The sequence below is a fragment of the Micromesistius poutassou genome (assembly GCF_964030765.1).
Source record: "Micromesistius poutassou genome assembly, chromosome: 7".
Lineage (NCBI taxonomy): Eukaryota > Metazoa > Chordata > Actinopteri > Gadiformes > Gadidae > Micromesistius > Micromesistius poutassou.
Genome location: NC_140277.1, coordinates 9,717,915 through 9,788,742, shown reverse-complemented (window position 1 = coordinate 9,788,742; position 70,828 = coordinate 9,717,915). Strand labels below are relative to the sequence as shown.

General features: G+C 43.6%; 1 protein-coding gene across 1 annotated transcript; it reads left to right on the top strand.

The window, feature by feature from the left end:
* Positions 1-21,197: 21,197 nt before the first annotated feature.
* sorcs3b (sortilin related VPS10 domain containing receptor 3b) lies at positions 21,198-68,510 on the top strand (the record flags this gene model as incomplete). Its single annotated transcript, XM_084470193.1, has 27 exons — positions 21,198-21,704; positions 37,909-37,976; positions 41,376-41,475; positions 41,772-41,930; positions 42,206-42,279; positions 43,478-43,542; positions 44,174-44,292; positions 46,358-46,447; positions 47,095-47,274; positions 49,509-49,655; positions 51,443-51,545; positions 51,828-51,904; positions 52,467-52,558; positions 53,467-53,574; positions 54,296-54,413; positions 54,929-55,062; positions 56,276-56,389; positions 56,956-57,127; positions 58,014-58,200; positions 59,225-59,358; positions 59,671-59,794; positions 60,231-60,343; positions 61,391-61,525; positions 61,793-61,892; positions 62,907-63,012; positions 63,543-63,703; positions 68,446-68,510. The coding sequence occupies 27 exons, from the start codon at positions 21,198-21,200 to the stop codon at positions 68,508-68,510; spliced, it is 3,552 nt and encodes a 1,183-aa protein (XP_084326319.1).
* Between the last annotated feature and the right edge of the window lie 2,318 nt (positions 68,511-70,828).

The window sequence follows — 70,828 nt, the reverse complement described above, 5'->3', positions numbered from 1 at the left end:
TTCCATCTCTCGGGGTAAAGAGGGGAGGGGAGGGGTAGGCCTATTAATTCGACCTGGATTAGTCTTGTATGATGTTTCCTGGCGCTTGATCAATAATAAATGATGTGTTGTAATAAACTAAATGTGTGTAAACCTTTTCTCCTATGTTATGCTATATTTTCTGCAATTCCCGTATGTAGGCCTATCATACATCGTCATTGTCTTAAGTAGGCCAATGTAGACTGTGTCATAACTTGTCTTTGTAATCCTATTTCGTTTAGATTCGCATGCTTCCTATGATTTAGCCCCCTCTAGTGTGTGTACTGCTTAAACATGACTTTATTATCGCATTAAAGTGGTGACACTTTCATTCCCACACACCGTCATGGTCCTTTACACAAACACTGTGGTTATGCCTTTCCCCAGTTTTAGTGCGAGTGTGTGTGAAGTTTGTGTTTTAAATGCATTTGTAACGATGTATCCACATATATAGGGCGAGAATAGGGTGAGGATTGCAGTCGCAAATAAAAAAGGACATAGGCCTATTTAAGAATTGTATTGTGTCACACAGGTAGGCTACTAACTATACTGGTAAATGGGTTTCCATCTCCGAAAACATCAGAGTAGTTTATTTAATGAATAATGAATACGAATAAAACCATAATTATGAGAAATGTGTTTTTTCTAAATCAATCATATTCATTAGGAAGAAAGCGATAACTTCCTCATGACCACTAGGAGGCAGTATAAAACAACTTGGCTATTATCCTGGGAGTCATAAAGGCGAGTGTTTTAATGCCGACTGTAGTTGTTGTGTTGTGTTTTTACCAGATGAAATTCAAAACAGTCAGGTCTGTTTTTCTCTCAAAGCCCCCCGCCCAACAACAGTCCCCCCTCTAATTCCCCTTTGTAGACACTTTTTTTTTTTTTTTTTCATTATTTCACAAACCAATGGTTTTGTTGTTTGGAATATGCTAATCTTCCATGCACCGACAAGTCCCTAGGTGCGGATCACTTATTAAAAGCATAGTTGGTAGGGTTTATGCAAATTCATGGGAAATCAAAGCATTACGTTCACTTGGTTGGAGCTCCTGCTTACACACTGCAGGAACAATGTGGGCTTTATATTTCAGTTTAAGGTCTAGTAAAGCCTCCACTAGGACAAGGCTAACGTTACCGGCCTGATCTCCTCCCAGCTCTCGGCAGGTAGGCCTACCACGTTTCATGCTGAACTCACGTTGAACGTTGTTCAACACCAGCTCCTTTCTGTCCTTGTCTTGCTCTGTTTTTTACAGTGCAGTTTTGCTTGCGAGCAGTGGGGAAAGTTTCATTTCCCGTTGTGCGGATTGACAGATTTGTTGGAAGGGAAAGATGGATAATATCCGGCTGCTGTGAGTAATCTGACACAGACACTGATTACGTCTCTTGAGATCCAAAGGGATGGCGGAGCCGGGTCTTAAAAATGGAAGCAAAAGAAAACCAAAACAACCGAACGGGGGGGACAAGGAACACAAGCGCAAATTGGATTGAATGAAATTCAAGAAGAGTCTTTTGTGGGCGAACTGCTTCATGTGGTTAATGCTGTGGTCAGATTAGAAAATAGAAAAGAAAAGTTTCTTTCTCTTTTCTCCTCTAGACGCTGTATCAACCCCCAACATAATACATCCTCTACAGAATTGGCTAGCCTACAGTGGCACTGGCAATTGCATAATGTATACAGAAATGTTGTCATGGCGGATTTTAAACCAACCTCTTGCTATGCAGTCTTTTGTTTGCAGAATTGTCATGTAAACACAGCTGACTTTTCACATGACCTCAGCCCCGTTTCACCTCTCGCTGTGCCAAACGAGAGCGCAGAGGTGGACTCTTTTTCTTCCATATTTATATTTTGACGGCAAATTAAGTTAAAAGAGCAGAGGTCACCCTCTCCTGCGCCCAGGGAAAACGTGCAGACTCCGCAGTTCTGTGGAAAGCGCCAATTTCCGAGATGTGTTGATGTTGCCTTCTTGAGTTGGATGGGGAAAGCCTCTCAGCTTTAATGAAAGTAACCTGTTCACTAGATAGATAGATAGATAGATAGATAGATAGATAGATAGATAGATAATTGAGACTGGCAACCGAGTTCCTGAAGAAGAAGAATTTTACTTCAGATCCAGAACATTTATATATAGCCTATATTTATTTATTTGTAAAATGTTTCTTTGATAGCAAGTAATGTTCCCATGTTAAGCATCTGTTTGTTTCTTTTCCATTTCCCCATGAATTGTAGGTATCACTATAGGCTTTCATGTCAATATTAAATTAACCCATTTAACCAACCAACCTCCATGTTTTCTGTTGATTCTTATTGATTCTCATCTAATTTTAAATCTCTTACATTGGGAACTTGGTGTCAGTGCAGTTGGGTGAGAAGTAGAATATGTTTATAAGACCTTCATTAGACCTTCAAGTAGGGATGCTCGATTTTGGAAAAAATTAGAATCACGATTTTTTGGTCAAGATTGAAATCACGATTCTTCAAACAATTCTTATTGAGTTTGAAAATAAAATGCATTTATTCGGCATTTCGGCAAAAAAAACTCACTGTAACAGAGTTTTCAAAATTCTTAAACTACACAAAATGTTCAAATAAAAAAATATAAAATGTTCAAATTGAAAATAATGTACAAATAAATATGTATCCAGCTGTTCTGTAATTTCTATAAAACTTTCAATGAATAAAATAAATATACTAGAAAATCAAATAAGACAGAACAACTTAAATAAACTTAAATTAACTTTCTTGTGTTTAGTGCACTGACACATTTTTAATCTAACGTTTTTTGTAAACGACACTCAACAAATTGCATTATGTAAATTGATCCAGTAATGGATTAAGGCTGGAAGGACTGGCCTGGCCCACCATACTCAGAACTCACTGAAATGAACTTGTCTTGAACTTCAGAATCCACTTTTTTTTTTTTTTTTTTTTTTAATAATCGCTCCAACTCGATTTTATTAATTTGGAGATCGTTTGACCCAAGAATCGAAATCGTGATCAAAATTCGATTAATTGCACAGCCCTACCTTCAAGCTACTATGCACTAATATACATCATCCCCCAACATATAGAAAGAAGATTGTGTCCGCGTTGCATTTTCTTTGATTTATATAACAAATTATACAAGTCAATTAACAATAAATTAACAAATTATATATATTATTATTATTATATATTATTATAACAAATTATACAGTGTAAATTGAGGTGTGTTAAGGACACCTGCTCAACCCGTCTGTCAACACATTTCCTCGGACATCTGTGTGCATCGGTATCGGCAGAGGTCACTTCAGCGAAGGAGTCGCCGGGGCTCTGTTTTAGCATTTAACCCAGGCTCAGACCCCTTTCAGAGCAGCCAGCATGGTTCTAATTCCATAATCCAAACAGACAGTGAAAAGGGAAGAAAAAAAAAAACGCTGGGTGAAAAAAAAAATCAGCAGGGCTGAAACAGACTAATGCGAACACAGAGGGGCTTTCCAATTGGAAAGTTTAATTGCAATATTAATCAATTAGAGAGAATGACAAGTTGATTTCTATGCCCATCAAGCGAGTGTGGTGTGCCGGCGTCCCGGGGCTTCCGCCCGCCAGATTGTGTGAGGCAGTTCCGTCACAGCGGGGGGGATATTCAATAAGGTAAAATGAGGTATTATTATGCACACACACACAAAAAAAAAAGAACTCATCCCCTCTCAACGCAATATATTTATATTTTTATCTCGGGCCTCCTCTTTGGAGGAGAGTGCACTCATGGCGACCTGATGTATTCCATGTTAGTTGCTCGACAAGCAGAGCAAAACCTCGAAAGACGCAGGCGGCCATTATTAAACGTGAATGCGGTTCAATATTGCCTCGATCTGGATAAAAGAAGAACTCTCCCCCCCCCCCCCCCCAAAAAAAAAAAAAAAACCCTGCTTCGTAGAAACCATCACAGAGGGCAATCGATGGGCTTTCATCCCCATGACGGAAATTGCACTCACAGCGCTCAGACTGCAGGGAGGTACCCCATCGAAGGCCAAATCATTACCGCCAAACTTCCAGGGAAGAAATCAGAAATGTTGCTCGGATCTGTCTCCTAGCCGTACAAAGAATCAAAAAAACTATTTATTTCTAATCTGATTTCATGTCTTTCACATCAACTGACAAACTCATTGGCCCCAAAACAGAATTAGATTGAATATTATATTGATAATAATTCAACTCTTGAGTCAGAAGTCATGAGTTCAATGAAGATGGCATCTTAATAAAGAAAAACTATTTGACATTGTTCCCCAACAGCAGTTTTTTAGTTGGGCGGTAGCGTCAACACATTCACATTGCACACATGTTCAGACATGGATACACACACACACACACACACACACACACACACACACACACACACACACACACACACACACACACACACACACACACACACACACACACACACACCGCCAACGACAGTGACTGTTTTAATCAATCCCATGCAAGCATTGTAACATTCAAGATATTATTCATTCAAGATCAATTATGGTGATCTTTTCCAAAAAAAGGTTATTTAATAGCCAAAGGGTATAATTTATATTGTATTGTGTACCTTTTCCTTTCTCATTTCCAATGCATCAAATATTAATCTTAACTAGAACACACACACACACACACACACACACACACACACAGAAGCGTTTCCTGCTTTCACTATCTTAAGTCGTTCTTTCATTCTTCAAGTTCGCACATACCCTTAGAATGCAAACATATACACAGTATTACCTTCTGTCTCACTTTCTTCAGGCTCCATTTCTATCTTTCTTTTATTTTTTGTTGTTGTGCTTAGGATCACTTTCAGACGGGCGTAGAGTTGATCTCATTTCGGCAGTAAAATCCCCTAGGGGATTGGCTTGTGTGTTTGAGAGACACCTGCGCTTGTTTCCTCTTGTCATATCTAGGGAGCATCCCTGCTATAGATTTCTCAGAGTATTACGTGTGCCAAAACAATTAGTGTCGAAATCGTGTCCTTCGGAGACAAATGTCGACTAATGGGTGTAATTACGCAATAACGACCTGGTTGTCAGGATTGTGGCTATTTTCTGGTTTCTTGATTGACATGTTATATTATCCACATCCCAAGGAAAATCTTAAGTACACAAAACCATGTTGACCGAATCTTCCTTATGCAGAACGGCCCTTTTCTTCTCCTTTCCCAGGCTTTGCTAAGGGATCATGCTCAGACACAGCCATGATTGCCACATCCCTTGTTTCATCCCATAATTGAAGGATGGGTTAAAAAGTGGAGCGTTCAAATGGATCTGATAACAGTATAGTAATAACTTCCATTAGCCCTCCTCAAACATGGCAGCCAGCTATCTCCACGACAGCATCTTCATGGTCATTTTTGTTTTGTTCGACTTTGATCGACTGTCATTCAGTTTGAGAAAGCATGATTTACACATTTACCTTTTCCTTCACTTCCTAGCTATACTCATAGCTCGTTCATTCACACAATGTGGCGTTCAGGGATTATTGTTCTTTTGTGCTGATTGGGGTCCTGTGGTGTAAACAGACTGACACAACATGATTCCTGAGGCTCATGGGATAGATCTAAACATTGGCAATTTTTATTTTACTAAAATTTGTTTGTTTGGTTTGGCCCAAAGCACATGTGTGGTTTCTACAAAATCTGAGCGATCACACACACAAACACCCACACAGATTTACACACACACACACACACACACACACACACACACACACACACACACACACACACACACCTAAACTTACGTACACACACACACACACACACACACACACACACACACACACGTCCATACAGACACATCCATCCACACAAAGACACATCTACACAAATCCTCGGACAACAATAGTACAGTTTCTTGACACAAATCAATGTTGACACGTTCTGATTTCCAGAGCTGATGCATAACCACCCCCAACCATCAGCCCTCCACACCACCTCACCCCCCTCGGTGATGAAGTGTCTGGCAGAGAGCACCTGCCCTACTGGCTCGCCGGCGACACATCTGCTGTCCTGGTCAATAGGCCGACTGAGGCTCACTGCCACGCACACGCACACACACACACACACACACACACACACACACACACACACACACAGGGGAGTGAGAGCGAGCGAGAGCAAGAGCTAAAGAGCGAGAGAGCGAGCGAGAGACTCACTGAGCCGGACGAGAGAGAGTGAGAGAGTGACAGAGCGGGGGAGAGAGGCGATGTCATCGCCAGATCAAACAGCTTGATCTGGTGAAAGACCCTGACGCCAGACACTGATTGACTGGCCCCGGCCCAGGGTGTCTGCGAGTGTGTGTGTGTGTGTGTGTGTGTGTGTGTGTGTGTGTGTGTGTGTGTGCTATCTTGTCCTCAGTCACAACAACGTTCACAGCTCACGCAGAGACGCACAGGGGCTGAATTTTACTATTTCCACCAGAGTGATGATATCCAGGGTATTTCTGTATTCACCGGCGACATCAGCTGAGGATGAGTTGCCATGACGCTGATAACCAAGAGTGATGACCTTCTAACCCCCTTCTAACCCCCTCCGCTATCCACCCCTTCCCTCAGCACTGAAGCAATGAAACCGTCCAACCTTGCAGATGGATGGAGGGAGGTTTGGCTACACACCTTATTCACCAGGCAGCCATTTAAATGAGTTGGGTGGGGAGACCGTCTAGAATCTTTGGAAACCATGACAACTCAATGCATAATCTTTTCAGTTCTGCATTCCATTTCCTCACCCGGGAAGTATTTCAGAGCCTTTCGGACGAGTTGTCATAGTATCTCACAAAGATTCAGAATCACCATCGTTCATCATAGTTAGGGTGAGTATGAATGTATACACAAACCAGTACGCTCACTCGGTGAATCAGTTCCGTTGCCGACCAGGGGGGTGTAGAGGGGGCTTTCACACTGTCATTACACTGCAGGTTGCTGATTGAAACCCCCAGAACCAGTGGATCAGCAGTGTGTGGTGGATGTGAATGCGTGTGTGTGTGTGTGTGTGTGTGTGTGTGTGTGTGTGTGTGTGTGCCTCCAGAGATACTAAAGTACTGGGGTTATGGGATTATTTTAAAGAGACACATAATGCATGACATTAAACAGAAACATCTCCAGCGGGGGGGGGGGGGGGGGGGGGGTGGGGGGGGGGGGGGGTGGGGGGGCGGGGGAAACCTCTCACCTACCCAGGGAGATATGGGTGTCACGCACAATTAATATGACAAATGGGGGCGTTTCTTTATTAGTTTTATTTATAGAGCAACCGCAACGCCAGGGTTATAGATGGCAGCCACCTCGGAAGAAGATTAAGTTAATGTTGTTTATACAAGCCGCACCCCCCCTTCCTCTCTACCCCACCCCCTGCCCCCCCCATCCTCCCAACCCCTCCTCCCCTTCCAAATTGGCGATGTTGTCATCAGAAGATTGGACCCACTCACGGTTTGGAATCCTAAACACACATTAGCGGGGCCCGGCTCTGGTGGGTACTTGGGGGCCACAGACGGCTCCTAATGTCCTACGAGACGGTAAATAAAGAGCCTAATGTGTTCCTGCACACACAGCTAAACGGGCCTTGTCAAGGAAGCATAATCTGCTCTTCCTTGCGGCAGCCCATATATGGTAATGCCCCATCCCTTGTCCCCCCACTGACTTTGTTTTATTATGACTTGAAAAGGAAAGGCTTTGAAAGGAAAATGACGGGATATTTTCTTGTCAAAGGAAAATTCCTCCTCCTTTGACTCCGTTTTGCAATCTGCAAAGCGTCAACAACAAATCCAGATAAAAGTGAGACGTGTGTGTACTGTGGGATAGGTAGTAAATGTGGTCTTATATGACTGAATAGCACATCAAATGGCACATTAGAGTGAGTTACAACATCAAAGATAGAGGGAAATAATTAGAGTCCAACAATTTTGATAATGGTGAGATTTTTGATTCATAATAAATCCTGCCTATGAACACTGAACCAATACAATGCTAAATTCACCTGCTGCAATAGAGTTTATGTTCTAAATTCTAAATTCTGAACAGTCAATTAAGGCATGCGGCAGTCTGTTTCTTTATAAAGAGCAGACCGCTGCTTTGAAGAACAGACCGATGGTATCGACGCTATTTCGACAGACAATTTTTTGAAGGGAAAGAAATAAAATCATTATTCAATCATTATATTAATTATTTGTTGCTATATTTTGCATCAATATGAAGTAAACCTGGTTTGATTGCAGCCGTTCTTGAGACCCACAGTAAGATAATTCTTAAAGCGATTATAAAATGTGGGCAATGCACTGCATTTATTGATCATTTTTAGTTCCTTATCTGAACCAAAAAATTGTGATTGGGAACTTGGTGCACGGGAGGGAGAGGAAGAGTCCATACAGATCCAAGAGATATATATATATATATATATATATATATATAATATACATAAAAAGATATATATCTATATAGATATAGTCGTCAGAAAATCCCACAGTGAAGTCATTGAAATGGAGTAGTCTGAGTGAGCGTGGCGTTGGGCTCATGACAGTGTTGATTAAACTTTAAGGAAGAGAGATAATGCCATTTTACCACTGTGGCTTCCCTCGCTCCTTTATGCCAGCATTTCATCTCTTGCCCTTGAACTCAAATATACTGCCGAGTGACAGGATGGCAAGAATAATGATAATGAATTATGCATAAATGGGAAACTTGAATTCGTCTCGATGCAACTTTGGAAACTTGGTGCACGGGAGAGAGCGGAAGAGAGCATGAGAGAGCGGGAGAGAGAGAGTGATAGTGTGAGAAAGAGTGCGGGAGAGGGAGAGAGAGAGCGAGAGAGAGAGGGGCGGAGGGGCAGAGAGGGGGAGAGAGAAGGCGATAAAGAGGGAGAGCGAGAGAGAGGGAGGGAAATATCAGGATAGATAGAGGAAGATGGAGGGAGGGAGGGAGAGAGAGAGGGAGGGAGATGACGCTGAGTGGTGTTGGCCAAGCTTCAGCTGACAGTCTGCTGAGTAGTTTTGCAGAGAAAACGCCTGCTGGATGAGTGGTGGTGTGGTGGCTTTAAAGGTGTTTTTACAGGCGTACACTGGACGGTGTTCTGGCTATTAGATGGTCATAGGTTAATAGAGGAAAGATCGGAAAAATACCTTGTTCCATTTCTGGTTGGACCCCCCTTTTCTCAGTTCAAGATCTGTTGGAGACTGACTCACCAAGAGGAGAGATGATATTATTATAGCGTGTGATTGTGGTACTCTGTAGCATACCCCTAGCATATCCCTGGAAGTTCAGCTTTTGATTAAACAAATGGGAATATAAGCGCAACCTATAATTCAATCCGTGTTTAATTATGTCTATTTACTAAATAGCTGTGAACTAATTAATTAATTTCTCTTTGCCAAATTTATTTATCCAAGATTGTATTGGAGCAATTTATTCAGTTATCATAATTTAATATGCTTTGTTTGTATGGAATTGATAAGACATGACATTTGTTTGTTTTTACCAAAATATATATACTGCTCCTTTATAACTATGATTACTTCTCAACTTCTACTCTGTTGGTTTGATTCCAGCCACCATTGTTTTTAAAAAATTTTGAGTTCTTGAGTTGTTCCTGAACGTTGATAAGAAGGTACAGGACAAGAAAGCAGGCTTTTTTTTTGCATCGAAACAAAATGTTCTCAGACAGCAGGAAAAAAAAACACAAGCCCTTACTTGTTCTGTTATATTGTGGCAGTTGAAAATGGGTACAGAGAAAAATAGAAGAAAGCAGAAAAGGTCTTCATATAGAATTTACAATGAGAAATAATAAAACAAAAACAATTTCAAGCCAACTCCCTCTCTCTCTCCCTCCCTCTCTCTCCCTTGCCCCCTCTCTCTCCCTCTCCCCCTCTCTCTCTCCCTCCCTCCCTCCCTCCCTCCCTCCCTCCCTCTCCCGTTGTTCATTGGCCTCACCTGTTGAGCTAGTTGCTTATTTACAGGTATACAGTGTTAATAATGAGATGGGCAGAAACGGCAGAAATGCCGTGCTAAGACGTTTCCCTTGCTGTACACACACGCGCCACACACACACACACACACACACACACACACACACACACGTATATTACCGAAATTTTTCTGGCTTTGCTGATTCATGACATTTGAGCCATTATTTGGTAAGCAGTGGTCAATGCCATAATTCCATCCGTATCAATAATGTATGACTGTCAGGGCTTCCCTTCACTCGAACATTGCAAACCCAACACATTGATATATTCAAAGATGTAGTCTCACCTTGGCTCCACTGTCTTATCATTTTTCATTTGGCCCATGATATTGCCAGAGAGATGTGTGCACTTCTCTCCTCTGGTCTAGCCTTGGAATTTCCCGGGATATCGTTTCTTATCTCCTTTTGGAGTTATCGTACCCGAGGTTAAAAACCTTAGGGAAGGCTCCCGGGTAGAGATCGCAAGATATACTTTGATATAACGATTATTTGGGCGAAAAATCTAGTCCTTTCATCAGTGATTTCACAGGTCTATATCTACCCTAGTTACTTTGGAACCTCAGGTTTTTGTTTTCTGTGTGTGATCAAATGTTTGTTTTATTCAATTTCAGTTTCATTCTGAGGATATTTTCTCACATTCAAGGTGAAAGTTGCACAAAGGTGAAATTAATCGGTTGTTATACTCTCAGTCTCTCTTTGTGTGCTGATTGCTTCTCTCTCTTCCCTCCCCATCATGATTCCCTCGTGAGAACCTTAATGAATCATCTTAATTGCCATTCACTTTGAGTACATTTGGGTTTGTTAACGACGATTAGCTGATTCTTGGCTTGTTGTTTCATCATGAAAGGACTGAGAAATCCTTTCATTCAACATTAGTATTCCACTGACAATTTTAATCGAAGCCCAAAGACCTGGTCACCGATGCACAGTGCTTCCTTGGGGAGAAGAAAGAATCAATAAGGAAAGATATTCATCGCCCAAAAAGCATAGACAAAATTACTTCAATACTACAAAACAAAACAATAACCGCCCTGCCTGTAATGGTTTTTAAAATCCCTAACAAGCAGAGATCATTTATAACCACTAGGAATTAGGGTTGGGGGGAATAAATGTGATTCCAATATCCAAAGTATTAAGTGAGCAATAAAGTTAGCGAGCGTTTAATTGGAAGAGTAGCGCAGGTTTCTCACCCCAGTTTCAACCTCAAGGAGCGGCTAAATCCATCACACCCAGAACAAAGCTCGCTAGCGCACCGACCCCGCGCTACGCCGCAGCGCAACTCTCGATTTAATTTAGTGCTGTGCGGCGAGGTTGTCTGGAGCCCGGCGATGTTTGATGAAGGTGCTGTCACCCTGAATGAGAGAAGTAATTATCACAACAACACATTCTAAAACCCTCCATTAGATTAGGGGCCACTTTAATAGACCCAGAGTGGGAGTGGTGTGGCGCGATGTAATTGGTTAGCTCAACAAATGACACGCAGAGTGGAGCTCCGCCCCCGTCCCCCAAACACCCCCTCATTCTCTTCCTCTTTCCTCTGCGGAAAGCCTCACTTAACCGCTTAAATCTTTGTATTTCTTACTTTGACATCTTAAAGGTTTTGTCAGGGAAGAACTGGCGAGAAGCGTTTCTTATTCTCGCTGTTGCTGCTGTGTGTCTCCCCCCCATCTATAATACATGCAGAGTCTTCAATGGGCCCCGAGGTGCACACAATAAGACACCGCGGGGAGAGAGTGGGAGAGAATGAGAGAGAGACAGAGAGAGAAAGAGAGAGAGATAGATAGAGTGAGAGGGAGAGAGAGATCAATAGACAGTGTGGACGAGAGAGGGAGATAGCGTTAGGGAGAGAGCGATAAATGGGCAGTGTGGGACATAGCGAGATAGAGAGGGAGAAAGCGAGAGGGAGAAAGAGAGGGTCAGACAGAGGGAGAGGGAGGGAGAGAAGTGTTCTGTGGCTGCGCGTTACCCGACAATACAAACAGTTTGCTTTTATTTGGTCAATAGGTATTGATTGGTTACTGATGAGTATGGGGTCCTTTATTACTCCGCTCAAATGGCTGTGCTTGGTGCTAATGAAGCATGGCTTAAAAGGTGGTTTGTTTTCTCACTGGGTCCACCCAGGCTTACCCTACCTGCAGTCTCTGGAGCCCGAGCATCTCGCTAGTCACGAGATGTTAAATGTCAAGCTGGAAATAACATTGACGGCTTATGGCAAAATGTGGGATAAAACGTTTATTTAGTGTTGCACCAGGTTCCAGCCCTGCAGCAGCATATTTCCTATTATATTTAACATTGTGTGCGTTTAGTTTCCGCTTTGTATTCTATGTGAGCTAGGACTGAGGGGTTCTGACTTAACAATGAATGACGGAATTGAAGGGATTTCTGTGGACTGGACTGTGGACTTGCTGGTGTCAGTGTGGTTAATAGTTAATGTTGCACACATCAATTATGCATGAATAAATAAATGGTGTGTGGATAGTGTAGTGGCCACGGTGCTCACCCTAGCCACCTATGGCTGCCTAGGGTGTTCGTCAAAGGCACTGGGTCCGATCCCCCCCAATGTCGGGGGTCTAACATATAGACCTCCCTGAGCTGAAATGCCCCCTAGCCCCCTCCCTGCTCCTTAATGACCCAAATTTGTATTCACTCCAGGTCCCTTTGGGTGAAATGTCTGCTAAATAACTTAATAGTGGCACTAAATAGTAAATATACCTTCGCATGGTATAATGGGTGTCATCTGTGTCAGAAAGATTATCATAAAAATATATTTATGCTTATGCATGCATCATGCTCTCAGAATGTCTCGGGGTAAATACAGGGGACTTTTTATTGTTATTTAGGCTTGTTGTTGTGTTATGGGATTCTCGTTTCCAATTTGCACAATTGTGACTGAGAATTCCCTGAATGTTATGCAAATGTGTGAGCTGCAGTCCCTGGTTGCAACGAGCGTCAGCATGCAGGGGCCTGTGTATGAAACGGGTGCCTATATTATTCACCTTGATCAGTGTGCTGATCAAGAATACCCCCTACTCTCCCCCTGCATTCACCCCATGTAAGTCATGAGTATTAGAAGGGAATACAGCATCGTTGAACATCATGAAAAGAATATCCCGGAATCAAAGACTAGTTTGGAAATATCGGACCAAAAAAATAATAAAAATGATAAATAATAAAAAATAAAATAGAGAGAGCACCGCCAACAGCGAGACCACGTTCGCCATATAAAGTCTGAGGAACTGAGGAAGGTTATTATCTCGGACAAACTCAATTCCAAAAAAACAATATTTTTTTTGCTCCTCTTACAACCTCCCCCCTCCATACACGAGCGCTGTCACCACCCCACAAACCTAATCTAAACTGCATGAATGACAGCTTTGCAAAACTCAAAAAAGGGAAAAAAGGAAGAGGGGTGGTGAGGGAGGAAGGGGGGGAGAGGGGGCTGGAAGAAGAAGAAGTAGAAGAAGAAGACGAAGAGAGAGAGAGAGAGAGCAAGAGAGAGGGACTGAAGTGGAATTGAAGTGCGATGGAAGGGAGATGGGATTGGGGGAATGCTCTCTCTGTAGGAAGATGTCACAGCCGCCCGACGCAGCTGTTCCCAGAGCAGCGTGCAGAAGAGTTCGCCCCCAATATATGTCTTGCAGACCATAGATATATATAGAACAATAGATGTCTAACGGCGGAGTCTACAACGTCCACACTGGCGGCCATCTTGCCACAGTTAGCTCGCTCACCCATAGCATTGTGTTGGTAGTGGTACATGTACTTTTTAAATAACCATAACTTGCTCAATTTTCAACCGATTTTCAAACGGTTTGATTTCTTGCAAACTACCACTATTTGTAAAGGGAAATCTTGTACCTATTTCAGATTATTCAGATATATATTTTAGAACATAACATAATTATTCATAAGTATGCAGTGTCATAACTACATCTCTGACGTTTATAACAAACCAAACCGTTTGAAAATTGGTTGAAAATTGTTATGGTTATTTAAAAAGTACATGTACCACTACCAACACAATGTTATGGGTGAGCGAGCTAACTGTGGCAAGATGGCCGCCAGGGTGGACGTTCGACTCCATTGGCCAGCAGCGGGGACAAGACATCTAGTGTTCTATATATATCTATGTCGCAGACACCCACCTCGCCCGCCCGACTCAAGTCCAGACAGGGGGGTAGACGGGATGAGGGTGTCATGTTTCTATCTTATTGTGTCGTAAGCCACCCAGCGGGAGGGGGAGAGGAGAGAGGAGAGGCGGGAGGAGAGAGGAGTGGGGGAGAGGGCGGGAGGGTGGGGAGAGGGGAGCACAGAGAGGAGACAGTGACAGTGGTTTAGGAGGAGGAGGAGGTGGAGGAGGAGAGGGAGGAGGAAGTTTGGTTAATGTAGGCTCGGAGGGAAGTCTTAAGCCTCCTTGGTAGCTGGGGAATGAGAGCACAGTGTGAACCAGAATGTGCCGACACTGCACAGCGCTGCGTCAGCCTCTCCCATCATTTACTGCCACCGGAAAAACACACACAATTTCATTTGTCCCGAAAAATGAGAGGTAACGGTGTAATAGATGTAGGCAGATGTCCTCCCGTGACTGATATCCCAGTGTAACTGCTTAGCCAGCTATGTTTCTCTCCCCCCCCCCCTTTCTCTCAACACACTATGAACTAGATTTATCTTAACAAAAAACTGAGCAGTCGGCAGGGGGCGGGGGGGGAGTTGTGTTGTTATTGATAAGACTCAGCCTTCAGCGAGACGTGAGGTTGTCTAACCACTGGGATCGTTGAATGCCCAACAGATGTGACTCAGGGCCGGTCAAAATCCCTGGACGCTAAAAGCTGTGCACTTAATCTGTCCCCTTAATGGTTTATAAAGTGATGGCCAAGTTGCCAGCCGCCATAAAACAACAAACTGTTGTATTATTTATTCATATTCCTTCATCGCTTCTTGTTTGGCTGATTGTTGCCGGCATCATGCGTTGTTGTCCAATTCCTTTTTTCATTTTTCTTGGCGCTTAAAGAGGTCTCCAAATGAAGTTTTGCAAGATGTGAAATTATTCACGAGAGGGAGCGATTTGAAATTCAAATTTGCATCTGAAGACTGACTGCATGGCTCTCCATACAGGAACGCTAAGAAGAAAGCTACTAATTGACTGAGGAGAGCGAAGCAGTCAGGAGAGATCTCCAGACACAGTGGTGAGCAGCGCATCAAAAACAAAACAGAAAAACATTCCAAAGGCGATTCGCCTTGACAATTGAGAGGGGGAAAAAAATATACATAAAAACACCACTTTGTTTGAGTTTGTGTAACTCGCTTAACCGCGCGTAGTATACAGCGAAAGTACACCTGGTGGGATTAATGGATTCTGGATTATAGCTAGGGTAGGACTTGAATATAGCTACTTAGGACAGTATATTGATCCAAGAGTATTACCATTTGATTCCACCTTGCACGCCTGCGGCGGGTAGTGCACTACAGTATTTGTCTGGTTCTAGCGCCTGAATCCGCTATCCCAGCCCAGAGGGTCATGAATCCAGGAGTTATCCCAGTCGACCGCAATGCGTTATCCATTCTCCTACTACCTACGGAGGTGTGTATGCCACATGGACGGAAGAACATCAACAAAGACGAGGATAATTACTGGGGAAATATAAACATAAAACTATGAAGAATTGGACTAAGCAATATCGGAAACATTGAACGGAAACGGATATCCCTCTAGTGGCCTCTCCCTGCTAAACCCACGTAACTGAAACGCATACTGCTTCCTCCGAAGTGTGATTGGAAGTCCTGCCCTCTCTCTGGCCTTTTCGTGGCTAAACCCACGTCACTGGCGCAGATCCCGCCCTCTCTATCTCTCACCGATAACGCAGAGCTAACACCCCCCGTTCCAGCCGTCTCGTCGTGAGATGAGCTCTCCTGAGACCCGGGTGAGCGGTCCAGGGCCTGGTGTCACTGGCTCGAGGGGTGACTGGGTTCTGTATGCATTTACACAGACCCAATCAGTGCCACGTAGAGGCTGGACTCGAGAAACAAATTTGCTGACAGAATCCACCCGAGGGGAGCAACTGAAAAACAACGCAGTGACTCGAGAAAAGTTTGGAGACTGCCTGGCATCTTCAAAGTCTGTGGATTCTGCCATTGAGGCTGTTTTGAAACAAGAAAATTGGCTCCAAAACAACAGAAAGCCACGTGACTTGAGGAATCGTTATAACACCTTGGTCTAGGTGAAAGTTACCTCGCCTGGGCTCTGAGAACGTCTCTGACGGAAGGAACTTCAGACGGAATTATGAAGTGGAACAAAACAGAAAATTCAGGCATGCTTTTCAGGCTTCTACAGTATAGTGTGTAACACGCCCATACGTGCTCCTGTACACCAATAAAACTGAGTAATGGGAACGATGCTCGTGAAAATCTGAATTCACGCTGGCATCGGGGGCGCCGTTTCGCATCGCCGTCAGCAGCTCGCGTGATGAACGGACGTAATCTGAATGGCACTCCTCTCTCCGAATCAGCAGGGAGGGATGGATCAGGAGGCGGTCTGGCTTCAAAAGAGGGGTTCGATTAGGAGGGGGAGGAGGGGGAGATCAGGGGAGCAAAGGAGTGAAACATGTAGAGGCGGTGAGAGAAACAATGAGACAAAGAAAAGGGAGAGGGGCCAAACAGTGTGTGGGTGTGTGTGTAGGTGTGTAGGTGTGCGTGTATGGGCTGTGTGTTTGTCTGTGTCTGTGTGTGCACACACGCGTGTGTGTGTGTGTGTGAGCGTGAGTTGAAAAACAAGTAACCTTTGGCCCAATTCTATTTAGAAAAAAAAAAATCCCTCTGACAAGTTGCCAAGGGTTTTAAGACTATTGATTTTTTCTTCCTTCATTTTCTTTTTACTTTTTATTTATTTATTTTGGTTTTCATTTTTTTACACACCTTGGGAAAGTCCCCTCTGGTTTTAGTTTTCACCCTTTATGATAAATGCTGTAAATGTTGTGTGGGTTAAAAAAAAATCCCATAATCAAGAAGAAATATCTTTCCTTTGGCTACACTCAGCGCCTGTGTGAAATGCAACTGTAGTAAACAGATATTACTGGTCTAAACCGGGCTTGTTTATGGCACCGGGCAGGCGGGATAGTGATGGGCGAGTGTGATGGGCGTCCTAATGTGAACACTCCCTCTCCTATTCCCATTCTGGACATGCGTCTCTCTCTTTTTAACGCTGCCATGAATCAGGCCCCGACTTTAAGAACAATTAAACCCAACAATAAGCGACTTTGCGATTTGCCCGCGGCCTGCCTGCCTTGATGCTCGTTATATTGTTATCGTCGGCCATATATTGTTCACAGCGCTCTGTACTCTACGCCATGAAAAGCCCTTACTTTGAAAAGGGGATATAACATAATAAATATGTAACAACATCGATATGTATGTTGGCTCTGTGTCGACCAATTAGTATGTATGAACATGAATAATTTTCTCTGAACGCTGGAATCACAGAGCGCCAACTGTAGGATGTGACGCCAAGCTAGTATGTAGCCCGCAGGACTGCCTTTGACGGTGACATTGGCTGTGACTGCTGTACAAATCTGTAGGAAGTTTGGAGTAAAAGATCTCAGCTTCCAATGAATAGTGAAGGACTAAACGCATTCAAAGCACTCATGCAAATCCAGAGCAGATCTTTGGAAACTGAGGGGTTAGCTTCTAGACACTTTGCTAGCTTCTTGCTAGCAAACAGAGGTTGTTTGGCCTACAAGGCCTGCACGACACCATTCTCACTGCTGCGTAGCACAAAGTCTAAATGGGCTAAAATAAACCGATATTTCCATTGAAGAGAAAACAAAGTGGGTCAAGTAATATTCCTTTGATACCAGCTGGTGGTTGCTCACCAGTCGCAACAAACAAACACGCTCATTAAGAGCTCCGTAATTGCATTATTGTATCTGTTAGTCAATTACTTCACGTCGCGATTGATACTATCAAAGAAAAGGACGTTTTCAAAATATCTATATTCAGATATACATGTTGTTTCTCATGGGAGTTGTCAACGGTTTTTTTTTTGCAAATAATTACAATGAAAGCGCACATTCTTTGCAATACATTACCAGCAAGGGTATTGCTGATGAATAGATATAAAAACACAATCACCATTCATTTGTGTTGCAAAGATTGATTTCAGGGTTTTGAAAGTTCGAAACAAGTAAATCGTTTGAATATCTGCTCGGCAAATTCCCTATAGGAGACAGCCATTACGCAAGGCCTACTTATCCAGGTGCAAGAAACCCTTTAAAAACAAAAACATTACAAAGATAACGGTGTGATAGTGATTTGCAAATGAGCTCCTCCATGTCCGGTTTTATTGCGCCGGCCAACTGTGCGAAATTGCATCCCCCTACCGAGATTGCAAAACGCTTGCGTCTCGACAATAAACTCGCTACCACGAAAGATAAACAAATAAAATAAAACGTTTTCCCTTCCGCCTTGAAAAGGATGTTGTTGTTGTTGTTGTTGTTGTTGTTGTTAGTGTTTTTCTCCTTTCTTCCTTTCTGTTTTTAATAGCGCACGTGGAGCGAGCACGGCGCTGTGTCTCCGGAGTGTGAGTGCGCGCTGTCTGGCTGATGGCCATTACGCTCGCTATAGCGTCGCTCCGCCGGGATCACTGGAGTGTTGGAACTAACAAGCTGGGGAAGCGGGCCGGCACTGGAACCACAAATGGGATTGTGATTCCTGATGGCTCCCGGGTTTCGTCGATCGCCGTTGTTCTCCAGGTTTCCCGCGGTGCGCGTGCGTGCGTCTGTGTGTGTGCTTGACCTGGATGACGCACGGGCGGAGCTGATAATCTCACTAATGATCTGCACTTTATAGAGGAGGGCCAGAGAGAGAGAGAGAGAGAGAGAGAGAGAGAGAGAGAGAGAGAGAGAGACAGACAGACAGACAGACAGAGATAATGATGGGTTGAACAGGCCATTACACACACACACACACACACACACACACACACACACACACACACACACACACACACACACACACACACACACACACACACACACACACACACACACACACACACACACACACACATGCACAGGCACACACGGACACACCCATACAGCCCTCCAGTCATGCATACACACAGTCTCTCTCTCTCTAAGCTCACAACAGAAGCCCAAGACACACTCCCTGTGCTCCAAGGTTAGTCCAGATTAAAATATGTGTCATTGATGGAGGAGTACCCCACCACTGCCCCCCCCCCCCCCCCCCCCCCTCTCTCTCTCTCTCTCTCTCTCTCTCTCTCTCTCTCTCTCTCTCTCTCTCTGTGTTGCATTGGAAAGCGGTCCACTTCATCTCCGCTCCATAATGGGTAAACAGAATGTGATCAGTCCAATTACCCCCTCGCGACGGAGGCGTTCTGGAGGGGAGTATCCCGCCAAGGGAGTCGACTTGTGGTGGTGGTGGGGGGGGGGGGGGGGGGTGTGGGGTGGGGTGGTCACACACACACCTGCTGCCCGGCGCCCCTCACTCGGATGCGTTTCAATTTGTTTCCACAGCTGTGGCAAAAAAAACCAAACCTGTTGATCAGGGAAACGAAATGGAGTCCGGCGGAAGGGAGGTGGTCAGCTTGCCAATGTGGGCCTTAGTTCTGCTCCCTGCCTCAGCGGATTGCCCTCCGGGGCCTCTGGGTAATGTAGTTTTGGAGGTAAGACCTTAAGTCTGACTATATTTCAGACCGCAGATAATGAGGTTTTGACCCAGAACCTTTCATACCTGCACCACGACTCATTACTAAGTGCTAATTCTCCTGCCCCTATACACATAAAGTGTCTTGAACAGGGCAGAAGGGCCGACTTGTATTAAAGTAGTTACTTAAGTTCCATAAATGGAATACACATGAATGAAGGTTCATCATGATATGGGGGGGTGGGGGTTCCAGAGTCGACTCCCGCAGAAAGGTTCTGGGTTCCACCCCAATGGCATCCTATAGAGAAGGATGCCGTAGCCCGCACCTGCTCCTTAATGCCTTTTGTCATGTTGATGTGACTGTGACAATGACGTCTGTGACAATGACTGTATGTCATGTTGAAAGAAAACGTGGGCAGAATTGTGTAAATAAACAAGATACACTTCCATTCATCTGAGAAATCAATGGGGAAATCATGTGAAATTATTTCACATTATAGATTATTTTGTTGTGTATCTCCCAGTTGATGCAGACATAAGCATGCATCTGGCTTTCAGCAATATACCTGAAAAACAAACTTTCAATCAAGAATTAATAGGCTTCTACTAAAGATTGAATTCCCACTGATTAAAAGCAAAACATCCAGAACGAATAGGAAAACGGTTCGATAGGTCGTTCTGAACGGCTTGCAAACTCGTCAAATAAAAAAACGCCCAACTGTGTAAAGAAGAGAAGGAACATCATGCACTTTGCAAATATGAAAAGCTACAAGTTAACAGGGAACATTAAGTCCATGTAAACTTGGAAGATGTTTCTTTATTAGGCTGGCACATTACCCATTCCCGGCTGCACGCCAACACCATGTAGCCAGTCGATGCATTGATGGAACCACTCAGCTGCTCCGACCTCAAAGACTCTCTGCTCTCCAAGCTGGAACCCCGCTTGATTTGACTCTTAAATAAGCGTACATCCGAATTCAAACCACACTAGTATTGCTATATGTTGTTGTTACAAAAGGAAAACACAATACAAACCCGAATATGTAGGCTACCCAAGATCACGAATAGCGCATTCATCGATAGTCCTTTCGCACACTCACACACATTGGGTAATAAAACGCTAATGCCGAGGTGTTGTCTGAATAAAACGATGAATGGCTGCACACCCTTTTTTTTCTTCATTGTTGCTTGTCGTTGAGCAGCGTCTCCTTGACGAACTCTAAAAGATTCCTGCACTTTGCGCGCTCTGCCAGATGCGCAGCGCCTCCCCAACCGGAGCTCACTTGGACACGTTCCTGGACGGGAGCGGGAGAGCGGAATATAGGCTCGTAACAGCGGTGCGTTCCACTCATCTGACTCACTTGAAGTAGCCACACACACACTTTTCTACAGTTTGGTTATCGAAAATACTGTTCGGTGCCAAACATGTTTGGAATTTGGTCTCTGTGGTGCTCTTTGGCGTTCGTGTTTTCTCCTTTGGACCACAAGTTCGGGGCACGCGGTGAGATAAGTTGCCCGGCATCGAAACGCAGACACGAGCGTCTGCAAGTGATGCCGCCGGAGACAACGGGGGTTAAAGTCATAAATAACAACAGAACAGAGTTGCTCAACGGCTTGACTGTGGAATCCCATATTGTTGGCGACGGGGACCCCAACAGTGGCGGAGCGCCGCAACAGGATCTAGCGAGAGAATCCGGGATGAAGGACCCATTTGCTCCAATCTCTGCAAACCGCGCAACGATACCAAACACCAAACACACTAAGCGTTGTTTGACCGAAGATCCGAAGAGCAAAAGGAGAAAGAGGACAATACGGAGTGTGGTGAGGAGACACGCCGAAGTTTTCGAGCGGATACCCGTGGGTCAGGCTGGGCCAGGTCTCCTGGAGACCGCGCAGGGAGTGTACAGCTCCAGGGCCGAGTACAGGCGCAGCGGGGAGGAGAGCAAGGGGTCCGGCCAGCGGCAGACTGAGCCCTACCTGGACACCTCCACCTTTGCTTTGGCCGGTGACTCCGCGCACAACCAGGCGATGGTGCACTGGTCTGGACACAACAGCAGTGTGAGTTGCGGGTTTTGCGGTCTAAACATGTTGCAGCACTACACCACGCACACCTCTGATAGACCAACCAGATCACTGTTTAACTAAGTATTCATGTTAGAAATCTTATAATTAACTGTTTATAATAAGGCTTTTAAAACACTCCTTTCACTCGTGGTCATGTGGGGCCATTACGCATGGCGCATTGTTCCTCATACGCGCGCGGGTGTTTACTGTGAATAACTGGTTATTTAGCTAAGTGTGAAAAGTCCCTTGCCTTAAGACTCTTTATTACACGATGTGTTGTGGTTGTCTTGTATATTTGTGTCACTGCTTGTGAGAAACCCAAATGAAAAGGCAAGCGCATTACGCGACGGTTTATGGAGACCAATAGTGGAAACGTTCATTTGTACTTCTATACCCCCTAGTAGGGCTTTACACGACACGTTACAGCATCACTTTTACGACTCAAGCAGCACTAGGTTTGTATGTTTAAAATAACATAATTTGAATACCTTTCTTCGCCTGTTGCGAAGGTAAAAAAAAAGAAAAGATGAATCGCCTGTTTAAGTGCCCGTGTCTTAAGCAGCCATAATTAAATACTAGACAGCTTCAGGCATTAGGAACACAGTGTGACCTTTATGAAGCCGACGCATGCACGTGTGTCATCTTAACATTTGACTTTACACATTGTTGATTGCGGTCCTAATTGTCTGCCTGAATAGGCCTACATAATTGCGTCACATTCAATAAAGTGCAATCCCCCCTTTGCACTTGATTGCTAAATGGCTGCTGCGGCAAAAATTCGAAATGAATTTGCCTCACCGTCTGTATACACAATGGATTACTCTCTAAAGGCATCTGACAATCTACTGCTGGTCGTTGTGCAGTTCTGTCTTCATTCTTAATTCTTCATTCTACAGAAGCTAGAAGCACAGCATATATATATATATATATATGTTTCTTTTATATACATTTTGAATGGAAAAATGTCCTGGCGTTAGCAAATGCATAACCCTCACCCCCACCCCGAGTTAATATGCATATTTTTTCATCTTGCTTTGTCCTTTGAATTTTATGTTCCCTTCAGTTTTATGACATTTCATTCTGTTCTATTCTGTTATTTTCTATTCTCTGCCCTCTCCTTATATTCTATTATCGTCTATTCTATACCAATATGTTCTATTCTACTATTTAATTGGATGATTGATTGGCCAGTGGGTCGACTGTGCTTGATGCAATGGTTCTGGGAGCAAAAGAAATGTCTTGTCAAAGCAATGAATTTGACATAATTTGCTGCAATTTTATGAATCTGCACTCACACATTCATTCAGGTACCCCTGCTCACCAGACTGAATGACTTAATCGGCTATATTTTATATCTTTTTTATGTTTCTTGGCTTTTCTAAGTGGGACCTCAATTTACATAGATAATAAATCCAATCTAAAATATAATGTTACTTTTAAGAAAATAAAATAACATTTGAACCAAGCAGAGGGCCTCAAAGCGTTACCACCACTTCAGTTTGGTAAGATTGAAAAATAAATACGTGTATGACACCCTCAAAAAGGAGTCCACCACCCCCCACCCACAAATAATTAGACAACATCAAATCAATGTTTGGTTCCAATAGACTCGCGTTCTCCTTGAAGTGAACATCTCACAAAGTAACACATGCCCCACCCATCTAGATAGGCTCCATGAAGCAGATCCTCAAGGAGGCACCAGACTAGTGCACCATGAATTCACATCAAGTATGAAGCTGCTGCTGCTGCTGGTACTGCAGCACCAGCTCCTCTCCTGTTGTTCTGAGTCCCTGCAAGAGGCAGAGACTCTCCAGATCTCAGGGCCCCTGCAAAACAAAACGAGCTGAACCCCACTCCTCACCTCTTTCACTGATTCCCCTCAGGGTTTCCTATTGTTCTCGCTTTATCCTCGCCATAAGAACCCGCCAATGGCTCCAAACGACTTGTTTTTTTGTTTCGTTTCCTGCCATTGTAGCCATCAGGACCTCCGACGGGCCCCCCCGGGCTGGCGTTCCTCCACAAACCCAATCAGACTAAATCGGTTATTGTTGCACATCATCTCCCCATTATAAATAGATAATAAAGGTAGTGGTTGGGGGGGAGGGGGGGGGCAGGCGGAGCGGTGCCCAGGGGGACACCTGTGTTTCCAATTGGTTCATTAGATAGAGAGCCATTCCGTTTAGCGTGTGCAGGCTGGCTCGCACGAAAAGCTCCTTGATCCATGAAATCTACTGGAGTGAGCCCCCCCAATACACGGAGGGCCCCAGACGTAGACCGTGGGTGTACGAGGGGGAGTGCGACTGTCTGGCTCTGGGAGAGAAAAACACTCACAACCCCATGTCATGCTGAAATTGCATTTAGGAGTGGTAGGGGAAACCAGGCATTTTAAGTGGGAAGGTAACACTTGAATAAAGACTAATTCTAGTCAATAGGCCACCATATCTCTTCTTAGATCTACTGGATGGAGTTAAAAGAATGACGTCTGAGTTTAATTCAATTGCCTTTGATTGATATGGCCCTTCTGTGCGAGTTATACCTTCAATAGGATACTTTACACAATCTACATCAAGCCACCTGAGTATGGAGAGAAACAAATACTTCTCCTGGATTGTGTTGAGTGTAAGCATGACATGTCAATGTGACATTTGCCTTAATAGACAGGTATAACATAGTATAGTAGCAGTAGCAATAGTACAGTTATTGTGAAAAATATCACCCAATATCAAGATCGCTTGCTTTGTCCGCCCTCCATTTTGTCTTGTTCATGTCGTGGTGTGGGGCCCAGCCTGCCCCCCCACCCCCCCCAGGGATATGCCCCCCCCCCCCCCGTGTGTATATATATATAAATGATTTGAGTACAGGTCCCTGTGTGTGTGTCCCTGTGTGTGTGTGTGTGTGTGTGAATCAGGTCTCCTGCGTGTATGTGTGAGTTATGAGTGTGTGCGTGTGTGTGTGCGCGTGTGCATGTGTGTGTGTGTGTGTGTGTGTGTGTGTGTGTGTGTGTGTGTGTGTGTGTGTGTGTGTGTGTGTGTGTCCCACACACACAGTGTGTGGGATTGTCTGTGTGTGTGTGTAGATGAATCTAGCACAGCTCAAGCCTTAAAGGGTCTTTAAAGGTTACAGCCCCCAGTCATGTGTTTGCCGGAATGCAGAGAGGAACTGCAGTGTGTAGTACGCACGTACAACACAACATGTACTAGACAACACACACACACACCACAGGACAAATCTTACATTGGAAAGTTACAAATCCACTTACAACCTACTGCCCTTTACCAGGCTGCATTGGAAGTGTGCTGGAAACTATTTCTCCCCCAATATGAATAATTTCCCTCCGATATAAAAAGTATGATTTCCCACTTTTATTTCAATGTACATTTCACATGGGAACCAGTTGGTGGAATAATTCAGTAGGATCCTAGTTTTTAGCCCCGGGAACGGAACGCATGTGTGCCTTTGTCCATGAATCATTTGTGCTGCGGGACTGCGAGGCATTACTTCAACGTGGGCTCTGAGCACTTTCTTGGCACTCACGGTCTAGTTTTGCCCCACAAAGTGCATTTTAAGTACAAAATAAATGCCTCCCTTCAGTCACACGTTCAAGAACACTCTTCACTTCTCGGGGTTTCACTGCCTCCTTGCTTCCCTTCTTTTATCACTCTCATTTAGTGCAAGCTCTCTCCACACTCACTCTCTCTCTCTCTCCATCTATCTCTCTTCCCTCTCGCTCACCACCCTCTGCCCCTCTCTCACATACCAATTCAAAGACATATAGCCTTAACACAAACACAAAGACACACACTCACTCACACACACACACACACACACACGCGTGCACACAGACACAGAGACACTTTTATGTTGTGGAACTTATCATGGATCAAGCAGACACAGAATCCTATTTGATGTGTTTTGTGATGTATTAGCTAATTAGCTGTGACAACACAATGATATAGGCGGCTCATTTGGATGTGACTCACTCAAACGTAACCCCCAAACCATAAGAAAGTGTGGGAGGTGTTTCTTACATTTAGGTAATTATACATTTTAGGTCATTTAAAAATGTTCCTTGTTCATTAAAATCATGGGGAAGCTTTTTTGCCTAGTTAGTTTATGCATACAGACATAAAAGGGCATATTAATTCATTGATTCTGCACACAGCCTGAAGAAATTAGTCTAATACATAAAAACATGTTTAAAGATGAGAGGAATTGTACTTCACTGGCAGTCAAATTAAATAACGATTTAACTTTAGTATTTACATTACTTAGCGTTTAGGCTTGACAGAAACAAACTCCCTGTTACTACAGCAGGAACCTTTTAAATAAATCAAATGAAATGGGTCACAATATTTTTAAATATAGATTTATTGCATGTATTTTTGGATGCTGATGAGGCAAGCTCTCTGCCTTAATGGGGTTATTGTCATGTCAGTGTCAACCACTCCCTATGGGTTGGTTGGGGCCAGGTTCTCCAAAATACATTGAAAGTCATGGCTGTACACGGTCATATTATGTACATCCATGACTTCACGTCTCAGTGGAGCAGCACTAACTTCAGCCATCTCCCCAACACCTATTATTCCCAACCGTAAGGATTGTCTCAACCAGAAATCTAATCAAATGCTTCAGTAGGCTATGTCCTGCAGATGCTATGGGTGTCAGGAGGACCCAGTGGTCTGTACAGCTGCACATGTAGACACCGCTGAAAATAAACAAGACTGCCATTTCTTGGTATTTCTTTATGTTTTCGGAATTGCTTAATCTAATACATCTAAGATGTATGTACCATTTTTGCATATATCCGATGTTGAATCATCGTTCTAATTAGTATATGGTACAATATTATCGATAACCAATTCACTCCAAAAATGCTGCTCATTTATATCTTTAATGTTATTAATACTAACTGTCTGTGTTCGAGGCCCTTATCATCAAGATATTTGTATATTTGGCCTTTATAACAGCTTGTGCATTGTTGCTATTATACAATGTTTTTGTATACTTTGTCTATGCAGGCTATCAAATCATTGCCAAATCATTGTTTGTTGTGAAAATCTGTCTTTACTACAAGCCAGTGCCCAACCGCTGGTGTATGTGTGTGTGCAGCCTATATCTTGTGTATGTTTCCTTACTTGGTTATAATTCCTTTCATAGACAAATATGTTTGTCTATGAAACAATGTTTCATAGACATATATGACACATATATATGTTTCATATGTTTATCAAGGCATACAACTTATTTTTGAAGGGCCATAATGATATAAGAAAACATGCACAACAAAAGTACATTTTATATATAGATATATATATAGATATAACACATCAGTGTAGAGGGATATGTTATAGCACCCCACACTTCAAACGTGTTCCCATGGCGAAATGCCACTCTACTTCAAGCCTAACATAAATCGACCTACAGAGAAGGTAGTACTTTCCACAGTCTAGTTGACACGCATACTGTCCACCACTATGAAAATGATACACTAATGTATGCTCCGATCCAACCTGATAAGCATAGCATGTTACATGAGCAAGTGTCTTGCTGAAACTACATGGCAGGGCCAGTGCAATGTCTTCCAGCTAGTGATGATTAACCCCCTCCATCCCCCGAAATGTATGGTTTTATTTATTTTTATTTCACATGTATTTCTTAATTCTACATATTGGAAATCTGCAAAAAAAATCAATTTGTTAAGCCTTTATTTTGGCTCGATTTTGGTAAAATTTGTCAAAAGTTTAGGCTCAATCAAAAAAGCGATTGAACAAAAAGTATAATTCCACAGGGAATATTTACCAATGGCACCCCACAGTTTCATCATGGGTTTTTTTCCACCATTTTATAAAAATAGAGATCTCATCAAGTCGATTATCCTAGCCACTGATTTGAAGACAGTCATGCATTCATTTATCTCATCTTGGATATATTACCGCAACCACCTCCAGTGTACCTGCCCCAATCAGAAGAGCACCTTCATGTTACAGCTAGAAACCCTGCTAGCTCACCCTCTAATCTAGGCCAAATGGGATCATGCTACAGCCTGTTTCAGCCTTTTTATCATTTGCTGCCTGTCACTTAGGATTTATTACAATTATTCAAATGATTTTTTTTTATCACTTTTCAAGCCCAGATATGGGCTGGCCACTTTACTGCCCTGGTATAAACCAGGGTAATATAGACCAGGCCCAGGTGGTGTGGCAGGCCTCTACAGTCTATCCCAAGGTCTGAGCTGGAAGACGAAAGGACCACTTTAAACCAGGAGAGACCAAAATACAAGGCTTTACAGATTGGTACAGCTTTATCGTGTAACAATAGATACACGACGTACTATACAGTATATAGTAGAACCAATTACCTTTTTTGACATGTTTAAACCTTACTTTAACTTTTAATTGGACTACTTTTCAACCGGGTTCATATTTACATTGCAAGAGTGAAAACATATTTGTTGCTCCTGGATGCTGGATGCAATGCTCTGATCACATTGGTCGGAATCAGACAGGGTTCAATGGATTTTTCGGTGTGAAGCAGAAACACTTTAACCCCACATCAAAAACACATCAAATACACTTTAACATCATGTCAAAAAAGATTGATAGCTGCTTGGTTCTCAGATTTTCCTCTTAATCTGTTCCCTGCTAGAGTTAAAGGGTAAATTAACCAGAAAAAAACACTTTTCTTCAGTTGAAACTAGGGGTGTACGGTATAAACGGTATAGAAAGTACACCGGTGTGAATTTGCGCTACAGTAAAGTTACACAAAACTACTGAAAATATGGTAACGAAACGTAGTTCCTTTTTCAATTCGGTGCAACGTTACTTTCTCCCAGGGAACGATTTGACAGTGATACTGCCTTCTCAGGCAGTATGCTATTGCGCAAGCACATAGGCACGCAGGTGTGCAGCCTGCGCAATAGTCCCTTCACAAGCTCTCATTCACCGTACGAGACAGACGCTGGTAGCGTGAAGCTGTCTCTGCATCTCAGACATCGCTTCCGCAGACATTTTCCAAAGCCAGTCCTTACGACAAAAAAGCCAGCGGTGGAACGAGATAACAAACGCCGTCACTGTTTACCTGTGTAAGGACATGGTTCCCTTTCAAAATGTCAATAGAAAGGGCTTTAAAGAGATGATCAAAACACTCGATCCCAGGTAGCCTACGTGTTACCTGCCCACACACACTTCAGCCAAATTGAGATGCCAAAACTATACGGCAAGGTCCGCGACCAAGTGGAGAAAGAAATCCATACTATCCATACTGGAAGTAACTTAAAAAAAAAGAAAAGATTTAGCATTTTTGTCTATTGCAGTTTTGCTCAATAAATGTTGTTAAAATACTTCTTGTATACAAAAATAGCTGCCTAACCAGTATTTTACCCCTTCAGAAGCATTTATATCGAAATTAGAATGTATACCGTTACCGTACAGCCCTAGTTGAAAACGGCTCTGTTTGGTTCACACTAGGAGTTGGTCAGCTCTGCACCTTAGCACGCGCGAGTGTGACGTGGTTTCTTGACAATGTTTGACAATGCCTCTCACACTTGCTCTATAGAAGTCGGAAGTGGCAGTTTTTTCTAAATCCTTTCTTTTTGCAACTCATAGTAGAAGTTCTCCTGCCATAATGAGGGTATACTTACCCTTTAGTGAGTGACAATTTCCTAACTCCTGTAAATCTGCCCTTACAACCCTCTCCACTAAACACCGTAGTGGCAGTAGAATTAGCTCACTAACCCGGTTACCTTACCGGTTAACATTATTAATGAAGCCAAGATGGTTTTTCATTAACTAAAACCATGTTAGTTTTGTATTCTCTTTTACGTTTGGCATCAGCTTCATCCGGTGCATTTCATTTCCTCTTCAAGAGGAAGGATTTATCTTCATATCTGAGATCAGAACACTTCATTGGCCATACGGAAAAGGAATGAAAAGGAATGAGAAATGGTTCAAGTGCGTACACAAAAGATTAACACAAACAGCATACAGCCTAATCTGTTCCTCATACTGTTAACCAGTGGTTTGTGCACAGAAGGTTTGGGTTGCCCCCCCCCCCCCCCGCCCCCTCCTATTTTATTAATTTCTAAAGGCCCACCCGTTCAGAATTTGGTGTATTAAGAAACAACTCTGAACCACTCTACAAACTCTGCAGTGTTGTGTCCTGGTCCCCTTGTGTCATTCTGGGCCACTCCTCGGCCAGCCCTGGTAAATGAGTCTAGACACGCCACGTTTATTTGACAGCTCGAGAATCGTGATGAATCGTCATTGTCATGTCGGGCATGTTACGACAGAGGTGGCCACAGACGTAACCTTGTGGTGACAACTAGTGGTGGATTTCATGATTTGTTTGCTTGATTCAGTTTGCGTCGGTCAGTTTGCCAAGAAGAATCGTTCAGAATCGTTTGTTTGTTCGTTTGTTCAGTCGTGTTTCCGGTAGCGGTGTTGGGGGTAACGATTACAGTACGGATTTGTAATGGACTACAGTAACAATATTACTTTTTTGGGTAACGAAGTAAAGTAACGCATTACACAAAAAATATCGGTAACTACACTACTTTACTAGACAAAAGGAACGTGCGTTCCTGCGTTACCCAAGCCGTTTGCCTGTGTAAATTTCTGATCTGTTTAAGTGGTGCGTGCATGCGTGCTGCCTGTGTGTGTGCTGCTTGCCTCGGCACGTTGCCATAGCGATCGATTTGAGATGGAGATGAGCGCTAAATTGCGGTTGTCACCCCCCCCGTCAACAACTCTGCCAACCCGTAATCCCCCCCCCCCCCCACACTACTTAACTAGACTAAAGGAATGCCCGTTCCTGCGTTACCCAAGCTGTTTGCCTGTGTAAAGTTGTTACCCCCCCCCCCCCCTGTCAACAATCTTGTATAAGAGCATTTCTGTTTTAATTGTACGGGAATAAAGTGACCTTTATTTTGATACATTTTTTGGAAAGAAAAGTAATAAGTAGTGAAGTTACTTTTAGTATACAGTAACAAGTAAAGTAATCACATTACAATTTACAAAAGTAACTAGTAATTACTTTTTTTGAGTAACTACCCCAACACTGGCGGTGAATCATGGAATGCACGGTTCTCAGCTGAGTCAGTCAGACTCAGCTCCTCCCAACGGTCATCAATCAACACAACATTAACTAAGTTCCTTTCAGCTGAGGAGTGCTTCATGTTCGGAATCGGGATGTTGTTGCCCGACTGGCTCTCGTGACATCTCAGTCCTCGAGTCTTCACTGCTTAACACAGTCAGTTAACGAACAGCGACTTGCGAGTCAGCATCAGCGACTCAGCGACTAGTGGGTGAGTCTGGGAGTTAAGTCTCAGAGAACGAACAATACAAACGAGACGAACAAGAGAGAACTGAAACAGGGAATCAGGTCGGTTCATTCTTGTTAAAGTCATTCATTCAAACTGATTCATTGGCAAATGACCCATCATTAGTGACAACTTTGTCACACTTGTGTTTCCAACGAGTGCTAAAATGTGTTAAATGTCACACAAAGAGACATCATGAGGGGCGGGAGGAGAAAAACATTATGGATGATATAGAAAATAAGTATTTGGAAAACTGGATAAAAATGGTTTTTAACTGCAAATTACCATGTGGTCATTTAGTAGACGAAATATGAACGTTCTGTTGACTATTTAGTAATTTAGCTGTTATTTAATATTTGTTATTTTTTCGAAAGTTACTTGCAGTAATTGCTCTTACATGTTATTAGAAGGTAGGTGTTTCTGAAGGATGCCTATAGACTGACAAGGGGTTTGACCCCATAACTTTCAGACTATGGGTATTCACCCTTACAACCTGATTACCCGTCCTGTTTAGAAGTCAAGTCGAAATAGTGATGTCATTGGCATGTTCAATAGTACAATATCTACATTCATGTACTGTTCGGCCATCTATTTAATTGTTTGGGAACTATTCACCGTGTTTTGACCGGAACCACACCTTCGTACTGTATAGATACTGCAGTAAATATACATTATAAGAAACAGAATAATAAATGTAAATGAACGAGCACGACATAGAGCATAAATAATTATAACAAATGATTTTCAAAAAGAGATTTTCTTTAAGACAAAATTAGTATCCACAACTATAGCCATAATGCTGAATAAGTGTATAAGTGATTTTTGAAAGCTGAAGACAAACCTGTGATTAGATTCCCTTCTGGAAATCAAATTACATGCTGCTGCCTGAGGCATGACGGAAATAAACAACCGTGCAAAAAAACAGGAAGAAGGACATAACGTCCAAAATGTACTGCCATTGAAATTAACATGAGACGACAACAACTGTTTTATTGTCCATCCCGTGTGGCCCTGCCCTAGCAATGGAGCCTATTGCTTTGCCACCAACAATAAAGGGAAAAACAACCCTGTTATATTGAACCGATGGAGCGTTTCCAGATTGACCAATCAGGACAATCCTTTGTCAGTGTTTTTTTAACCCTTTCAAAATTAAGCCAATTTCCTTAATTCTGCCCCTGAGATGGACCGAATTGATTTGCGGGGAAATCTCTGAGGCGTGACGCATGGAGGCTGCGTGATCCGGAGATCAGCAGCCAGAAGGACGTATGCGAACACCATCTATACAGGGAAGGGCTAACACAGCACCATACTCCCTCCACCAGGGGATTTCCACGATGAAGAACACCGTCCGTCCCCCTGAGAATGCTTTCTCTCCCTTGTAAAAGTTCAATCCATCACCGTGATGGACTTGGTTGCGCACACCGCAACGGTTGAGTTCTGCTGCTAAGTGGAGTCTTTTGAAGGTGCAAATTAAGATGTTGCCTTTCATGAGGTGCCGTCTCCTTGAGATGCATTTTCATTTCATTTTGTCCCCTCATTCGATGACAACAACAACGACAGAACCTTTAAGGAAAATTAATGCAAATTCCCCACTGATAGTCCTCTCTCTCCACAGGTGTTTGCTGGGAAAAATCATCATGCCTAATAGATGCATGAATAACATTAATTGTTAATCATGTGAGCACAAACAAAAAGTGTAACCCATTATGTCTTTAGTTTAGTTGATTCACAGTTCAGGGAGGTGATACACAGGTCTTTGTTTTAGAATTGCCCGTTTTATATCAGGACTATGGGATCAGGGAAATTAAATTACACCTGTGAGTGTTGAAACCGGTATTACTAGACTATATAATCAATTCAAGGCAATTCATTCAAGCCAGAAACAAATATAATCTCAGTGGAAGCAACCTATACGGCATGCAGTCAACATACATTCACAACGTTATCAACAGCGGACATCGACGACAGAGCCCGGACCCCGTGCGTTAAACCTCACCCTAGCCTATCTCATATCTGCCCCTCAAAAAACCCTAGGTTCTCCACCAGATCCCGTCCTTAAGCGGAACCTTCGTCCCGCGTGTTTCCTCGGCCTCCCCTCCTCTCTGCTGAGTCACACTAACCCTATTAGCCGTCGCGCCGCCTGTCCCACGCCTCACCACTGACATATTTCCCCCATAACCCAGGGAGGGCGATGATGGATAGAGATAGCATAGCCGTTTTAGCAGCAAGCCCGGGCTACAATTAAAGAGATTAATTGATCAAGCAAATCATTTATTATTTTTATAGTTTTCCTAATTGCCGTTTCTTTATTGCCCCTGGCATCCCGTCTGTCCACGGAGCAGGAGACAGGAGGGCTGTATATAAAAGTTGAACATCTAATCTAACGTGGTATTTGACAACGCAGAGTCTCCTGGACGTGACGTGCCTCCGGTCCAGTCTGCTGGTTTCGGTGTCAGCCGTCTCCGTGTTGAACAGTGACAAACACAAGGTGTTGGGTTGTTGTTTGTCTGTTTGTTGTCGGGACATTAGTGGCCTCTCGGGCTCAGTGTTGAGAGGTTCTCCCCCCGTTGCGGCACTCTATACACACACAGATGTTTAACAGGACACAGCCGTGTCTACGGGGGCAGGATAGTATCATGGTTCAGGGGATTTACTGCCAGCCCAAAAGAAAAAAGGTACAGTTTGATTGAGTTTGATTCCCAATTCCCTCCAGTAGGTATCTTTGAGACAGTGCCCTAGGGCCTAGCCCCTACCTGCTCAGTAATGACTGAAATTCAGGTTAAGACGCTTTGGATAAAATGGTCTGCTAAATAAAAGTGGAATAATAAAACATCATCCTCTCATTGGTCCCTAAAGCGGCGAGGGAGGTTAACCAATCACATCAAAGCGAACTCACTAACTAGCTCCTTACAAGCTATCATGGGTGCAGTAAGATACAAAGGTGTGAATAAATTAATTTATAGTATATAGTACATTAAATTCATGAGAAGTTATAAATATACAATTTCTTTTGATCATTCTTTCTCCTAATTTGGAAATAAGTAGGCAGAATATACAGAAGGTCTTACACACAGGATCCCGGGAAACTGCTTATTTCTTCCCTTTAGCTTGTATTTTCCTCGGCGTGTGGTCAGTGTATTCATGCTAATGTGTATATTTCTGAGTCGAGAGCGTGCAGCTAGGACGCTAAGTACTCCTATAGGGACAAGTCAAAGTGTAAATGTAACAGGGGCCGTCATCCATGATAATGAAAGGCATCTTTGATCAGCCGTTGGAATTGAACCTGCGGGTCCCCTGGAAATTAATTTAGATGCCGAACAGTGTTCCCCTGTCGCCCCCAGAACAAGGAGCAACGGGACGGACTGCAGAGAGACAGACAAAGAAAGAGACAAAGGAAAGATGGCAAAAAGGAGAGGGAGAAATAAATGGGCAAGAATGAAGCACGTTTTTTTTTTTTAAGGAAAATGAAAGGAAGGAAGGAAAAGTGGAAAGAAAAAACAAAGAAAGGGAGACAAATTATCCTTTAGAAAGCCTTGATATGGAAATAAGACAGAGAAAGCAGGAAAAGAGCAACCTTGCGTAGCGCTGGGTAATCTCTTAGCAGTAATAGGTCTGTTTCTCGCCTGCCTGCCCAATTAGAGGGAAATAATATGCGAGGTAGCCTGTCGTGATGACGCTTCGCTAGGGACTGTGTAGAGCAAGGTGTTGCAGGCACACCGCAGACCCAGTGCACTGTAATGAGAGTTGGGCTGGAGAGACTCGCCGGAGATCTGGTTAGACCATGGAAGAACAAATCCTGTGGACAGGCTGGGTTGAGACACATCTCTTTTGGTGCGAGTGTGTCTCTGTGTGAGTGTGTGTGAGAGAGATGGATCTATGAGATGAATAGGTGCAGTGAAGATAGATAGATGAGATAGATAGATGAGAGTAGATAGATATAGCTAGATAGACATAGTGAGATACCGTAGATAGATAGATCGCTGATGTATATAGATGGATACAGTAGATAGATGGATAGATAAAGTAGATAGGTTGACACAGTAGATAGAAACAGTATATACAATAAATAGATACAGTAGATAGACAGATACACAGACAGATAGAGTTGAGGAGATATAAATTGGAGATATAAATTGTGGTTGGGGTAGCACTGTTGCCATGGCACCTATCTATTCAACCACTTCAACAAAATCTGATCTTTGAGTTTCCAGAGAGCATCTCTCCATGATATACAGTCCAATTTTATTTTAATATGCAATTATTTCGTCCCGCCTGGTCCACGGACGACAGAAAGCGAAAAAGCCAGCCCCCAGAAGAAGCCACCAACAACTTGAACAGGGAGAGTAAATTAAAAGTAACAGAGACGAGAAACGAGGAGCGAAAGACAAGATAAGGGGAACACTTAACTCCTCAGAGGCTGGGAGCCAATCTGAAAAATGATTGGTTGACTTTCCCGGGGCAAAGCTCCCTTTTCCCTCACATCAATAAAACATAAACATGAATAAATGCACAGCTTTTGGCCTTCCAGGGTCCTTACTTAATTTCATGTATGCAAGTGAGTGATGATATGCACGGCAAATTGTATTTGCCTCAGGGCTGAATAGAGTTGCCGCTGCCATTCTTATTTGTCGGTCTGTTCTTTTTTTTTGATAGCATTCACAGGAATATACAATATAGTGGCAGGAAGTCTTTCGAGTTGACACCGCATTTCATTCCTCCTCAATAGGCGAGCTGTGAATCATCCTGCGCATTCAAACATCAACCAACACTAATTTCCATGACATTTCCCCGCTTGTGATGCGCGTGTAATCACAACCCTGCGGTGCAATGACTCGGACGCAGATTGGTGTCGCCTATCAATAATTTCTGAGATGTATGCAGTGATGTGCTTTTCATGTTTCCACCGGGGTAGGATTCATCTAAACAGTCGTCCTCCTCACACGGCCGCCGGTCCCTGAAGTGGACCCTCCATGACCCCGTGCATGAGTGAGGGGACGGGGGGGACGGACGTCGGTGTCTTTAATGAGCCATTTGTGCAGGAACAACATCGCGTTTGACAGAGCTCACATTGACGGCTTGGCTCCCAGGGGAGGTGATATGGCGACACTAGGTTTTGCTTTGAAAAGGTGGAGGCTGGAAATGTGTTTCTGCTCCTCCTACCTGGGCTCAGTGGCCAGTACAGCTGAAAGGACGAGCCTTGGGTTCACTCCCCAGTGTCCGCAGCCTAACCTGTAGGCGACCTTGCTTGAGATGCACCTATAACCACTACCAGAATCAATGACATGTAGTGTATCTCCATTAATTATCAGTCGCTTTGGATGAAGGTTTGCCACATGATTTGATAGTAAACAGTAACATTTGTTGAAATTAGACCATGAGGTTGGAAGAACGGGGCGGAATTATACATCTTAGACATTTATAAAAAAATACTTCTACTTGACTTTGATTGTCGTAAGGAGCACTGAGGCTGGATGTCTGGCGTTTCTGGAGCATGGCGAACACGAGCAACTCTCATCCAAAGTGTGTTTCCTGCATCCTCCAGCCGCCAGTACCAGGGGTCGATATCAAGGGCCACAGAAGATGAAGCTTACAATGATCAACACTGTGGCAGTTTCCCCTCATCATTCTGTCTTTTTTCATTTGAGTTATTGTAAAAAGCGATTAGTGGGAGACATCAGAGCCATTTAACTGCGTCTTGGCTCCAAATTGATTCAGACTGTACCGTTGCTCCAAGCAGACACGGTGAGTTTAGTTATGCAAACGGTTATCTCCCGCCGTGATTGGTTAATTAACCCGTAACGCAGATAGTCCGGGCGGCGAACAGTGGTCGTTTGAAGGCTAAATCTCGGGGGTCAATTGGGTTTTGAACATTTTCCACACAGGCTCGGAGGCACGTCATTGTTCGCACAACTCTTTTTTTTTTTCCTCCCTGCTTAATGACTCGCTCGCTGGGTCCTGATAGGTTAATGTGTTTAAACTCACTGTAATTGAGCTTTCGACCTATCTTTCAGCCATCGCTCTCCATTTTTTTAGCCCTCATTAATATCCCATGTTCTCGCCCCTGCACATCGGATGGTTGTCTGTGCTGGCGTGGCCGTCGCCCGCCTTCACAGCCCTAATGCAGGTCCCCTCCGGTTAACCGTCTCTTATTAAAGCTTCGGTTTATAGAGATCCCCCACTGGAAGACGTTTATAAGGCCATCAGATGAACAATAATGCACATCGCACATCATTTAATTGTGGCTGCCAGAGGCTTTTATAAGACGTCTCGGGTTTTTCGATAAAAACTGAACTGCCACTGTCCTCAAGAAAGACGAAACAAGGACAGGATATTTCTATTCACCGTGTGAGACGCAGATGGGAGGTGGAAGAGAAGGTGAAATTGGGAATGAATGACGGAGTCGGAGGAGGCATACGCAGGAAGACCGGCGGTTTGCAATGTCTGTATTTCATTTCTTAGTTCAGTGAGCGATGTGCAGGTGTCTCTGTCATGCAGGTGTATCATTCCACCTGAGCTACCGACACCCATCTCCTGGCGCACACACACACACACACACACACACACACACACACACACACACACACACACACACACACACACCCCCGCCCCCCCACCCCCGGCAGCTGACAAACAGACACCAGGATCACTTGTCATGTGTGATGTCACACGACGATAACGTTTATTGCAATATGATAATGCTCCAAATCCCCACGTCTCCCCCCACCCCCCCACATGCCCCCAGACACCCCTCATTGTCATTCCATGTCATTAGCATAATTAAAGTAAAACATGGTTAATAAATGGATGCATGAATGGATGTAAAAAGGAGCCTTTAACTGACGTGGGGTTTAATTAATCATGGGTCTTGTTGCTATGCTGCAGGTGATCCTGATATTGACCAAGCTGTACGACTTCAATCTCGGCGCTGTAACCGAAAGCTCATTATGGAGGTAAGGAGTGGGGGGGTTTAAATCAATGTTTATGTTGTTGGTATGTATTATTTAACTTTTGCCTTCTGCATCTAAATATTAAACCAAGTTTCCCATACACCACCGGCAAAGGGTAGGGATTGTGTAAAAATGCAAAGTAAGAAGCAGAGATGCAATTGTGGGATAATGTATTCATGGGGAAAGTAGTATATGGTAAGTATGATTTATTTCACTCTCCCCACTGTGCAACAACAGAGTTATGGGGAGAACCAATATGAAATATGTTTTAATAAAGCTGTGTAGGAACCCCACCCTGCACCAGGGTCCTCCCCGCTCTGATACACGGGAACGAGAAGGGGGGCTTCAGATGAGGACCATCTCCTTCTCCTCTTAAACCCCTTTTTTGATTCTGCTACTGGCCAGGCTTGACTCGGTTTGGTGCAGCTATTTCTGGGTTGTTCTCCCTTACAAAAGGCCTGCCCGCATGAAGGTGTGTCTTTAACTGATGAAGCACTTGTCTTGAGTCAAACGACACAACAACATAGACTTATTGTAGCCTGTTTAGTTTTATATTGTAGCCGATCGTCAAACTGGATTGAGTCGTTGAAGAGCCATTTCATATATTTGGTTTGTTTCAGACTGACAGATCACATACAATTATAGCCGCAGTGATTAATTTAGTTTGATGTTCAATAGACCTCCCCTCTTTTGCTATCTAATCTCAATAGTTCATTGAGAAACGATTTATTTGAGATTAGACTTGTTTATACATTTGCCAATGTTTCACACATAGTTCCCAGAGTTCCCCACAATGTCCTTGATATTAGAAAAAACATGTTGATTATCTTCATCAGGGATCTTATAATGTTTAGTCTTTAGACCAAGACTAATCTGAAAGAAATCTGTCCTTTTTAAACTAGCTATTTGGTTTGCAAGCATATATAGTCATGCTAAAATCACTGCAGTGCTCTAAACTTTCATTAACCTTATATAAATTACATAGTTATGGGAAGCATGAATAATAAACCAATCCAGCTGTTGAGAACTATAGCCATACTCTGTGTGCATGGCGATGCGTCTCAGACACAGGAACACACAATTATTGTACCGAGTGTCATGGTTCTTATTCCGACAGTTTGAGAGACAACCTGTTGCTCCAGACATGGAGCAAGGCTGACGTCATCACAGCTCGCGCGGAGGCGGGTCAGGCGCGCTTTCACCCAACCTCAGATGTTCCATCTCGACACAACTCAGCACGTTCAAATAGGCAATTGAAACGCAAATCGGCGCCGCACAGTTTGACTTGGCACGGCCCAGAGTGCCAATGGAAATGTGCCAATGCCTTCAGAAATGACAAACCATTTCAATGATGGAGGTTTTTTCCGAAGGCAATGCATTTCTAATATTTAGGGATGAGCCCTGAGTTTACATTCATTTTTTTATCCATGCTTTTGTGAGCTTCTGACTCACCAAGGAAAAGGCATGATTAAAAATGGGAACTAATTAAGATACATTAGATTTGCGTCGTGTTCTTTAGTCATCTCTCCCCGACCTCTGATATCGTACCTGTTTTTAACTTCTGCTCCTATAGATTAGTTTCGTTATTTTAGTTTCTTTTTGCTGACATTCCAAAAAAAAAAAAAACCTCTTTACAAGAGACCATATTGTCAAATACTCAGAACAGTGAGGTCATTAGGAAATACACGCGGAGCACGGGGTGGATATCAGCTTCAGCGGAGCCGCCGGTCAGGATTTACAAGCCACCTGACAGCTTTTAGGAGGTGGCGTTGTGTACACGGAGGTTTTCCATCAGCCAGATGTCCGCTTAGCGACGGTGCCGCCACTACATCAGAGCGGAGACGAGGTGTGCGGCCGCTCTTGTCGCCGCGTGGATATTAAGAAGTGCAACTCAGAGGATTTCAATATAAAACAGTTTGGAGGTAATAATGAAAAGAAGAAAAAGGAAGAGGAAAGGCAAACCTTTTCTTTTGTGTGTGAAAACAACATCAATTATTGATGCCGACAGCCCTCGGGAGGGGGGGAAAGTGTGGTAAATGCGAGGTGATGATCACCGGACGACTCCCGGAAGCTTTCCAACTATCCTTGAGTTTCCTTTTAGTATAAAGCCTCTTAGAGTGAGGAGTTACATGGCACAGTAATAATGTACTGTAATGTATTTAGGCCACCCACAGTCTCCCTTGGCTCAAAAAGCCCAAACACAACGTCGTGTCATCGGAGAGAAACTCTTAAAGCACAACAGTCAGGTGTAAAGACTTCTGAAACAATGTCAAACAGCAAATGGAATGATTCGGCTTAATGCACAGGTAGCCGCTGGAGACAGCAGGGCTATCTATCCAATTACGCATTGAAATTACATTTGGAGCCAGTCAGGTAGAACTTGAGAGTGGATTGGCTGTTTATGGCAAAGACAAATTCAAGCATAAGGACTGTGGAGACTGCAGAGACGAACACACGACACACACACACACACACACACACACACACACACACACACACACACACACACACACACACACACACACACACACACACACACACACACAGAGGAGCAGGTGCATTTTAATGTGAATGTATCCCACTTGTTTGTAGCTGCTGGCTAACTCTGCGCTCTGCTAAGGACATGAATACTCCCTTATGCTGTAACAAGGAAGGGTACAGCAGACGAACAAGGTCCCAACAACAGGGGAGCAATTAGTGTCTCCTTTGTGTCATGAAGTAGCTCTGTAGCTCTCTATGTATGAATGGGTGGGTGAATGTGTGAATAGGTGTGTGAATGGGGTGTGTATGTATGCGTGTTTGAGTTGTGTGGCCACAGGACAAAAGTGCTATTAAAAAGTTCATTAACCATAAAGTTAAGTAAAAAGCTTTTTTCTTTCTCCCTGTTTGTTTGAGTGCTTTCTTGGTTGCTTGTCTGCTTATTATCCAGAAACAAGAAGAGTGACTGAGATTGTGCACAACATAGTAGACACTATTATAAAGATGATACGATTCCAGAGCACAATCAAATGCCATTCTGATAGTGTGTTTAATTCATGTAATTGCGAAATGTACGGAATGTACTCATCTTACAAATGCTATTATTTGATAGATTCTAAAGGTCTGAGGTTACAGGAATGTTGAAATGTTGGAATGAAAGGATAACCGGGGAATACACCCAGGTTTAAAGGGCAATACATTTGACAATTGATTCTCCCTGCTCTGCATACAAAGTCTAGCCTTTGAGTCAAATCTGAGTATACCATTTGCAAGCCTACAGTTAGCCATACTAGACAAGCCAAGATGAACATGAGAAACCCTAGGGTTAATCAATAATGATTCATCCTTAATAAGTCTATCTATTATTGCAATTTATATTCATTTCATGAGTTGATTTGTTTATACATAATTTCCTCGTTTCAGATCTGTGAACTATGGAAGCACTTACACAAAAATGAACGACAAAATCCGCTCGAGAACGGTTTTGAGTTATCTTTATGTATGTCCGACCAACAAGAGGAAGGTAAATATTAAAGTCTACTTGATATATATTTATTCTCTGTACTCTGGCCCAGATCTTTTATTCACATCCTATATCCCAACCATGAAAACATAAAGACTATTGATGTTTATTATCCCCCTCACTTTCCCCTCCGATTTCTCTCCCTCCCCCCCTCTCTCTGTCTCTCTCTCTCTCTCTCTCTCTCTCCCTCCCCCTCCCTCCCTCTCTGCTTCTCCCTCCCTCTCTGCCTCTTCCTCCCTCTATCTCTCTCTCTCTCCCCCTCCCTCCCTCCCTCTCTGCCTCTGCCTCCCTGTCAGATAATGCTGCTGAGTGACCCTGAGATGGAGAGTGCAGTGCTCATCAGCTCTGATGAAGGGGCGAGCTTTGAGAAGCACCCCATTAACTTTTATATACAGAGCCTCCTCTTCCACCCGGCTCAGGAGAACTGGATACTGGCGTTCAGTCACGACAGCAAGGTAGCCCGGGCAGAAAGCTTTCTCAATGACTCTCACCCTCTCTCTCCCCCTCTCTGCCACAGAGAGAGACACTGAGCTCTTAAAATGATATGTAAAATAGTCACCATAAAACTTCTTGTTTGCATGCTGATTGTGTTCCGGTTCAACTCTTCGGTTTATGCGGTTTTAACGGGAAGTTGTTGGAGTTCAGTGATATTTTAACCCTTACACTGTAATGTGAGACTGTGGCAGTGATATATGTTTATATATAACATATATTATTTCCCTTTTTGCAGTTGTACAGTTCAATGGACTTCGGAAGAAAATGGCTTCTCGTGCACGACAATGTGATGCCGGGCCGTTTCTACTGGTACGTTAGTAACACAAGCTGGATGTTATTCTCCCATGTGTGTATGTGACTGCTTGTAATTTCCTATAACCACCATGTTTATAGCATTAAGGTAGCAAATGGTGATCCACTGACGGCATGTCACAAAAAAATAGGATATTTTTCTCGTGTCAACGACGGACAAAATAATAATGTGCTCCTTTTCTTTTTTTCCCCTTATCAAAAAAACAAAAAGATATGACATGCTGTTTTTGTTGTCGCTGTCATTTGGTTATCTGGTCTGGATGAGCGTGAGCTAGTGAATATTAATGCGGAGCTATCCATCCCTTCTTGTCACTGTGTGCGTCAGGGCCAAAGTGCCTTTTGAGCTGAGCAGAAGGAATGGCATGATTTTCGAGAGTCCCCTCGAACCGAAAGTAATGTGATGAATAAAAGCTGAAATAGAAACAAGAACAGGTGCCGTGGCACCCCATTACCCCCCGAAGACTAGCATTGTATAGGATAATATATTATATCAGAGTATGGCTTTGCAGAGTATGTATAGTATCGCAGAGCCGTAAAGCACAATGGATGAAATAAAATGCATAAATAAAATACAACAAAAAATGGATCAAGCATCATGAACAATTGAACTTTCCGTTCATGAGTTGCAAAATGCTCCTCCTCTCATTGAATTAGTCGATTTCTAAGTGTCCAGTGTAATGAATTCAGGATATCAAGATTAATTTAAAGAGAGCTACGGGATAACTCTTCTGTCTCCTTGCATTTAACCTTTCTCACATGTAACACACACTGACACACACACACACACCTCCACATTACTCACTCTGAATCCTCCTCTTCCTCTTACCCCTCCTCCACCCCCCCCCCCCCCCCGACTCCTCCTTCTCCTCCCCCTTCTTCCCACCCTCCTCCTCCTCCTCTTCTACCTCCCCTTCTCCACTCCCCCTCTCCCCCTGGTCCTCATACCTCATTCTCCTCCTCCCTCTCCTTCCTCTCTCCTCCTCCCCCTCCTCATCATCCCTCTCCACTGCTTCCTCTCACCGCCTCCTCCTCCCTCTCCTCCTCCCTCTCCTCCCTCTCTCCTCCTCCCCCTCCTCCTCATCCCTCTCCACTTCTTCCTCTCACCCCCTCCTCCTCCCTCTCCTCCCTCCCTCTCTCTCTCCTCCCCCTCTCCCTCCCTCCTCCCTCCCTCTCCTCCCCCTCTCCCCCTCTGTAGGGCAGCGGTGGGCTTAGACAAGGACCAGGATGTGGTCCACATCGAGACTCGCATCGCTAAAAGCCGTGAGTCGTATGGTCTGTCTGTTAGTCTGTCTGTTAGTCCTCCTGCTAGTCCGTCCATTAGTCTGTCTATTAGTCTGTCTGTTAGACCTGTCTGTTAGTCAGTCCATCTGTGTAGCAAGACCCCCGCCTGCCCATTTTTACCACGTGGTCACCGAGAAGACGAGAGCGGGAGTCCCCCATATCTTATAAAGTAGGCTAGAAATCTCCGGGAGAAAAAGGGTAAAGTTACACAGAGCTTTGATCGATGCTTCCCCCCCTTAATTATTCCCCCGCGGGCTGCCGGGAGAAGCCGAGCTCTGGCTAAAACCGCACCCTGCGTTCTGTCTGACATAAATTGCGTTGCCAGTTCCACGGCACAGAGGGAAGCCCAGAGCCTGGTACCCAGGAGACGGGGGCTATCACCCCGCGACGTAGCACTCAACGGCTCCACGGGGGACGGGATCAAATGCTCTTATTATTAGACGGGCCGGTCGACATGAGCCATTTTCCAATCGCTATTTAAATGGCCCCTCTCCTGCTGCTCATACTGCATCCTTCCGACGCACGCCTCGTACGTAATGCATGTTCTTTCAGGCAGGAGACGTAGTACCAAATGATATCCAAATGGATGATAATGTGTTCTCCCTGTCAGGGGCCCAGTACGTGAGGTGCCGGGCCCAGCGCTGTACAGAGGCCAACCGGCAGTACCTGTTCCCTGGCTACGTGGACACCAACTCCCTGGTGGTGCAGGACGAGTATGTCTTCACCCAGGTCTGTGTAGAAACTGTGTAGAAACTCTGTGTAGAAACACTACTATACTATACTATGCTATAAACTGTACAGTACTAGTATACCAGGCTCATCTCAATCTAAACTATAGAGTACTATCGTATACTATACTATGCTTTCATATACTGAATTGCACTGTTAACACATTACTACACTATGCTATGCTTTATTATATTAAATCAAACCGCCTCTATAGTATTTGATTAATCTCATATGGGAGATAACACCTGAACAGATTAATAACATACTATTTTATGTGATCTCTTATTTTACTCTGCTATACTACACTATGCTAAGATAAGCTTACTATACTATACACACTATGTGGTGCTACGCTACACTACACTATGCGACAAAACCACCACACAACAGCTACTGCACCCCACAGAACTGTGAATCCAGTCCGTATTTTCCCGTATTTTAACACACCTGTTACCCGGGGCAACGAGCTGAAGCCCGGGACCCTGTTCTCTGTACAGTGGGCCAGGCAGCGGACTGTACATGGCAGAGTGTCTGCGAGACGCTCTGCCGTCCTCCTTATTACTGTTCACATTAACCTTGGTCTCATTAGCCAAGGCCGGCCATGTCGTTAGAACGCAAACTTCCAGTGTCCTCTGCCGTCATTGATTTCCCTCTGCAGCCGAGGGAGATTGTGTCTCTGCGGGCCGTTGTGATGCACTTTGCCTAAATAACGTTGACTAAAAACCCCCAACACACACGCACACGCACACACACACACACACACACACACACACACACACACACACACACACACAATAACAGCAATGTTTCCCTAACTTTAGAGTGAGTCACTCTGCATTCGTTGCAATAAGAATAAACATTTGCATGTGTCTGCATTTTCTTTTCCCCCCCTATATTTCTTTATCCATAAATTGACTTTGCAGATATGATAAGATGTCACAGCAGCAATATCACATCGCTGACCCAATTTCTCCCCCTCTCTGCGTACTTTATTAACTTTCCAAACTTGATTGGAATGGCTTCAATCTGATGGGACAAAATACATATATATATATACACAACGATGTGGGATAGAAAAAAATGAGCTTCAATACAATTTGGGAACAGAGTTTCTGTGAAATGCGATCATGACAGCGAATGACTTGAAGGGAAAAAAGAAAAGGGAGAAGACCAAACTGGACATGGACGGTGGTGGTGTGGTGTCTCCACACTCGGCGCTGGTGGCTCACCAGTGACTTTGTCCTGACTTTCGTTGCTCAGGGGCAGTTAGATTTAACTTGACAAAGAGTAATGAGGTTATCGATTGGGGCTACAACAAAATAAGCAGTCTTCAACATCTCCGCGCTCTCCCGGGGACCGAGGGGAACGGCCAAGTGCAACATCCTGGAGGAGCGCGGCTCGGGAATAGCCAGTCCATTGATTTTCGATAGATTATTCTATTAGGGGCCCTAATGTAGTGTGGTTAGGGACAAACACCATCTCTCTACTTGATTAGAAAATAAGCAATCACAGTGTCACTGTGGGCCGTAAGTGGAGGCGAAAAGTGGAAAATGCATAAGGAATCTTTTTTTAACTGAGACTGGCTACGGAGGCACGTTTGGCCGCCGTGTTTTGTAAGCCTCTTAGCTTTATGCTAATGGGGATAATGATGTCTTTTTCCTCGGCCAGTGTTATTATTCTCTGCCTTCCTCTGTGCCGGATCGTTTGTATTGGAGAGTCAAGTGGTGTGAGAAATGTGTCCTACGGGAGTGTTTCATCTAGTTATCTCTGGGGCACAACAACCTTAGATATACATTTAGTTTACCGTGTTCCGATATGAGTGTAACACTTCTACTCACATTAGTTCTCCTAATCCTACTGGTGCTACAGTCCTCAAGCTGTGAGAAAGATTCATTGACTGTTGAGAGAAGTGCCCTAAATGAGAAATAATCCAAGTGGTGGTCTCAGGTTTCACTCAGAACCAACACCCTGGGAATGTAATTCTAAAATTCTCAGATTCTAAGATTGCCTTGGCATTATTTTTGGATGTCTTTTTTACAGCGTCTTTGTATTTGTGTTTTCCAAGGTGACAAAGTCGGGGAGGGCCAGCTATTACGTGTCCTACATGAGGGAGCCATTTAAGCAGATGCAGCTGCCTAAATACTGTCTTCCCAAGGTAAGCAGCCAGAAAACAACACAAACACTTATGCGTTTCATCTCATCATGCGGGTCATGCATTGTGCTGTTTGTCACTGCCGAATGCATGAGCTCTCTATATTATCTGTTGTTGATTTATTTTTGTTTGCTGTGTGTGTGTGTGTGTGTGTGTGTGTGTGTGTGTGTGTGTGTGTGTGTGTGTGTGTGTGTGTGTGTGTGTGTGTGTGTGTGTGTGTGTTTGTGTGTGTGCGTGCATCTTACTTCTTCATCTTCCGTTCCATTATCATTTAGAATATATTCATGAAAAGCCTTGATAATGTTGTTTTTGCTTTGTGACTAACAGATAGTCAGCACGACTGGACGTGCTGTTTACCTCTAAACACATGTTGTTTCTGCTAATGTCAAACTAATTAATCAGCAATGTTTTAGGAGATATTTTAGATTTGGTCAGGTTGTTCCTTGTGTGCCCTATTGCGCATGTTACATGTTTGAAAATAGACTAGTTAACTTAATCACTGAAAATAATTGGACAACAAATTGGTTTATTTATATTTGAACACACAAAATATGTGGATCACTAGAGGACAAACCTGCAATATAGTCTGTATATTATCTGCAGATGGATCTGTATGGACTGTAGAGTTCTCTCTCCCTCCCTCCCCTCAGGACATGCACATCATCAGTACAGACGAGAAGCAGGTGTTTGCTGCGGTGCAGGAGTGGAACCAGAATCACACATACAGCCTGTACATCTCAGACTCCCCCGGGGTCTACTTCACCCTCTCCCTGGAGAACCTGAGGACCAGCCGGGGGCCCGCGGGTAACCTGCTGGTCGACTTCTACAAGGTACCTACCGGATGTGTTGCTGGCTCCGGAAACTAGTGCGCTTACAGTGTAGCCAGTAGGTAGCCCTCCAACACACAGTCTTATGCTACGTGCTGCATTTTCTTTTTTTTAACTCCAAAGTGACTCACAGAAGAAATAAGGCATGAGCCAAGTTTCTAGACGAGCAACTGGACAGAGTGCAGAAAAACTGAAGCTATAGGAATCAAAAAAGACAAGTCGATATTTTTTTTCTTTCTTTCTTTTTCTTAAAGATGAAGAACTGCACACTCAGTTCATGAGAGGCTCTTCAGACGTGTTTTGAAGATAAGGAGGGATTCAGCAGACTGTAGGGAGCCAACGTCCATACAACACGTATAAGAGTTCTTTAAATAAATCCACTATAGTAGCTCTGCGGTTGGCAAGAAACAGTTTGAGTTCCCACGTAACGTTGAAACAAAGTCCCATTACTCAAAGGGGAAAGAAAGAAATATTGCAACTAATATAGATCGACCTACCTGACCAAACGTCCAAGATGAAGGTTCCATCCATCCATGTGGAAACCCAAAATACTTCATTGCAGGAAAGGTGCAAACATAAATCCAATCAGGTAATCCAATGTGATAAAAAGTAATCTCCAAAGAAGTCAATTTGAAATGTTCCCCCCCTCCCCTTTAAACTTTAAGCCTGGAAATCCAGTCCCACATCTAGAAAGCTGTAGGGTTTGGCAATGAGTAATGAAAATGGCCCAACTCGAGGGGAGGCACCAAGCATTTAAAATACATACATTTTAAAATATCACTGCACGCAATTGGGAAACACTACGACCAATCAGAAGAATACAAGGGGTGACGTATCTAGACCAGCGGAGCTAACCAATAGATAAGACTCTTGCTGAAACAGCTTTTGGCCCGTCTATATCACATACACATGTGATCGGTTAATGTTCTGGCCCAGGGCAATCGGGGAATGAGTATATTGCTCGTTCCCAGAGTGACTCGCTGAGCAAATTCAAATTGTGCTCTCGCGAGAACTATGGATTTCCAGGGTAATAGTTCTGAGTAATATAGCCTAGTTTGAGTGCTTCTCACTCTCCACAGGGCAGCCATCTTGGTTGCCCTCCAAACAAAACCAAATCGTGGGTGTGGCTAAATTAACACACAATTACCTCCACCTGCATATAATTACTCCCTGTACACCAGTGTGTCAGAGCGTCTGACACCAGAGTGTCACCAAGGCCACTCCCCCTTTTGGGGGAAGAATCAAGACTTCACGTTAGCAGAGAAACAGCAAAATGCCCAATTTCTTTTTTTGGAAAACACAAATATGTAGTTGTCCAGATATGTGTAGATGTTGGGATATACAAATTTGTGCAAATGTCCCGTAAGCAACGTCCGGCCACTGGTGTCGGGTCATGGATCCACCGAGATGGGGGGCATGAAGGTGCATGAAGGCTGACCGATCAACCTTCATTTATTAAGCTATCACAAACACTCACATCAGGTAAGGTAGCACAATAATGACCGGACATGTCTATAATGCAGAGGTGTTGTTTAACATGAAATGAATGCATACAAAGTTGTTATCGAAACACACATCAAATTACATTCACATCTAGAGGATTGTTTCTGAGTGTTTCTGTCCCCCACAAAAGGGAGTGGCCAGGAGGTTTTGGGAATTACCCATATGTGCCAGCCTGGTGTATCCCTATCCCAACACAATACCATGAGACATGGAAGCAAAACAAAAAAAACATCCCTTAACACCAGGCCAGGACTGATGTTACACAAGAACGCCTCCTATTGAAATATCAGGAGGATTTTTATAGTACATTTATCTTCATCAGTCTCTGTCAGTGAGCACTCTAGAAGCAGGGATGTGGTTGCCTATTATCTAAATCTATCCATTTTTGACATCACAAGTGGGAATGTCCACCCAGAAGAATGATGGTTGATATATACACAAACTATCCACCGTGCACCCTATTTGAACAATCTATTCCCTTCTGACATTATACATGGGCTTGTCAACTCAATGTGTGATGTCAAAAGTGAATACATTCTGAAAAGGAGAGTGCTTGTGTCCGATCCTAAATGTGACATCACAAATGGATAGATTTAAAAACTAGAGTCTCTTTACAGTTGAGTTAAAAAATGTGAGAGTGGTTGTGTCCACTCCTAAATGTGACGTCACAAAATGGATAGACTTTGAACAAAAGTTCTGTGCATCAAACCTTGTTGTTCTTGCTTCCTCTACAGGTGGAGGGCATCCACGGCATGTACCTGACCAACAAGCTTATAGACAACCGAGTGAAGACTTTCATCACATACGACAAGGGCCAAACCTGGGCCCTTCTGCCGGCCCCGACCACGGATGTGTTGGGAAACAACCTCCACTGCGTATTGGTGAGTTACTCCCCTGCTAGACAAGACACAGTGGTGTGTTGTGTGGTGAACACATTCTAACAGTGAATGTATTCAGCAGCTACTTTGTTGTGTAAATGAAGACAAAATATACCAGAAAGCCCTACCTCCTAATAATTATAACGGTTTGGTACACAGCACTCCTTGGGTGAAAAGCGATAGTCCTGCCGTGCAATGGCATTAAAACAATGTTCAGATCACCTATTTGCGTTGTGGTGATTGGAAGTAGGCCTCCTCTCACACTATGGACGCCTGGTGTCCCAAAGCTGCTTTTTGCGTTATTAAAATCCGATCAGAAATTAAAAGGGAAAACGATGATTTGATTAAAGACGTGATTCTGCAGCTGCGGTCTCCACCGGCTCCCATTCAGGCAGGTTACGCGCGAGGACTTGTTCCCCAAACATTCAAATGTCTGTTTGATTTAATTTTTGGCACAGCTACCCTCTTGAAAAAAGTGTTAATAAATATTGTTGAAACAATAAAAAATAATAATCGACCGGTGTGATAATTAGCCTTATCACCTAACAATATTAAAAGCAAAAACACAATAATTGCGGTGAACAGACAGCTCCTGTGGCTCCCGACGTGCCGCTGATGAGCCAAAGACGTGGTCGACGGAGCAGGGCCGGGCGCTGTGCAACGTAACGCTTTGCTGCTCACTGGAGATGGACATGCTGCTTGTCAAGTGGCGCATGCAGTTGATTGTTCCTACTTGTGCGTTGACTTGCGTCATAGCAATTTAAACCGTCGCTGAATTACGGCTTCGGTGTAATCGCAGCACTTGACTTGTTAAGCTTAAACAAATAGATTTGCTTGGTCAACTCAAATATAAATGTTATATAATTGATCAATTCAAATAAGCTAATGTTTCTGATTGGTCGGCTGCATCTCATTTGACTGGTTGCAGACAGTCAAATGAGACTTTCATTTGACTCTTTGCTCCTCCAGACCAGCTGCACATCTTTCTTTCTATTTGATAAAAAAAGCTATATTTCCAAGTCCTAAGCAGAGGAGGAAACGGCTGGTTAGAAGAGACTTATTTGAATGTTTGTGGCTTAGTGTGCGGGGCATCACGTTGTCACGTTTCGTTGCAGGGGTGAGACCTCCATTAACCTGTGTAAATTCAATTTACTCCCTCACCGTCGGTTCCTGACTAATGACGGCTAGATTATACCGAATTACAAGCAAGTGCTCCCTGTGCCTGCCCTCTCCCTTTATTATACATGCAGTATATATGTTTGATATTAATTTAACCTCATCCAACAGTCGATAGAGAAGGTGCTCTGTAGAACCAGGGTGATGTTTGGAAGGTAGGTGACGTTTGGTACACAAAGTTTGCTATTACACCCGAGGTCTCTTCGTGCTCCTCTCCAACTAACTCCCCTTGTTTGAAAATCTCTATTGACGTTTTATTTTTCTCCCACAAAACGTTTCACTCTGCGAGATAAGCCGAGATGATTTGAATCAATTTAGCCAGATTTATCAGTGCATCTTGGGGAATTTTAATTACATGCCTTGTCTGCTCGAGAAGGAGGGAAAAAAATCCAGATGCCCTCCGTCGTGTCCTCTCTTTTCTCTCTTTCACTCTCATTTTACTGCCAGACAGATGAGTAGAGCAAAGCGCCATTGTTTCATTGCTCAAACTGTAAAGGTAAAATATAGCAGCAGGCAAATCTAATCTTTTAGTTTTCCATCTGTTCAGACGAGGCATATTCATGTTGTTTAGAGACCCCTTCTTGATGAGGATCTGTTTTTTTTTTTATGGTCAGCCATTTTGTTCACTGCATCTGCATCTGGAGATGTCAGAGAACCCCTACACATCTGGACGCATCTCCAGCAAAGACTCAGTGCCCGGGATCGTGGTTGCTACAGGTGACGAGACTCCCAGATCCTAGCTTTTATAGTAGCTGGGAATGATTAGTTATGAGCCACTCATGGTGGGAAGGAGGGCAACGATGCATCGAATTAAACATTATATTGCCACATTATATGAAACTTTTCTTCTTCAGATGGAAATAATACAGTAAAAAAAAGTCCTTTCATTTAAAAGGGTGGATTCAATGTATGAGATATGTGAATGTTTTATTAAATGGAGCTTCTGTATGCATGTGGTGCATGGTTCTACTTGTTCACCGTTCATCCTTCTGCACCCAGGAAATATTGGAACGGAGCTGTCCTCCACAAACCTTGGGATGTTTATAACATCTGATGCAGCCAATAACTGGAGACAGGTATGATACCTGGCTAGTAATGTACAGCCGTGGTTCCTTGGGGTCGCTAACCTACTCAGGTTAGCTGACTGCATACGGGGTTGCAGGAGATTGCTCATTTATAAGCTATAGATACTTGATGATGCATGCTTGATTACAAAATAATTAACAATGCTTGAAAGGTCTCGCAAAGGCCTTGTATATATAAACACACTAATGAAGTCATTATTTTGTACCCCATGAGTGTGTTGTGTGATGTGGAGGGTTAAAATGATGTGGTAGCAAATACACGCTTGGGTTGCAGGACTTTTCTGGGAACCATTATGAAACATAGATACAGTGCATTCACATTGAAGGTGGATATGCATTGCCGATCGCAAGTGTTTGCTGTGGTTTGAAAGTTTTGACATTTACATTTATATTTAGGGCATTTAGCAGATGCTTTTATCCAAAGCAACTTACAATAAGTACATTTGTCATGAGTAAATGGAAAAAATATACATTGCTGTCGGTACAGTGCGAATGTTCATAGAGAACCGAGTGCAAAGCACTAACAATCGCTAGGTTTGTGTGTTTGTTGCAGATCTTCGAGGAGGAGCACAGCGTTTGGTTTCTGGACAATGGCGGTGCTTTGCTGGCCGTTCTCCACTCCACCACCCCCCTTCGCCACTTATGGTGAGAGAACAATTGTTGTTCTTCTGTTGACTGTTGTACTTCACTTCACTGTTCACACAAAAATAACCATTTATAACCACAGATGAGCCTATATATGCCCATTCACCAAGGCTTGTTCATAATCATTCCATCTTCTTTTGAGATGCATTAGTGGGAATTTATCAGGGGGGGAACCTTCGCACAAGTGTTTGTTTGCTGCCAATTTCAATGGAGACAATCAATCTCCCCCCCCCCCCCCATTCAAGGAATTCTCCTCAGCTCACAGCGCTCCCCATTAAACGTTTACTTCTTTTTTATTTTGCTGTTGAGGCGATGATCAGAAAGGTATGATTACAGTTGACACATCAGTGCCTTTGTGTGCATCAACAGAGCTATGGTACACAGCAAGAGGGAGGGAGGTGTTTTGTTACAGCTTTTGTTATGCCCTTGGATGTTGTTATTCCAGCAGAGTTTTTTATGTAAATTAGGGTTTTTCATTGTGGAATATGAACACGAGAGATGCGTCGCCCAGGTTCTCTTGTCGTTGACACCTTGTCAAACTTTATACTTTGATTTCCCCAGTTTTCACTCCCTCTGCCGTCTCCAGGAATTAAGTTTTCTAGAAAGGGTGTTTTGTTTCACTATTTATTATCTCTGTTCGCATGGAATTGTGCTGTGTTCATATGCCTTTATTTCCAAGCAATTTTTTTGGGCTTGTGTCTATTTCATTAGTATTATCTAGGATTGTATTGCGCCTAATGTTTACTTTTATTTACACTATCCACACATTTTAGACCATTCTTAGCCCATTGGAGCAATATTTCAAGCAGTACTCAATCACAATTCAATCACACACAGGCAGCTGTTAGAATCAGAAGGACATTAAGCATTGATAACTTGTTGTCCTTTGTTCTTTTTGTCCCTGATAGGATCAGTCTAGATGAAGGGAAGAAATGGACTCGCCACAGCTTCTCCCTGGCGCCTCTGTATGTGGACGGCGTGATGATGGAGCCAGAAGCTGAGAACCACATCATCACGTAAGATCACAGAACCCAGATCACTCCACGGCAAGAACAAACCCATTGCACTCCAGAAGAGCTGCTGAGCTGAAATAATGATTTATTATTTAAGTCCTTTAGTGGAGTCTTTTATCCAAAAAGAGCCTTCCCTTGAGGGTGGAGGGAGGTCATTAAGGGCTGGTAGGGCATCTTGCTCAAGAACTTCAAAAGGGTTAAGCCGCGGGAATCGGGGGATTGAACCCAGCACCTTTCTGACTGGGAGTTGAACATGCCGGCTACCCTTCACTAGATTTAAAATGCCACCAAACACAGCCAGCAGCTAGAACCAGAGCCAAGATTTGTCTTTTTTTCTCTCCATGAACTTTAGATCAAAATAGTCTTGTTTGCCACGATAGTGCCACGCGTGATAGGTTCAGCTATGATGCGGTGCGTGGCTCGGCTAGAAATAGATCACAGCTGAGCACACACCATTTTATACCAACCCCATCTCTCAGCTACGTGTCTTTGTCTGTGTTGTTTTCACCTCAGGAATAAAACCATTTTTTAAAAACCCATGTTATCTTCTGAGCCTCATCCCATGCGTGACAAGTCGCCGACAATAAAAACGACGGGTTAGGTTGTCACCCCCCACTCCGTCCAGATAAGGGGCCATGATCCTACACCAGTCCTCTATAAAGGAGAAAAGATCTCCCATTTCATGTTGTCTTGTCTGTCCCCCATCGCCCCCTGCCCCCCACAGGTTTTTTGGACACTTCAGCCACCGGTCAGAGTGGCAGCTGATCAAGATCGACTACAAGGGCATCTTCAGCCGGCGCTGTATGGACGGTGATTACCAGACATGGCACTTACACAACAAGGTAACGCACCTCCTCTTGACATGTGGAGGGCTATCGACTTTTATGCCTTTTTTTCGTGTCACCATCAAGAGACACTCGGCGGGGGTTGACAGCGTAATCCTGCTGACGGTCACATGACAGTGGTGGTTCTTATAACTACTATGTATTTTCTGTTCGCCTTCGTTCTGTTCTTTCTTCCTTCATCTTCCCCTATATATTTCTTTGTCTATCTGTGTCTGTCATTTCCATCACCTCGTCCTTTTTTTCTTCTTCTCTTTCTTCCCCTGTTGATTTCTTGCTTTCCCCCCTATATCTTTATTTTTGTCTATTCATGTTTTTTTGCTTGTTTGTGTCCTCCATCCTTCCTTCTATCCTGTTCTGTTCTTCTCTTCTCACTCTATTCCACTCTTTCTCTCTTCCCCTATTTCCTTCTCTATTCCTCCTCTATTCTGTTCCGTCTCGCTCCTCATTCTTTGGTTCCTTCCTCTCCTTCCCTCTCCTTCCCCTCTCCCTCCCTCCCCCCTCCCTCCCCCCAGGCCGAGCCGTGTGTGATGGGGGAGAAGCAGGTGTACATGAAGCGCAGGCCTGGCAACCGCTGCATGCTGACCCAGGACTACTCCAGGATCTACTCCTCCGAGCCCTGCCCCTGCAGATCCTACGACTTTGAGTGGTAAATCCCTTCTGGAAACAATGTCATCATAACGCAAAATGGATTAATTATATTTCATGCATCATTCATTCATCCAGTCACTCCTTTGTTTATTCATGTATTCTTGAATAAATGTTCTCCCCGTGTCCACGCGGGTTTCCTTGCGGGCCCAACGCAGAACATGCAAGTTAACACGTCCGCCCCGCCGGCCGCACACAAGGCGAGGGCCCTACCCCCTGGAACTGGGGCCCCGGTGGTCCCCTGTGGGGCAGCCCGCTGCTCCAGGCAGGGTAGAACGGGTCCACTGCAGAGGACGGTCCCATAGGGGGATTCTAAAGGATGGATAAAGTGTGTCTTCCTCTTATTAATATTTATCTGAATCCAGACTTCGCCACACATTCTGTTCCGCTTATCTAGATTCTTGTTGTGATGGAGGGCATTTCCCCCGGGTGAATAAGATTCTCTTAGTGCTCCTTCAGTCATTTGACAAACCCCCCCCCCCCCTCCAATCCAAGTCCAGTGTCTTTCACTCCCCTTTGCAGTAGCCATTGCAAAAGGGTGTATGATTTCCCCACTATTTCCTTTTTTGTTAATTTATCCATTCCATCCATTCATTCATCTTCCCAAACGGTTCACATGTTTAATAATTGACACGGCAGTCAATTATCAGAAGTGTCTCAGAGTGAGTTATTTTAGACCAATGTCATTAAGGATCAGGTAGGTCGGGGAGGGAATCTTGCTCAAGGATGCCTACATATAGTCGGCAGATGTTGGGGGTTTGAGCCAAGAACAGTTTGACTAACCAGTTACTAGAATATCATGCATATTGGCCCATTAACACTGAATGAACAAATCCCATGATCCAGGGACCTATTCATTTATATATATATATATATATAAAATGATAAATTTATATTATGCCTGCCTGTCAGGAGAATTAATTAGAAGTATGCAAATCTTAGATGTAGGTTAGTAACTCTGCAAAGCGTCTTCAAATTAGCATAATGTCAAATGACTTGTTCGAATTTCATTAATAATAAGTGAACTGCTAAATGCATTTGAAATATCTTTTATCCATCTGTCCCTAAATTCCTTTTGATCTTTGCTTCTTGTCGCGTGTTCAGTCGCCACCCTTATCGAGTCATGAACCGGTGATGTATCGCCCCGGCTACCAACACTGTAATTATTCCATTAGCGTGGTTCGGGTCGCGTTGATTGAGTGTTGTTTTGGCAGCGATTATGGCTTCGACCGCCAAGCGGACGGAAAATGTTCCCCTGCCTTCTGGTTTAATCCCAACACCACCACCAAGAGCTGCAGCACCAGTCAGAGCTTCCTCAACAGCACCGGGTGAGCATCTAGCCTACTACCCTCCATCTACTGAGTCTGAGTCTAGTCGACTTCCCTCTATCTAGTACCACTGAGTCTAGTCTAGTGTACTTCCCTCTATCTACTACCACTGAGTTTGGGTCTAGTCTCTTCTACTACCCTCTATCTACTACCACTGAGTTTGAGTCTAGTCTCTTCTACTACCCTCTATCTACTACCACTGAGTTTGAGTCTAGTCTCTTCTACTACCCTCTATCTACTACCACTGAGTTTGGGTCTAGTCTCTTCTACTACCCTCTATCTACTACCACTGAGATTGAGTCGAGTCTCCTCTGCCACCCTTGATGTACCTGCAACTTCGTAGGAATACACAGAAATATGGGTCATGTTTTACATCAGATGCATCCACAGGAGAGCGAGTGGAAGAGAGAAAATACAACAGCTTTGAGCTTTCCCCGTCCACCCTGGGCTGTGTATTAAAAGACAGAAGAAGAAAGAGTAAAAAAAAACAGCCCAGCTTTTGTAGTTGTTGTTGTTGTTGTTGTTATTGACTCAGAGTTGGTATTGATGTTGTCTCTCTGATGAAGGTATCGGAAGGTTTTATCCAATAACTGCAAGGAGGGAGGGAGGACGGTGTTCTCCCCAAGGAGGCAGGCCTGTCAGCCCGGCCCACCCCAGGGCCTGCGCCTGTCCACCAGCCAGGGGGAGCTGGCCGCGCCCACTGGGACCAACGTCACCTTTCTGGTGCAGCTGGACCAGGTAAGAGGGGCTGAACCAGAGACGGACTGTACCATCGAAAGACAGACTGTACCACCTATAGACTACTTTAGACTGACTAGTCCACCTATAGACAGGGTTGTAGATGGACTGTACTACCTATAGTCAGACAGTACCAGCTATAGACAGACTGTACCATTGCTTGACAGACTTTATAATCTGGTCAGACAGTACCATCTATACACAAATTGCTACCTATAGTCTGACTGAAACATAGTCAGACTGTACCACCTAAAGACGGACTGTAACACCTATTTTCAAACTGTAGCATCTATAGTTGGACTGGGTTGACTGGGCTTTAGATGAAATACAGCCCCAATAGAAAGACTGTACCATCTAAAGAACTGTACCACCTAGCACCTTTGGACATTCTGGACTAAGGCCTGGACAGGCTTTTATATATAGACAACTTAAAATGGGATTTGTTATGTGTATATATATTTTTTAATTGGTGAATATGTGGTATTCATTTCCTAATATTATATAACTCCCCTGTTTGGAGTATCAAATAAAAAAAAATTAAAAAATTGTTCTATATTATCATATTCATAGTTATTGATGTGAGAGTATCGATCCTATAATACTGATGCATCATGTATCACCATACAATATTTCATAGTGTTAATAAGTGGTATTCATGGGACAAGTAGTAGTCTGGGAGAGTCTTTCCGTCCTAGTCAGCTTCCATGTTGCCGTCTCCCTCATGTATTTATTTCCTCCAAAAATATAAAAATATTTCTGACAGATTTCTCCTGAAGTACATCTCGTACCCTTAAGTGGTGTCCACTCAGCTCCCGGTCTGGGAGGAGAATCCAGACCTAAGCCCATCTGACAGACACCCCTTGTCCTTTATCTCTGGGCCTGAAAGGGGGATTCTCAGAAGACCCACATCCAGCTGCACTTCGGGGATGGCATTAAGATCACATACTCCAACCTGAGCCGCACCAGCGACGGCATCAAGCACGTCTACAGCGCCACCGGGATCTACAGGGTGACGGCGCTCGCCCAGAACAGCCAGGGGTCGGACAGCAGCACGCTGTTCCTACACATCACCAGTACGTCCCCACAGGGAGGGAGATGGAATCTCCCGCTGAGTCACTCTGGCCATGCTGGAGATAATGGAGAGTCGACCGCCAGAGAGTCGATTCTCGATTCCTATTCACTTCAATGCTGAGAATCGATTTTAAAATAAAACAGAGTTGTAGTTTGACTCCGGCTGCAGTTTCCACTGCATACTGTGGAATCTAAACAGCCAGATATTAGTTAAAAGCCTTGTCTTTACCAATCTGTGTTTGATTCCTTTGGTCTGATTAATCTCACTGGGTGCGTGTGGGGATGGGGTATCAAAGACGACGGAAATATTACACTGAATTTTGGGGGATTTTCATTTTGAGACTATGTAATAAATTATATTCCAAGAAATGGGGACCCTCCATCTCTTCAGCTCTCCTTCCAGCCCGGCTGGCTGGTAGGTTCAGAGCAGTGCGTGTGTGGGTTAACTTTGGACTTTCCACTTAGTTGGCAGTTGGGCATTATCTTACAATCGCAAACAAACTCAATCATGGGTTGACGAACGGCTCAAAAGTTCATAAACAAATTAAATGAAACATTAGATTTATATCTTCACATTTCTCGCTGCTGGCACCAACCTGTGGCTGTCGATCATTTCATGGATTTTCCAGTTGTTTTCGTTAACAAGGAATCAATTTTCATTTCAGGAAAAATAAAAAAACCCTGGAGCCTTGTGAGCTTTGACTCTTTTTATAGAGTGCTCAATGGCCTCCACTGTATATACTGTATTTATATATCCCTTTGTGGTGGATAAACATCTTCGAAGGTAGTTTATCTGTCTTGCTAGTTGTTGACCCTGTAAGCGTGTGGGTTTGTGTACATAGTGTGTGTGTATGGCGTGTTGGGATTGGTGTGTGAATATGTGTGTGTGTATATAGTATACTTTGTTTGTAATGTATATGTGTGTTGAATGTGTGTGTATAATGTATGTGGGTCAGTTTGTGTGCATATTGTGTGTGTGTGTGTGTGTGTGTGTGTGTGTAATGTATATGTGTGTGGGCGCCTCAGGTCCAGTGGAGCGTGTTCATCTCTCAGCTCCCATGGTGGTGAGAAGGCAGACGGAGGTCAACCTGACCGCTGTGGTGTGGCCCAGCCACTCCAGAACACTCACCTTCTTCTGGTGGTTCGACAACAGCTCCGAGGTAACGATGGCCATCAACATCCCTCCACCGCCCACCTCCTCCGCAGTCTCATACCGGGGGCAATCCTCTGCTAATGCCATGCTCCAGCCAAGCTTCCGATGAACTGAAGAGGAAAATGACAGAATATGTGTCTGTTTGAATGCTGTTGCTGTTCCTGTGCTTATGAAAAAAGGCAAAAAAAAAACCGGAACTAACAAGAAAAAAAAAACATGTATCATAGCTAAAATGTACATTTTTCACTTTGGCTTTTTGTGTCCTCCCCTTCTTCCGTTTGAAAAAAACAACCGACAACTACAACAACAACAACAACAGCCTCTGATAACCTTGGAGGGAACTGTGTCGCACACCTTCCAGAGCGAGGGGACCAGTAAGGTGACAGTGCAGCTGTCCTCCGGGGGAGTCGTCATCCAGGACTCAAAACGTATAACCGTCAAAGGTGAGCCAGAGAGATAGAGAGAGAGACAGAGAGAGAGAGACCGAGAGAGAGCGCGAGAGAGAGAGAGAGAGCGAGAGAGCGAGAGAGAGAGAGAGAGAGAGAGAGTAAAAAAAATGGCAGAATAACCTTTTAATTGGGAAGGGGGCAATCGATGTGAACATGAATATGCTAAAAGGAAAAAAGAAGCACTTGAAGCGAAGCGCTTACGTTGAAAGCGCCACCGTGTTAATGTCAAACACAGGCCATGTCTAATGAGCAGAATGTCACGCTCCGTGAACGCCGTATCTCCGACAGCAATTAACTTTGACTCCCCGAAAATAAAAGACACACTTAAACTACATGCAGGGATTATTCAGAAATCTAATTATAAAATAGGCAATTCAACTCGACGACACATTATTTTTTTTTCCGGAATGTTTTTCGCACTTCCCACCAGAGCTCTTCAAGTCGCTGCTGCTGTCGTTCTCGCCGGCGCTCGACGACCACAACCCGGACATCGGAGAGTGGAGGGCTGACGTGGGGCGGGTGGTGCGGAGGACCCTGGCTCAGGTACAGCCCCCTCTAAGGGTTTCTACAATGCTTCTCCATGTGACACACATGTCACATTCTGGCGTGTCCAAAAGGCAATGTTGCATTTTACAATGCTCTAAACCAGTCAATTAATGAATTACTCAATTAACCAAAATGTATGAAACAACCAATTAATAAGTCATTCCATCAACCAAAAAGATATAGACTCAACTCACTCATCAATCAGTCCATAGCAGCTGAGGGAGGAGAGAGAGAGGAGAAGTTGTTATGCTGCCCAGACGCTTCCGGTGGTCATGTATTTTGCACAAGCAGCCTCATCCTCTTTATGCAGAATCCTTTAGTGTTTTTCGCTATGCGATAGGAAAGGGATACACTGCTACCGGCTGTTTCATTGCATCTCTACAGTATTATTCATGAATGCTCTGATTATTAAAGAATAATGTTGGGAAGTCGTGGTTCCTTCGAGTATGCGGCTAAAGATACAAAGAATGTATTCGTCATTCCCTCTTTATGTGCAGTGAAATGCTGGGACGGAAAACTCGGCAGGCTATGCAACTTTTTATTAGAAGCGAAAATGTATAATATATAGGAAAAAAATCTATATTGGAAAAGTAGAGAACCAACCCTCCCTTCTCCCATCAGTTTTTTAATCATGTCAAAAAATGTGACCTTCCCCGACTCTCTCTACTGCCTGTAGGCTGATTTCTGTTTGGTTTGAACCAGGACAGGTTTGACAGGAAAATAGGAAGGAAGTGATGTCCAAAAATGTCAGTTCTTTCATAGCATAATTTGTACATTTTATGTGCATTATCTATGATATTATACTCCATGCCACCAGAATTTTAAATAACGTTTATTTATGATGAAAATGAACATAAGTTTATGATTGTTATTGTCTCAACACACGGAGCTCTATATAAGCACTATATCAGTGCTTTGAATGCAAGAGTTTGAGCAGACTGCAGTTCAATTACCGACCAAAGGGGCCAGTAGCGAGAAGGCATTTTGAGTACTTTTAACCTTATCCTTCTGTTATCTTTATCCTATGGTAACTTGTGGATGCAGGCGTCCGGCTTCCCAGCAGATCGGCTCCTGGTGTCGCTGTACCCTGGCCTCCCGACTGTAGGGGAGCTGTTCATTCTGCCTGACACGCACACGCAGTCCGAGCACAAGAAGAGCGCACAGGAAGCTCTGGAGAGGGTACGGAGACATTTCGCGAAAGTCCTTCAAGGACATGGAAGCGGTTAAGCTTAGCGCTGTCTGGATGTCGTTTAAGGAGTGTCCTTTTAATGTTTAAAAATGGTCATCCTTGCCTATGAGACACACTGTGAAAGTCCTTGTGCTTGAAGTGTGCTGTATGAATAACCTGCCTGGGCTATTTGCGTTCTGCTCATTTTACCATTAAATATGTGTGTATATGTGTATGCCTACGTTTGTGTGCGTCTGTGTTTTTATGACCTCAAACAGGTATCGGACACGTTCATCAACGTCCTGAACCAAGGCTTGATCCAGTTTGAGCTGAAGCCTGAAGTACGCATCATTGTGTACATGACGCACCAAACGCTGGGTGAGTTTGGTTTTAAAGCAAAGTAAAAATACTTTCTCTGCCTTACTATTCAACTAAGTCAATAAACAGACGCTCTCATCCAAATCAACTCTAAGTGAATTCAGATACAAGTTATTCAGGAATAGGACAGGCAGGTGGTGTATCCTTCATTATAAATGATGCCTACAGGTTAGTCGGCGTACAGTAGGGATTAAATCAAGGATATTGCTGGGAGTCAAACTCCTTAACAACAAGACTCTCCTTTCCACCATGAACCCTATGTACATGTATTCTTTATTGATTTATGTATTTCATCTTTGTTTTACAAGGCTCTGTATTGCCTCCTCATGCACTGCAGGCACAATGAATGTACATCAACCATTTTCCCCTGGCAGTTATTGTAAATAAACACAACTTACCATAAAATGTGGACTCCTCCCTTTCTCTCTATCCATGTCTCGTCGAATACATTATGTAGCAAGGCAAACTTCAGGTCTCTATCAGGTCTCTGTGAAAACAGGTGATCAATGTGATGATTGACATGCAAGGTATTTGATAGTCAACCGGGGTCGGTCGATGCGATATTAGCATATGGCTAAAACACGTGGACAAGCAGGGCCGGCGTCGGCTTTACCCTTTTCATCCACCAGCAGATCCGTCTTCATTGGTTGTCGGAATACAAAAGGTCTGGAGGGCCTTCAGAGATGATCCCCAAAGGTCACACCCTTCATGGGCATCTTCTAGGTGGGCAGAGGGGGTGGAGGTGGAGGGTGGGAAGGACCTGTGATTTCAATGTCACACCTCAGCACTTTAAAAAGCATGACTAAGCAAAGATGTATGTGGGCACCCCTGGGGAGAGAGTGTCCTTATTTTGGCCCCTGGGGATACTGCTGTAAAGGGTCGTCCGCAAAGTAATTAAAAAAGAAGACAATTATTTTTCAATCACACATCTAAACATGTCCGACTCAGAAGTCTGATGTATATTATACCGAGCAAACGTCACATTTATTGGATTTTTTTCTGGCTATTTTCCAGCACCGCTTGTGGATTCGGGCTCCATCCACAGTGGGCCGGCCCTGCTCATGCTGCTGTCGGTGGTGTTCGTGGGCCTCGCCGCATTCTTCATCTACAAGTTTAAAAGGTGTCCTGCCGTGTGCCTACTCATTTCAACAACGCTTTGTATCCTCACACCCATGTGTTTGTTAAAGGCGTGATGCAAATATACATTAAATAGACTATAATAGCATACCCTGATACAGATAACAAAAGAAATAACAATTATTGGTAACAATTTACAATAAGGCAACATTCATTTACCATTAATTAACATTAGTTAATGCAACAATAAGCATTAACTAACTGTTAATTAACAGATAACTAATGTCTAGTATTCATTTACTAATGGTTTACTAAAGGGGTTCATGTCAACTAAGGTATTCATTTATACATGATTGAATAGAGTTTAGGTTAGGGTAACCCCAATCTGGGATCCAGCAGTCCTACTATGTTACAGCAGAACCTCTGGGGGGAGTCTGGGCCAGAAACTAAAAGCTTAAGAATAATGCTTATTACTACAGTAAGTAATGTTAATTAAGGGTTGATAAATGTAGCCTTATAAGCGCTACCAGATTATTATCATCATTGTTATAATTTGACTAATTCTGTGGTTAGGAAAATCCCCTGGATTCACGTGCAGGCCGAGGACAGCCAGGAGAAGGACCCGGAAGTGATCAGCACGGTGGGTCAGAATGACAGCATGTCAAAGGTCAAGCTCAGTGAGTTCCCCTCCCAGAAGGACCTCCTGGAGAAAGAGCTGGAGATCAGGAGCAGAGGTAGGTGTGAAGCTCCCTTAATCTAGAACAGAGTTCCCTCAGTCTAGAGTGAAGCACTTCTAAGGCTTTGTTCTAAGGCTAACTCATTTTCTAATGTGCAATGATAATATTCATTCCTTGAGCAGCAGTGTTGAGCACTGTGTCAACAATTGGAACAGTGGCTCAAATGGCGATCAAGGAAGACATCTGGAGATTTAGGCAGGGAATGTGTGTCGAATCGCTATACATGGGCTATTTGAATTCAGCCTAAATCTAGAGTGAAGCTCTCTTAATCTAGAGTGAAACTCACTTAGGGCCCTATCTTGCACCCAGCGCAATTGACTTTCTACACCGACGCATGTGTCGTTGCTAGTTTGCACCCGGCGCAAAGCTGATTTTCCCCCATAGCAAACAGGCACCACTACACTTGCACCTGGAGAGGCGTGTCGGCGAAAAGCAGAGGTGTGTTCCGGTGCAAATGATACTTGGTGCTATTTTAGTGATCTAAAAATTGCGCCAATGTAATTGCGCTGGTCTAAATTCACTAGCGGATAGCGCAGTTGGTGTTGCTATTTTGACGTGCCATGGCAGGTCGGAACTGCAACATATGCTTACATACACGTAGGCTATAAACAGCACAAACATGTAAACGATTAGCCTGATTTAAATATTATGATGTCAAAGATTGTTCATATGTGTGAAACTGCATAGAAATAGCGTGTGGAGGGCGCCCCGGTGGTGAACTGGGCTAAGGCGCATACCATATATTAGGCACAGTCCTAATCGCAGAGACCCAGGATCGAATCCGGCCTGGGTCATTTACTGCATGTCTCCCCTTCTATCTTCCACACTTGCCTCTCTGTCTTTCTCTATAATAAAAAAAGCTGAAAAATGCAAAAAATAAATCTTTAAAAAAAGAAATAGCGTGTGGAATGTGGAAACATTTTTTTCCGATAGGGCTGCATGAATGAACATGAATGAAGTATAGTAGGCTATGCCATGCGTTAAAATAATAATAATAACAATAATAAATTTGAGCAAAGTATATTCCAGCCTTCCAAAACAAAATCTAGTTTTAGGGTAAATGATTGGTTAAATGATTTGGGAAAGAACAGCTGATACAGCAGTAAGTTGTACTTTTAAATCAATGCATCTGCAAACACCGTACACCAAACACATATGTTCTTGACACATAACTTTTAGGATTGATGAGTATTTGATCGTGAGAAAACATAGTTTTACCGCAAGTGAGTGTTTAAAATAATGAATGAATGCGGTTGATGCTTGGCGCGTGTGTGTGTGCGCGCCCATCTGTTTAAACACACGCAAACTAAACACGTAACACATAATACAGTCCATGGCGATGTATATTAACGGGGGGGAAACATGAATATTATGAACACAAGTCGATAACGATAATGTATACAATACTGATAACAAACTATGTTTGTTAATGTATTGCCGCATATCATTAAATAGACCCACAGTTGCGGCCACAGGACTGTGTCCGCATATCATATATGTGTTAAGTTGTCTTTGCCGCAATTGACATGACGAATCAGTGTTTCTGAAGTTGGAGAAGAAAACGCTATTCCATGTGTGAATTAGGCCTATTATTTGGCCATAAACTGAGCCATTTGAAGTGAGCCATGCATCTGTCTCAGCGGAGACTGCAAACGCACTGTCAAAATAACAACTCGTCAAGTCAAATGTGCTGGCTCTTAAAGGGGATGGGAGATGGAACTCTTATTGGTTTATTGCATGTTACACCCAAAACACACCTACGGGTTTCAGCCCAACCCATTTTAGATTTGCGTCAGGTGCAAGAGCCATTCATCCGCTGTCATAATAGCAACATCGCCATAGAACCGCCCACAAAGCTACTTCTGTTTTGCGCCAAAACACGTGCATTTTAGACCGTCTAAATTAGGGCCCTTAGTCTTGAGGGAAGCTCCTCATCCTCATCTTCAAACCACTTATTTGATGTCGGGTCGCGGGGGCGGCTGCTCTAGCAGGAAGCTCTCAAAGCTAAAGGTTGAATTATACTATAATCATACTTCCGTGTTGAGCAGCCACCGTAGATACACTGCAAGTTATTTTTTTCTTTGGTCCTGCATCGGGGACTCTGACATATGACGACCAAACGTTGTCAGAAGTTAGTAATTCAGTGAACATCTGGCGATCGCTATAATGTGAAGATGATGTTTTGCACACATTCATATACATTCAAACCTTCTCAACTCATCTTTCATGGATGGAATGTACATTTTCAAAGAGATGCTATTCAACACACAGGTAGAATTGGACGGTATGTTGGATATTCTCTCCAAGAGTCAGGTTTGGTGAAGTTAGATATAAATATTGTTTCATGAAACGAGATATAGTTTGACATTTTGGATTTTCATGATATTCTGCATGGTTTAGCTCAAATGTCGAATTCTGTCGGTCTTAAAGGCTGGGTCACACCAAAGTGATCAAAGTGAAAAAGTTGAATTGACTGTTGGAGCAGACTGAAATGAAAAGGCTTCAAGCTGGGTTGGTCTTTGTTCCGGCTGGGTTCAAGCTGGGTTGGTCTTTCAAATTGTCAGCCTGAATGAAATGAACATATAGTCAATTAGCTTGACTCTTTTGTCCAAAGCGGCTCCAACTAATTCATACATGCAATATCGGCTCAACTTACAATACGTTTGTGGAATTGGACATCGCAATACAAGTAAGAGTTGTTTACAATCAAAATATATACACAGGCACTATGACAACAACAATAACAAGTCAGCTGGGATTGACAACCCAATTACCAACATGTCCGCCTCCCTCACAGTATTGTTGATCCGCCTGGTCATGCGTCTCCAACTTCTACCAGTCTTCCTACCATTTAATGATTGTAAATCAACATTCTCGTCACAGAGTATTCAGCAAACGATATTCGGATCGTAGGAGCGTAACTTAAAAGAATGAGGACTGTGTGACGAGGCCAGCATGCCGTCCGCCCGCCTCTCCTCAACCGTGCGATTAAATGACTCTGCACCAAAGTTTTTTGGCCTTCACCACACGTCTGACTCGCCTTTGACAAAGTTGTCCAAGTAAACCAAAACTAAAACCCCCCACTGAGAGTAGTTTAAGCATAGCGCTGGCGTGTCTATGTGTGTTAGTGTGCATGCACATCATTTAAATGATGCACCTGCCTGAGTCTCAAACAAATGTCAAGTTGACAAGTTGCAAAGTTTTTATTTATTATTTTGAGGGGGTGGTTGATACCGGATACCTGCGGTGATCGCTCCCAGAGGAAACCCAATTGGACCCCAGCTGTCAGCGGTGAAGTCTGCTTGACAAGAGCAGCTCCGCGTTGATCCTGACTGTCCAGCGAGGGGAACTACAGGGCCACTTTTCTGGTCACTCAGCACTTATCCCTTTTCTTTTATTTTACCGCCACTATATTTCCCCTCACTTTTCTCCCACGACCTTGCAAACTTCCAGGTTTTTTCTTTCCTTGCGGATTGTCTTATCTAAACTATTTATTCTCAAAGGGGCAGAGCAGCGTGTGACTTCAGTTTCATGCTATGTTGATTAAATAAAGTCGCTTCCGGCTGTGAAAGCTCCTGCTAATAGATTTCATTACCGTGTGCAGACTTGTTGCCAATTTCGGGCTGAGGCACAGATAAATAAGAAAAACAAACTTAACGTAGGTTATAGTATCATATCATACGAGGTAAATGTGAACAAATTCACGTAAAGGTTAATATCATGTAAATGTCATGTGTTAAGGATACTCTGAGGTGTGTTTTTAATTTAGCTGGCGCTGTCACAGCTGACATTTTAAATCCACCACTGAGGGGTAGGATATAGTGTAGTTGCTAGGGTGTTTGACTCCCAGTTTAAAGACACTGGGTTCAATTTGCGCGGGATATCTTACCTCTAGGCAGGGCCGGCCCAAGCCTTTTGGGGGCCATAAGCAGAATTTGTTTCAAGCTTTTTGGGGCACCCCCTCCCACCACCGGGGAGTCATCTGTGCTTGATGATAATTGACACAAATGGCACTCTTTATGCAAAGATGCATAAAGACCCCCCTCCTCCAATTTGTGCAAAAGTGGATGTAAATGGGGGAGTGGGGCGGGTCTGGGGGTCCTCCGCACCCTCACTACTGGGCTGAGGCGTGCTGGGTCCGAAGCATACCCACTGGTGGAAAAGGGGCATAAGTCTACTTTAAAGGCCTAGCCTATACTATATATATATATATATATATATATATATATATATATATACCATACTTGATTAGATACATTCAGGGTTCCACAGATATTGTGGCATAAGCACAATTTCATGATTTAGAGGGCTTTTAGATATATCACATATCGTGTGACATTTACCTGAGGGGCCCCATTTAGACATCAACCCATAACCCATTTTGTATGATTAAGGAAGCCCTATTAAGACATATCACATTCTGTATAAAAAAACAACAACAACACACGATTGGGGGCCCCCTTTTGGCCAGGGGGCCACAAGCAGCCGCTTAGGTCACTTATGCCTCGGGCCAGCCCTGCCTGTAGGCATCCTTGAGCAAGATGCCACCTATCCCCTATATGCTCCTTAAGGACATGCATCTAATTTACTATGAGTTGAATTGAATCAGATATATGGCTACATTAACTGCGAGGTTGATAACCAATCCTTTGGTAAACAATCCTTTGATTAGGACTCAAATATGTTCTGCTTTCCCTCACTTCAGCCCTATTATTGTGTTTGTGTCGCTTTATTCCCAGGAGGAATGGGAAGAAACATGGAGCGAGTGATCACAAGGGAGTTTCCGAACTGTACTAACGTCTGACGCAGTCGTAGTCGGAGAGTAAGTACAGGCTGGTTGGTGTACCGATCGGGGAGGAAAATGTTTCGCTTTTACAGAACGTGTTCATCAAACACCGTTATCTGCCATGGGACGCCACTTTTGACATTCATTCATAGATTATCATGAATATTATTATCGTGAAGAAGAAACAAGTATTCTACAAAGCTGGACTTTTAACATGTACGTAAATACGTTGAAGGAAAAAAAGATGTAGTCACGTGTGTTATTATTATAACGTGATCTATGACGGAGGAATTTTACACCACAGGATAAGGGAATTGGGGAATTGTCGAATGTATGTGGAACCCTTTTGGATTTCCAGAAAGGTGTGGCTATATACTGTATATAAACTTATATTGTATATTTAGTTGATTTTCAGGGATGGGAAATGGTTCCCCCGTGATCTCTTAGAAGCTGATACATAGTGAATACATGTCATTGATGAATTGGCCATGGACGCCTTTCTCATAGGTGTTTCAATACATGTACTGTACAAAATAAATGATGGAATGTAAAAAAAATATTATTCAGTATATTTACTTCTTGTTATATTGCAGGGCCCAATAAACAGGCAAAACGGCTACCGTTATTCTTGTTTTTCCAATGTTAAGTTCAATTTCTTTATTTTATTTACTGTAGCACGCCTAGTAATCTTAGGACACACACACTCACACATACACAGTGTTCGTGGTGATTTTAAAGTTGACTCAAGACGAAGAATTATCAAAGATCTTGTTTTTTCTAGTTGTGCGGTCGTGCATGATGTATCAAATGGCTCTTTTATGTTCTTGTTAATGTGAACATTCACTTGTTTTGGATCACATTTCTTACTGTGAACGAATAATTGTTTTAAAATTGTTTTCAAATAAATGTATTTTTTTATGGAATTAGCATTGTTGTTATCGTCATTATTGATAGGATTGAATATAGTTTTAATGCATTTCCCTTGGTCTCTCGTGCGGAAGAACAACTGGAGCGTGAACGAATGCAATTCCATTTGTTTCTAACGCAACACTAATGAATGTTAGCACGAGGATCTTTTCATCTTAATCCATCCGACCACGTGGTCTCAGACTCCCACCATATTATGGTCTGGACACGCCATTTACACAGGGCTTAGGCATTACATTTGCCCTTAAACAACCCAAGGGCCAACTCTGTTATGAGATTTCGTTCATTTTTTTTTCGATGGACACGAAACGTCTGTGGCATGGCGTTCCCACTGGGGCATTGATGTTATTACACACTCTGCTTTAAATCAGAGTGGAGTGTCAATAAAGGCACACAAAGAAGAAGAAAAAAAAAAGATTTTAACAAATACAAGTTTTCCCACTTGGATGCCCTTTGTGCTAGTCGAAAATACAACAACACACGTATTATGTCCTGTAAAACAAAAGGTCACGAGAGAATGGTGGAATGATGGAGGAATGAGTGTGACGTCTTCGCTCGCGCTGTTGCTGCACCCACCGTTCCTGACACCCTCCCTACATCCTATACTTTTCCTGTTCCCACTTTCAACAACTTAATGTCACACACCAATCTTCATCCCTTCCAAATCCAGTCAGCCCCCCCAGCAGCGGGTCTCACCCCCCCCCCCCCCCCCACTTACTCCCTCCCTCCCCTCTCCTCCCTCATCTCTATGTGTGTTGTGGTTGTAAATGAACGCGGGGGCCTTCAACCTGGGCGCCGAGGGAAGTGCGTTTCAGTCCACAATCAAATTGAATGGTGACAATCGCTAATGGATGATTGGTTGCGGCAACACATGACGACGCTCAATAGAAAGAAAGAAAAAAAAAAGAGAAGAAAACGAAAAACGCGCTCATCAATTTCACACCGCTGCTAACACAGTCTCGCCTCTTGGCTATTGTCGTCGTGGGACATTCTTCTCGCAAGGTGCTACCCGGCCGGTGGATTTTCTCTCCTAGAAGACACTATTCGCCGGCTTTCCGGGGAGGGGGATAATTAATTTGTTGCACAGCAAGAGAGCCGGAGAGCAAGCCTATTAAAATCACTCTGGGCCACTTGAGGCGTTTTGTTGTCCCTGCCAATCGCCCCGACGGTATTGTGCGAATAATTACAGCGGCACAGGGAATGCTAAGTATCACGAGGCACACAGGAAGAGTGGAGGGGGAGGGGGGAGACTGGTGGATCTGGCAAATTGAAATTGTCTCAAACATCCCTTTTTAGTTCCGTGTTCAATTTCCCTCAGATGAGTGACTCCATCACTTTGGTAAAAAACCAGATTCAGACTGCAGCATGGCTCATTAAATGGGTTGATTGACTAAATGAAAGGTCAAACA